This window comes from Microcaecilia unicolor, chromosome 1, assembly GCF_901765095.1.
Source record: "Microcaecilia unicolor chromosome 1, aMicUni1.1, whole genome shotgun sequence".
Taxonomy (NCBI): domain Eukaryota; kingdom Metazoa; phylum Chordata; class Amphibia; order Gymnophiona; family Siphonopidae; genus Microcaecilia; species Microcaecilia unicolor.
In genome coordinates this window covers 648,587,571-648,655,038 of record NC_044031.1, presented here as the reverse complement: position 1 = coordinate 648,655,038, position 67,468 = coordinate 648,587,571, and the positions used below count along the sequence as shown (strand labels likewise).

The 67,468-nt window shown below is 46.1% G+C and overlaps 1 protein-coding gene across 1 annotated transcript; it reads right to left on the bottom strand.

Annotated features, from left to right (window-relative positions):
* Positions 1-10,630: 10,630 nt before the first annotated feature.
* Positions 10,631-51,477, bottom strand: PPP1CA (protein phosphatase 1 catalytic subunit alpha). Its single transcript, XM_030185699.1, is given in 8 exon segments — positions 10,631-13,265; positions 20,529-20,663; positions 21,978-22,064; positions 22,066-22,202; positions 25,834-25,938; positions 32,348-32,578; positions 33,883-34,014; positions 51,211-51,477. Coding segments are annotated over 8 exon segments (993 nt in total). The 5' UTR covers positions 51,266-51,477; the 3' UTR covers positions 10,631-13,154.
* Between the last annotated feature and the right edge of the window lie 15,991 nt (positions 51,478-67,468).

Sequence of the window (67,468 nt, the reverse complement as noted above, 5' to 3'; positions counted from 1 at the left end):
TGTCATAATGGCTCACCGAAAACTCTAACCAGAGAATCGGTATGGCCAAACTATAATGGCTCACCACATACCCTTACCAGAGCAGCGGTATGGCCTTAATAGAAAATGTCTTTTTTTTTTTTTTTTAACCCATTTATTTATTGTTTAACTTGCAAACAAAACAGCTCTACAAACAAAGAACTGAACACATCTCTGCAAACCATGGAACATAGAGAACTAGACAGAAATATATCACACGGGAGGGGCCTGGGCCGGTCCGGAGGGATTAAAGGAAAGCAAATTAGCAGGTAAGGTCTAATTTCTCCTTCCTTAGCATCCCTCCGGACCGGCCCAGGATTGGACTGATGGGACGTAACAAAGCAGTAGTCCTACGGGAGGGACCCCAGCAAACCTGCTGAGATTACCCGCGACGCAAAGACCGCCTCTTGCCGACATTGAACATCAAGCCTGTAATGCTTAGAAAAGGAATGGAGAGAAGACCACGTAGCTGCCTTACAAATCTCCGCTGGCGGAACCAAGGAACACTCGGCCCAGGACGCTGCCTGCCCTCTAGTTGAATGAGCTTTAACCGAGTCCGGGACTGCCTTACCTGCCAAAAGGTAGGCTGACGCTATCATCTCTTTGATCCACCTAGATAACGTGGGCTTAGAAGCCGACAAACCCTTACGGTGACCGGCCAACAGAAGGAAAAGACGGTCCGTGCGACGAAAATGCTCAGTAACTGCGAGATACCGTTTAAGCACCCTCTTAACATCCAGAGTATGCAACCGTCTCTGTTCCTGCGTCCCTGAGGCCGATCCTAGAACCGGCAGAAACACTGACTGGGACAGATGAAATCGAGACAGCACCTTAGGCAAAAAGGAAGGCACCGGACGAAGAACCACTCGTTCCTTTGAAAATTGAAGAAATGGAGATCTACATGAGAAAGCTTGCAACTCCGAGACTCTCCTAGCTGACGCAATAGCCACCAAAAACACTGTCTTAAGAGTCAAATCCTTCAACGAACATGCACGCAATGGCTCAAATGGAGGTTTTGTCAAAGACGAAAGGACCAGATTAAGATCCCAAGATGGGAACACTGACCTGACCGGAGGACGAAGAAGACTGACTCCCTTCAAAAAACGTACTACATCGGGCAGCCTAGCGAAAGACCTACCCCTAATCTTACCTCTGAAACAGGAAAGAGCTGCCGCTTGCACCTTAAGAGAAGAAAGAGACAGCCCTTTATCAAACCCTCGCTGTAGAAAATCTAACATCTGAGCCACTGACGCGCCGAAAGGACGAATGTCAGCCTCTACACACCAAGCCTCAAAAATTCTCCAAGTGCGAATATAGTTCAGAGAGGTGGAACGCCGACGAGAACGAAGCATGGTGGAAATCACTGGTTGTGAAAAACCCCGCTTAGCTAAACAGGCTCGTTCAAGAGCCAAGCCGTAAGACAAAATCGAGCCGGATCTGGATGTGGGACTGGCCCTTGTACCAACAGAGCCTTGTGCACCGGGAGTCGAAAAGGAGGCGCCACCGACAGACATTGCAGATCCGCGTACCAAGGACGCCGAGGCCAGTCCGGTGCCACCAGAATTACCGGTCCTCTGTGTTCCTCGATCCTCTGCAGGAGACGACCTATTAGCGGCCAAGGAGGAAACGCATAAAGAAGGTCGGAGGGCCACTGCTGCAAGAGAGCGTCTACCCCTGCCGCTCTTGCATCCCTTCGTTGACTGAAGAACCGAGGGACCTTTGAGTTGAGACTGGTGGCAAAAAGATCAAGAACTGGAGTGCCCCAGTGCTCCACTATAACCTGAAACGCCTGAGCGCTGAGAGCCCATTCTCCCGGATCGAGAGTGTGGCGACTGAGGAAGTCGGCTTGAACGTTCTCTACTCCTGCTACATGGGATGCTGAAATGGCCGTTAGATGAACTTCCGCCCAGGAAAGGAGACTCTCCGCCTCCCGACACAATAGTCGGCATCTCGTTCCTCCCTGGCGGTTGATATAGGCCACTGCCGAGGCATTGTCCAAAAGGACCCGCACCGCTTTGCCTACCAGAAGAGAACTGAAGTGTTGCAGAGCCAACCGAATCGCCCTGGTCTCCAAAAAGTTGATTGATTGAATGGCTTCCAGTTGAGACCAGAGACCCTGAGTCCACTTGCCTAGACAATGCGCTCCCCAGCCTCGGAGACTGGCATCTGTTGTTAACGGTATCCACCGAGGAGACTCCAAAGGCATTCCTACCGTCAAATTCTTCATCCGCAACCACCAAAACAGGGAGCTGCGTTCTCGGTTGCGGAGAGGTAGTCGCATCAGTAGTGAATCCCTCTGAGAGGACCACCGGGAGAGAAGGGACCACTGAAGAGGCCTCATATGAAGCCTGGCCCAGGGTACTGCCTCTATAGTGGCTGCCATGGAACCGAGCACCTGAAGATAATCCCGAGCACATGGACGGTGGTGCTGAAGTAACTCCCTTATCTGGACCTGAAGCTTTACAATCCTGGCCTGCGGCAGAAACACTCGGCCCCGCGCTGTGTCGAACACAACTCCCAAATACTCCAGAGACTGAGAAGGAACTAACCGACTCTTGGCTACATTTACCACCCAACCTAGAGACTGCAAAAACTGCATCACTCGACCTGTGACTCGACAACTTTCCTGATAAGACTTCGCTCTGATTAACCAGTCGTCTAGGTATGGATGAACAAGAATCCCTTCTTTTCTGAGGGCCGCTGCAACCACGACCATGACTTTGGTAAATGTGCGTGGAGCCGTCGCAAGACCGAAGGGCAATGCTCGAAACTGGTAATGCCGTCCTAGAATTGCAAAGCGCCAGAACTTGTGGTGAGCTGGACGAATAGGAATATGTAAATAGGCCTCTGTGAGATCTAACGCTGTCAAATACTCGTCCTGGCGCACTGCCACTATGACTGACCGCAGCGTCTCCATACGAAAGCTTGTGACTCTGAGCGCGATTGACAGCTTTGAGATCTAAGATAGGTCGGAAGGCATCTTCCTTCTTTGGAACTACAAAATAAATGGAATACCGGCCTTGCCTGTACTCGGAAGGAGGGACTGGAGAGATAGCCTGAAGATCTAAGAGCCTCTGTAGAGTGTCCCGAACCACCCTCGCCTTGAGAGGAGAGCGGCAGGGAGACTCCAGAAAGGCGTCTGAAATAGGTCTTGCGAACTCTAAGGCATAACCGTCTCGAACAACCTCCAAGACCCACTGATCTGAAGTAATGTGGGCCCACCTCTGATAGAACTGAGAAAGACGAGCTCCGACAGGGACCAGAGGAGAGGCCCCCGCACCTTCATTGGGACGGACGACTCTGGGATTGAAAGCTTGGATTGGAGAAACCTGCTCCTCTGCGAGAACCCCGAAAGGACTGAATCCTATTGCCAAACCTAGACCTCTGAGGCTGAAAACCTCGACCAGCCTGAAACTTCCGGAAACCTCTCACAGAACTCCTACCAAACAAAGAACCCCGAGTGGACAGACGAGGTCTATCTTGCGGTAGGCGAGGAACCTTAGCATCTCCCAAGGAATTAACCAACTTATCCAATTCTTCTCCAAACAAGAAAGAACCTTTAAAAGGAAACTTGCTCAACTTTGACTTGGAGGCCGCATCCGCCGACCAACCTTTCAACCACAGAGATCTGCGAGCAGCGACCCCCAAAGCCAAAGATTTAGAAGATGCTCGCAACAAATCATAGAGGGCATCAGCCAGAAAAGCCGCCCCGGTCTCAATTCTAGCCACGTCAACATCGATGGAATGAAGATCATCCGAAGTCCTGTCCAGGACTCTCTCTGCCCACCTAAAGCAAGCTCTAGCCACCAAGGAACCACAAATGGCAGCCTGAACTGCCAAGGAAGAAACATCAAAACTATTCCTGAGCAGAGAATCTAGTCTTCTGTCCTGAACATCCCGAAGAGCCGTGCCTCCATCCACGGGAACCGTATTCGGCTTAGTAACCGCCGACACCACTGCATCCACGACCGGCACCTTAAGCATAGCTTTATCCGTTTCTGGAATCTGATAGAGCCGAGACATAGATCTAGTCGGACGGAAAGCTGCATCTGGAACCTCCCATTGCGCTTTAATAACATCCCAAATGTCCTGATGCATGGGAAAAGTTTTGGGCGCGGATCTAGATCCCTTAATCAAGAAGTCTACCTTACGGGTTTGTGAAACCGGCGTAACATCTTCAAAATTCAAAGTAGAGGAGACCATAGAAATGAGCTCCTGCAAGTCATCTTTGTGAAAAATCCTAGCCATGGCGGCATCATCCCCCTGGGCAAAAGCTGCAGCCTCCGGATCTGAGAGCGAAAAATCAGGATCAGTACAGGCATTGTCTTCAAAATCTTCCTCCTCTTCCAGATAGGGCATCTCCTGATCGCGATCGGACCAAAAATCCCCATGGAACACATGTTCCCTAACTTTTTTAGGAGGTGGAGGTGTAGGTGTGACAGCATCTGCTGTCCCAGCTCCTGCATTGCCTCTGTGCATCAAAAACGCCTGGTACATCTGGAGCACAAACTCAGGAGGAAAACCCCCTGCCTGAGTGGCCCCAGATTGCACCAGAGCTCCCGAATTCAACGTATCAGCATCTGAAAGACCTAGGGCCGCAGGCTGCTGAATACGCGAAGGAGAAGACGGAGTAGGAATCAAAATGGCCGCCGTTCGCGCCAAATTCACTGGGGCGGCCTCCGGAGGCGCGCCTGACTCCTCAGGAGCTGTAGACGAGGACCGCAACGGCGAGGGACCCGATACCGACAACAGAGAGGCCGACGTCGTAGGCAAAACAGACGACGCTGCTCCTGGCGCGGTACAATATTTACATGCGCCAGTAGAAGAAACCCCCTGACGCTGGCAAACAGCGCATCGTTTAAGTTTCTCAGACAGGGCGGGGACGCGCGTATGCGGTTCGCGCCTAAATCCCGTTATTCTTTAAATCTTAGAAAAAACACTCCGCTCTTCAGCGCTAGTAATAATAACCTAGCGAAACGAAAGATAAGCACAATACCAAAACAAAACTTATGCTCTTCGGTTCGTTCTTTTTTTTTTTTTTTAAGAGACACACAATACAGACACCCCAAAACGTAAACAGAGCTGCCTGCTCGTTAAAACAATGGGGAAAACAGAGCTTATATACTTTAATCTGGCTGCCTCTCCCAAAGGTAAGACCTCTTTGCTAACCAAAAGAGGAACCCTTCCCTTAGAGATTAGTAGAATAGAAGGGAGATGGGGAGGAAAAGGGGGAGTGACCCGGGGCACCCGAGTATACCCCCCTGAGGCTTAGCTAATCAGCTGACCAAACCTAACCAGCCTCAAAGAATTCCTGTGGCACAGAGAAAGATATAATAATAAAAAAACTAGAAATTTAGAAAGAGACTAATGGGCTCACTTCCTACCTGCTGGGAGACTGAGAAAATACTGAGGCTAGGGTCACATGACCAGGGCTCTTATTGGCTATCTAGTCAAAGTTTTTTCTCAGTCTCCTCCTGCTGGTAGACGTGCACAACCCATCAGTCCAATCCTGGGCCGGTCCGGAGGGATGCTAAGGAATAGCTTTTTAACTTTTACAACACCCTCAATACTATAATACACACAGCACTTAGCTTAGGCGGGTTGGTGCGCTCTTAAACCCCGACAGGTCCCTGTTTTGCATTCACTTTGTCAAGGGGGAGTGCCACCAAATCTATTAATGCAAAACGAAAAAAGAAACAGTGTGTAATCACATAAGGTCTAAAAAAAAGCCCCTTTGCCTCACATTGATATTTACATTTGTTAAATATAGCTAATGGCTTACCCGGTTACTGCCTCAGAAAACTGTGTGCTGGCTCGTGTTGCAAAGCTAAAATGGTGACGGCGTCCTTTTATTACTAATGACGTGAGACAGCTGGTTGAATCACGCTTCACTCGATGCGTAAAAACGGATTCTCTTAAAGTGAAAATACCCATAGAAAAAATATATATATCTACAAACAGAAAAAACAAGTTTAGAAAAACATCATGAGAGAACATCTCCAAAAAAGATATATCTTGTAGAGAACTCATCAAAAGAAGCAACCCCATTGGATATATGTGTTAAGTCCACCAGGTTCTATTGTATCAAGTGTAAAGATCCAAAACGTTTCACGCTGCAAAAACCTTTCTGTTGAAATCACCTCCCCTTTGCGAGGGGGATACCTGCTCGATCACCATGCACTTAAGATCTTCTATTGTATGCTTTAGGGACACCCAGTGTTGAACCAGGGGTGCCCCCAAATTCTGAGCGGCTATCCGTGAACGATGTTCGGTCAGTCTTTCATGTAAAGTTCTAATTGATTTGCCAATGTCTTATTTTCCACATGGACAAACAATATAATAGATGATGCCCACTGACCGGCAAGTGTACTACTCTTTAATGAATATGTTTTATCATTGCCAAATGAAACTGGTGCCTTCAATCGTTGCAGGATATGTTTTGCAGCGAGGTTCATACATTTATAGTGTCCATCAGGATTATGTAACATCGCATTATTGTTCACAACAGGAACATCGGGCAAAACAGCAGGGCTTAAAACACTTGATACAATAGAACCTGGTGGACTTAACACATATATCCAATGGTGTTGCTTCTTTTGATGAGTTCTCTACAAGATATATCATTTTTGGAGATGTTCTCTCATGATGTTTTTCTAAACTTGTTTTTTCTGTTTGTAGATACATATATTTTTTCTATGGGTATTTTCACTTTAAGAGAATCTGTTTTTATGCATCGAGTGAAGCGTGCTTCAACCAGCTGTCTCGCGTCATTAGTAATAAAAGGACGCCGTCACCATTTTAGCTTGCAACACGAGCCAGCACACATAGTTTTCTGAGGCAGTAACCGGGTAAGCCATAGCTATATTTAACAAATGTAAATATCAATGTGAGGCAAAGGGTCTTTTTTAGACCTTATGTGAGTCTGGGTTTAAGAGCGCACCAACATGCCTAAGCTAAGTGCTGTGTATATTATAGTATTGAGGGTGTTGTAAAAGTTAAAAAGCTATTAGCCACATGCGATTTTGTTTGTAGATTTAGGATGGTGGAGGCTGAATCAATGATTAAGAAACAAACACGAATAAGCGATTCACTTGATAAGTGAGACAAACATTATCGTGTATAATATATGAGACTCTACCTCGCCTTAGTTTATTGTCATAGCCCTTGCGGTTATTTCATTTGCATTTATACACTCTGTGTATATTTTTTGTTATTTCTAGGATAAGCAGCATAAAATGTATTGTACTTTTTTGGGATCTTGCCAGGTACTTGTGACCTGCATTTGGCCACTGTTGGAAACAGGATGCTGTCACATCAGCTTCAGCCCTTATGCCATATCCTCAGCTTCAACAAAGCAACCTGCACCCTAGAGGATTTCATCTACAAATTATTCTGGCCATACTAAAAAGAAGAAACTTTCCTGTCACTGGACAGATTGAAACCCTAACACTTCCTATCGGAACTGGATCTCATCCACCTTCACAACCAGCGCCTACTTACAAATGATCCTTTTTTGCCTGCTTGAAAATAAGCCTCAATGGGATCCCAAATTCCAGTGGAACCAGTCTACCCAGTGTGTATCAACTATGCTTTGCCACTTTTGCTACAGCCTAGGCTACAGTTGTAGATAACCAAACAAAATCTGACTGCAGGTATCCTCTTTATACTACTGGAAATATCACTCTGTCCTAATAGATAATTCCCACAGTCAGTGGGGAGCTCTTTTGGATCTGATCACAATCATCTGGCCCTCTGGGCCATATTTTTCACTCCCTTCAAGTATTCATAACAGAGTAAACAGCTGTAAACTTGGGAAGCATTTGTGTGCCTGACTCAGTCCTGTCAGTAGAAAAGGCACTGTTGATCACCTGTATTTTCCGTAGATAGCAGATTGAGTAGACACACAATCTCTCCCACCTCCCTGAATCATGGGTTTGTTTGGGTTTTTTTTTTCCTGAGCCTTAAAATTGTTACTGGGGAGGGCCACTGTACATGCTCAGACCTTTACAATGGGAGCTCTTCTGTCATGAGATGATGTTACCTACAGGTGTGCCTTTCTACAAAAAAAAAAAACACCTGATACAGGTGAGAAAAAATGTTCCATATTGATTGGCTACTAAAGTAAAGGCTTTTACATTAATTGTTAACAAGGTCACACAGGGTTTAGTAGCATTTGGACATTTGCTATAGAAATAAAAGGAATGAACTGAACACCCTCCTCCCCAAGGAAAGACTTTAGAGCTCTTTAGCTTACAGACAGCTGAGATATGATAGAAGTCTGTAAAAGCATGGGTAGGGTTAAATTGCTAAATAAGGCAGTATTTCCCGACTCTGCCCTAGAGATACACCTAGCCAGTCAGGTTTTCAGGACAGCCACAGTGAATGTCCACAAGAGAGCTTTGCATGTACTGAATTTCCAGTGCTCTCTCATCTACATTCACTGTGGCAGTCCAAAAAACCTGACTAAGCGAGCCTATGATCACATGGTCAAAAATATGACAGTCTAGTGTCCCCACCAGGGGCACAGCTACGGGCAGGCCAATCTTGGGTCAGGCCCACCCAGCAGGATGGCAGCACTCCAGTCCTAATTTTTTTTGTGTGTGGGCTGGGTCCTGATCTGGAAGTTATAGGCCAGTATAGTGCTGCACGCCAGTGCTGCTACTGTCACTCACCCCCCGTCCGCTTTCACGCTGGAGTTTCTGGACTGTGCTGCTCCTCCCTCTCCCCCCCCCCCCCCCCCCCCCCCGTACAATGGCGCCGCAGTGCTGCATGGGAAGGGACACTACCAGCTACCGTCAGTGTCATGGTTCCTCCACTCTGCCCTGCTGGCTGAAGATATGATAGAGGTCTATAAAATAATGACTGGAGTGGAACAGGTAGATGTGAATCACTTGTTTATGCTTTCCAAAAATACTAGGACTAGGGTGCCATGTACTGAAGCTACAAAGTGGTAAATCAAACATATAAATGGCGAGTGACCGTACTCACTTGCAAATGCGCAGTAGACTTCCCTCTCTGTCCCACCCCCGCATCAATATATAATGACGGGGGCGGGACAGAGAGCGAAACTGTGCAAAGCCGCCGACGTCGCTACCGCTCCCCCCCCCCCCCTCCACCTGGCCCGAGCACTCTCTTCGTATTGAACTTACATCGGCGAAAACACAGCACGCAGAACAGCTGAGCTCCCGTTGCCCTTTCTTCCCTGCCTGTGTGCCGCCCTCGCCGACGTTACATCACACGAGGGCGGGACACAGGCAGAGAAGGCCGACGGGAGCTCAGCTGATCTGCGTGCTGCCTGTGTTTCGCCGATGTAAGTTCAATACCAAAGAGAGGGCCCGGTCTGGGTGCAGGGGTGGTGGCGGCGACCTCGGGGGGGGGGGGGGGGGGGGGGGGGGGCAGCAGTGAGGGGAGGGGGCCTTGCCAAAACCCCATACTAGCCCGTTTTAACGGGCTCAACAGCTAGTTTAAAATGAATCTGAGAAAAGTTTTCTGCACTCAATGTGTAAACTCTGGAATTTGTTGCCAAAGAATGTGGTAAAAGCAGTTAGCTTAGCAGGGTTTAAAAAAAGGTTTACCTGGCGTCCTAAAGGAAAAGTCCATAGACCATTATTAAAATGAACTTGGAGAAAATCCACTGCTTATTTATAGGATACCTAACAAAACACTGTAGAATTCATATACTTACGCATAGTATGATGTTACTTTAAGTAGGGAAAGCAGGGGCGTATCTGGACTCCGGCGGTAGGGAGGACCAGAGGGCACATTTTAGCCCCCCCCCCCACCGCCACCAACGACTCTCTCCACCCCCCCCCTCCCACCGACTCCAGTTCGGAGTCTGACGTCGCAGCACGTTGTACGTACGTCCTGCAAGTACAACGTGCTGCGACGTCAGACTCCGAACTGGATTCAACAGCTTTCAACAGCAGCACAGCCACGGAGGACGAAGAACTTTAAAGACCTCGCTTCGCTGGCAGGGGTTGGGGTCCCCCGCCAGCTGAAGAAATATTTTAAAGGCAGCGGCAGGTGGAAGCGGACCTCGGCTGGCAGGGGTTGGGGTCCCCCGCCAGCAAAGGTAAGCAATGGCAGCGGGGGAGGGTTGGCAGCAGTAGGGGGGGGGGGGGGGGGTCCAGGGCGAAATCTGCAGGGCCCAGGCCCCTGTGGCCCCATGCAGATAAGCCCCTGAGGGGGAAGTCTCATAGGTCACTGGGGTATAGTTGCACTTTCTCATCTCACCCTTTTTCACGACTGCTGTAATCATCAACTTGCCCTACCACCCTCCTTAATTCTTACTTTCTCTATTTTATTTTATTTTCTGTTTTTTATTGTTATTACTGTCTTCTCCAGGAGGTGTATCTATGTCTGATCTTGCATACCCAACGGGAGCTAAATCGTCAAACAACAGCAACAGGGCTTGCACTTTTTTTTTTTTTTTCTTTCAGCCCTGGCAAAGGTGCAGAAACCATGAACAGTATTTTATAAGGATGTTAGAAACAATAGGAAATAACAGATGGGAGGATTTTTTCTAAGCATGTTGGAGAGGAAGGAAAGTTATTATTCTACACTGTCCCAGTGCTTAAGATATAAAACACTGCATGAAAATATAGAAACACAATAAAAATTCTGTGGCATTTATTAATTTTAAACGCCCCTAGATCACAACAGCTCCACCACAGCCAAGAAGACAGATCAGTCTTATTCTCTAATAGTATGTGCCATGGTTGAGTTTGTTAGAGAACAGAAACTTTTAAAAGGCCGTGTCAGATACTTGGGAGGCAAATTGGTTCTCTTTCCTTTTGGGGCCAAAGTACAAAACCCTAAAGCAGGGGTGCTCACTGTCGGTCCTTGAGAGTCACAACCTGGTCATTGTATACAAATGGATCTCATGCATATTCATTGTGGAAATCCTAAACTGAACTGGCTTGTGGACCTTTGAGGCTCAACACTGAACATCCCTGCCCTAAAGCAGAAGCTGTACCTGTACTCTTACCCCAATAATTAAATCTTCCCCCAATAATTAAATCTTCAGAGAACACAGTGGCAGAGTGAGCTTTTAATATCCCAATTTCTTTACACAGCAGATCTGTTTTTGCACTTTTATTAAGTATGCCCATAGATGGGCTCATCCACATGACTTGTGGTGGCAGAAGGCAAACTCCATCCATCCTCCAGGTCACTACTGCTAGGAGTATATTTCCATAATTCAGGTTACAAACTACTAGAAGAAAAATGGAATAAGAATGCTTGGGCTGCAGCTGAACCAACACACTGCTATGTACAGTCTTGGAGCCTGCAAAAATGACTAACAAATAGCATCCCATACTTTCTACCTGTGCTAAGGGTGCCTACCAGACCTTCCAAACTCATTCCAGCCCAAAGTTTTGCCCTTCAGTGTGTGATGAACCTACAGCTAAAAATGACAAAAATTAGGAGTGGCATTAAAGCATCCACTGCTTCGGTACCTGTTCAACACCATCATTTCTCTGGTTGCAGGAGAGGGGATAGATAATGGTTTAGAAATGGGAGGTGACTCAAAAGCTTTCCTCTAGGAGAGGCTGAGGCTGGAGCCAATTCCAGCACTTCACATCAACACAAATTCACATCTCCTCAGTTCTGACATCGCACTGTAGAGTGGGAAGCATACCCAGCGCGCCCTCGTACAACCATACACAGGTAATGGCAGCCCCGCCCCCCCCCCCCCCCCCAGAGGCCAACCAAATTTAATTTTCAGATCCGGCACCAAAACCAACCCAAAATTCGAGTTTGGGTTCCAGCCGAAAATACCTGAACATTTTTGCTCAGAACTGAAAGTGTGACCCCCTTCCCTTGGGCTGCCCACCAACTTCCCCTCCCCTCTAAAGGGCCCTAGTGGTCCAGTGGCTGCCTCCCAGTGGCTCCATACACCAAAATGGTGGCTGAGACTGCCGGCAGCTGCTATTTTGGAACTGGAAATAGTATAAGCAGGAGACTTGCGCCTTGATTATGCTATTCCCAATTCCAAAATTGCAGCCGTGACTGCGACCTCTAACCACATGAGGCTGCTGGGTGAAGTCCTGGCAGCCATTTTGGAGTATGGAGCCACCAGGGGGCAGGAGCAACAGGGGTGCTCATACCCTGAAGCCACTACTAGAACACCAGGGCCTTTACAAGGTAGGTGTGGGGCAGGGGAGTTGGTGGCAGCAGCAGACACATTTTTGGTTTGGTTCTGGCCAAAACAGAGCGGTGGATTCTACTGTGGATTAGTCAAAGCCAAAACCACCGGTTAATCTTTACCCCCCCCCCCCCCCCCCCCACAGACTCCATGGCATCAGCCTCCCAAACATATGATTTACTCCACAGAATCCTTTTCCAATCTCCAACCAGGGACAGACAGCAGGCTAGAAACTCCAATGCCTGTTACAACCTCATGACTGTGCAGTGACAGTGGCTGGCCAAATGCAGGCTGTGTTCTCAATTCACTTAAAACCTTTGCCCAAAACACTTAAAAAAAAAAAAAAAACAAAAAGGGCTACATTCTGATCATAAGTCCATTCCTACCACACAGGAATACACCAAAAAAAAAATATACATTTGAAGAACACATTCAAGTACTGTGAATGCTGGAATCAGGAGGCAGCACAAAATGGCTCAGAACAGAGAATGAGGGTCTTTTCTGTGACTCGCTTCTGCAAGCGCTCTCATCTCACAACAAATGATTTTTAAAAGGAAGGGCTTTCATACACCAAGCCTTTGATCATTGTGAAATACAAGCAACAGAAGAGAACTCCATCTTTAATCATTTTGGGGAAGAGAGGTGGGTTTACAACTCACCTCTGAAGGGAGCAGCCCCTCTCCAACTACCACCTGGAGGGGAAAAAAGGAGCCACATTAAAAAGAAGGACGCACAAACTGTGCTATCACAGTGACTCCCCTCTGCCCTCACAGCACAGAGAGATATTCCTGCTGGTGCAGGAAAGACAGAGTGAGTGTGTAAGGCACAAGGCTTCAGTGATGTTGAGAGCAAGAAACATCCACGGTCAAACGAACAGACTGGAGCAGTCACGGATGCTGCTCTGCTTGTATAAAAAAATAAAATAAAAAAAAGACAGGAAGGGAAAAAAATGCAAATAAAAAAAACAGGGGGGGGGGGTATTTTTCTATCACTTCTTGGCCTTAGCCGAATTACGAGGTGGAGTCACTGGCCGTCCTCCAGGGTTCAGGCCACTGAACTGTCCATATTTGCCTTTGCTTTTATCAGCTGGTTTCAGAATCTGTAAGAAGATAAGAAAAGATTTGTTATGGAGGGGAGGGATGGAGCAGGGTTGCTTTTTAAAATCTTAACAGGCTTACATAATTTTCCTTAACCTCAACCTCACTGTATAACAGGCTACTTGTTAACAAAGAGACCTCCCCGCTACATCTTCCACTCCGGCTTACTGCTGGCACTGGATTAACAACCTAAGACAGATGTTTTTGGGCAACAGGACAGGGCAAGGGGCAGGACGTGCTGGAGCAAGCAGAACGAGCTACCATAGGGATCCGTTTTGTTCAACACAGTATCAGAGCTGCACCTATATTCAAGTTAGAAGATCCCTTAAAGAAGGATATTTATTTGTTACATTTGTATTCCACATTTTCCCACCTATCTGCAGGCTCAATGTGGCTTACATCTTACCGTAAGGTGATCGCCTAGACCGGTATGGAAAAAGATACAATTTGATGTTAGGGTCCAGGTAGTTAGTATATTCAGGTACTAGGGATAGAAGATAGGAAAGTAATATATAGTGTCAACTACAGTTTATTGTTTGCGTGTTGCAGATTGGAGGCATCTAGGTTAGGTCGGTGGGGAATACTTTCTGAATAGGTAGGTCTTTAATGATCTCCTGAAGTTTAGATGGTCGTAGATTGATTTGGCAGTGTATTCCACAATTGTGTGCCTATGTAGGAGAAGTTGGATGCTAGGTTCATTTGTATTTGAGACCTTTGCAGTTCGGGTAGTGGAAGTTTAGGTAGGTACGTGATGCTCTCGTTCTATTTCTGGTTGGGAGGGTCAATCAGGTCGACCATATATCCTGGACTTCACCATAGATAATCTTGTGGACCAAGTGCAGATTTTGAATGTGATACGTTCCTTAACTGGGAGCCAGTGCACTTTCAAAACGTGGTTTACCGAAAATCAGCCTGGCTGCCAGTGTTTTGGGCTGTCCTGGAGTTTCTTTATGAGTTGGTCTTTACATCCCGCATATATTCCATTGCAGTACTCTGAGTGGCTCATTACCATTGATTGTATTAGGTGCGGAAAGTTTCCCTTGGGAAGAAAGGTTTTATACATTAAGCTCCACATTGAATGAAACATTTTCTTTATAGTGGAATTTACTTGCCTCTCAAGAGATTGCGATCCATTGTAACGTCTAAATATTTTCAGGCTGTCTGAGATAGGGAGGTGTGATCTGGGGTGTTTAAGGTTGCAGGTTTATAATTATTATGTTGGGATGAGAGGAATGAGGCAGTGGTGTTTTTCAGTGTTTAATTTCAATTGGAATGGTTTGCCCATGAGTCCATGATGTCCAACCGCACTTGATTTCATCAGTGATTTCTGTTAGATCGTGTTTGAAAGGGGATGTAGATTGTGACGTCATCTGCATATATGAACAGGTGAAGTTTGGGTTGGATAGGGATTTGGCCAGGGGGTCATCTCAAATCCTTGACTCAAAGCCCACCTCTTCAATGTCGTCTTTGGCACCTAACCACCTTACCTCTATTCAAGAAATCTACACTGCCCCAGCTTTTCAATTTCGTCCTTTAGATTGGAAGCTCCTTGAGCAGGGACTGTCCCTTTTTTGTTAAACTGTACAGCGCTGTGTAACCCTAGTAGCGCTCTAGAAATGTCAAGTAGTAGTAGTAGTAGTGAATAGTATTGGTGAAAGTGGAGATCCTTCAGGTACTCCGCAGTCTGCTTTCCACGGTGATGTTTGTTTTTTATTAACTTGGTATGTTCTGGTGTTTAGGAAACCCTTGAACCAAGTGTATTTCCTCCAATCCCGAAATGGTCTAGGAGGCGTAATAGTATGTTGTGGTTTACCATGTCAAATGCACTCGACATGTCAAATTGGAGGAGGAGTATGCTTTTACCTGTGGCAATTTCGTGCTTGAATTTGGCCGGGAGAGTTGACTAGTACAGTTTCTGTGCTATGGGAAGGACGGAATCCTGATTGTGATTCATGCAATAGTGAGAACTTGTCCAGGTATTCCATGAGCTGTTTTGTCACCACACTCTCCATCAATTTGACTACTAGTGGGATGGATGCAACTGGGCGATAATTGGTAAGGTCATTCGTTTTTTTCTGTGTGTCTTTCGGTAGTGGGGTGAGTAGTATGTTGCCGTGTTCCTTGGGGAAGAGACCTTGTTGGAGCATACAGTTTAGATAGGATATAAGGTCTTCAATGAAGCGATTGGGTGCTGATTTAAGTAAATAACTGGGGCAGGTGTCCAGTTTACAATGAGTAGTGGAGAATTTGTGAATCACTTGGGTAACCGATTCGGTGGAGAGAAGAGCAAATTTTGACCACGCGCAGTCTGAGGGGTATTCTTCGTAGTTTGGATGCTGCAAAGTGGCTGAATACTATAAGAAATACTATAAGAAACGAAACCTTCCGCCAAGCATCTCAGAAATGTTTCTCCACCTCCGCAAGGCGAGAACTAAGAAGAAACTGAAATCTCTTTTAGAAATAGCCAGAAGCTGAAGTACCTGTGCAGGGATTGTGCTTAACTAGCATATGAACAAAGCTTGATATAACCTTCTTAGTAAACCTGCCCCTCTGATCCCATTCCCACTCACCTACTTAACACTATCTCCCCCACTGTCATCCCTTTTATCCGTCACATCCTCACTTTCGCTTTCCACTGCGATTGTTCCTGATGCCTTCAAACATGCTGTAGTCACACTGCTCCTTAAAAAACCTTCACTGGACCCTACCTGCCCCTTTAGCTATTGGCCCATCTCCCTCCTCCCTTTCCTCTCCAAGATACTTGAACGTGCTGTTCACCGCCGCTGCCTTGACTTCCTTTCATCTCGAGCTATTCTTGACCCGCTCCAATCTGGCTTTCGCTCTCTTCTCTCGACTGAAACGGCACTTGCCAAAGTCTCCAATGACCTGCTACTGGCCAAATCTAAAGGTCTCTACTCTAGTCTCATCCTCCTCGACCTATCTGCTGCTTTTGATACTGTTGATCACACCTTACTCCTTGATACATTATCCTCTCTTGGATTCCAGGGCCCTGTTCTTTCCTGGTTCTCTTCCTATCTCTCCCAACGTACTCTTAGCGTACACTCTGGTGGTTCCTCCTCCACATCTATCCCGCTAACAGTTCGTGTACCCCAAGGATCTGTCCTAGGACCTCTCCTCTTCTCCATCTATACCTCTTCCCTTGGTGCTCTGATCTCATCCCATGGCTTTCAATACCACCTTTACGCTGATGATACCCAGATCTACCTCTCCGCACCGGATATCTCAGCTGAAATCCAGACCAAAGTATCGGCCTGCCTGTCTGACATCGCTGCCTGGATGTCTCGCCGCCACCTGAAACTAAACATGACCAAAACCGAGCTTCTCCTCTTTCCCCCTAAACCTGCCTCTCCTCGCCCCCCGTTCTCTATTTCAGTAGATAACACTCTCATCCTCCCTGTCCCATCTGCACGCAACCTTGGAGTCATCTTTGACTCCGCTCTCTCCTTCTCTGCTCATATTTAGCAGATTGCCAAAACCTGTCGTTTCTTTCTCTATAATATTAACAAAATTTGCCCTTTCCTCTCCGAGGACGCTACCAAAACCCTTACCCACACCCTTATCACCTCTCGCCTAGACTACTGCAATTTGCTTCTCGCTGGTCTCCCGCTCAGCCATCTATCTCCTCTTCAATCTGTCCAAATCTCTGCTGCGCGTCTTATATTCAGCCAGAGTCACTATACTCACGTAAGCCCTCTCCTCAAGTCGCTTCACTGGCTCCCTATCCACTTCCGCATACAGTTCAAACTTCTCCTTTTGACCTACAAGTGCATCCACTCCGCAGCTCCTCAGTACCTTTCCGCTCTCATCTCTCCCTAAACTCCTCCCCGTGAACTCCGTTCGCTGGGTAAATGTCTCCTGTCGTCCCCCTTCTCCCCCACTGCTAACTCCCGGCTCTGTTCCTTCTATCTCGCTGCTCCCTATGCCTGGAATAGACTCCCTGAGCCAGTACGTCAGGCTCAGTCTCTGGCTGTCTTCAAGTCTAGGCTTAAAGCCCACCTCTTTGCTACTGCTTTCGACTCCTAACCATGACTCTCTTACTCAACACCCTCACTTATCACCCCTACCACTGCAATTTCCCCACCCCTAGCTGTCTGTTCGTCTGTCCAATTTAAATTGTAAGCTCTGTTGAGCAGGGACTGTCTTTTCATGTTAATTTGTACAGCACTGCGTAAGTCTAGTAGCGCTATAGAAATGTTTAATAGTAGTAGTAGTACTTCAGAGGGGGCGGGGGGAGGGCACACACCTAAGGTTTTAAAGGTCACTATACATTCAACTGCAGGGTGGAAAATTGCACAGGAACAGAAATCTAACTCGTCCATGCCGCAAGTAATCTCCCCATCCCAGCCCGCCCAACCCCTGCCGCACCGGAATCACCTCCCCCCCCCCCCCACCCCAAGAAAGAGATCTGCATGAAAGGAAATATTTACTTTTATTATTTTGACTTATGAAAACCACTAGTCCCTGAAACATGCTCAAAACAGAATAATCCATTTGTACAAAAGAGATGAGGTGAAGACGTGATTTCATGTGCCCCAGAAAAAGGAAAGTTTAATTTTACTTCCAATTTTTATAACTCCAGGCTTCCCAAGGCAGATTACAACAGTTAAGATGAACCCATCAGTAAATAGGATATTCTCACTGAAATGTGGCCACTGTATTATATGTAGAAAAATTAGCACAAAATGCAGCCTTTTTATTACTGTTTCTACCAGCTACAATAATTCTGAAGCTGTTTTAGTGATATTCAGTTTTTAATTTTTTAAGCTGTTTTAGTGTATTCAGTTTTTATTTCATGAAATTTTATATCTACATAAGGAAGCTTTCCAATAAACTAAAAAGCTGTCAAATAAGTAAAAAAAAAAACAAACATCTTTTGTCCTCCATCTTTTAAGGCACTGCCTATCTTTAGACTTTTTACAGGTGGACCACTCATAGGCAGGCCATTATTTCTCATAATCTTTTGCTATTGTTTTCAATAGCGTTTGCTATTGTTTTGGGTGAACTGTGAAGCCCTCTACTGCACAGCTCTTTGCTCAGCCAATCCATGCCAAATCCATTACATTCAGCTTATTTATTGGGATTTAATTCCACAGGCATTATCACCGCCAGAACTCTATGGTAAACAAGTCTCTTAAGTGCTACAGTCCTGTGGATCAAAAGGTTACTTGCACCCGGAAAGCTCCTGGGCAGGTTCTATGCTCATTCAAGCCTGCTCTTATTCAGCAATTCCTTAACTCTGGTAGTATGACTTTAAATAGGCCATTTGATACAGCTATGTCCACCACGTCAAAGTAAATGCTGTTGAGGTCATGACAGAAGTAAAAGTCATCCTTCTTACAAATCCACTCATCTCAGACCCCAATATTCTCCCACCCAGCCAATGCTCTATATGGCTGTACTTCCCAAGTCCAGTCCTGGAGTAACCCTTGCCAGTCAGGTTTTCAGGATATCTTCAATAAATATGCATGAAAGAGATTTGTATATAATGGAGGCAGTGCATGCAAATCAACTTCATGCATATTCATTGTGGATATCCTAAAAACCTGACTGGCAAGGGGTACTCAAGGACTGGACTTGGAAGACACTGCTCTAGGGTGACTGGCTAAGACCTCTTTGCAGCCCTTCAACATCAGTGATGTCCCAGGGATCACCCTGGCTATGACCCACATGAGGAGTGTCTTCTAAACTGAGTGGACGAGCTTCAGGGATTCCATTTACCTCCAAACAAGGGTTTGATAACTGGCCAGTTTCCAGATTGGTGACAGTAAAATGTGTGTTGGTAAAAATGTTAGATTGTCAGGAAAAACATTTTATGCACAACTGGACTCACTACTACAGGTCATTTCTACAGCACTATCAAATGTAAACAGTGCTGTACACAAACATACAAGATAAGTTGTACAACCAAAATAATAAAAGGGATGGAACTGCTCCCATATGAGGAAAGGCTAAAGAGGTTAAGGAAAAGAGACGGCTGAGAGGGAATATGATTGAAGTCTACAAAATCTTTAGTGGTGTAGAACTGGTAAAAGTGAATTGATTTTTCACCCTTTCATAGAGTACAAAGACCAGAGGGCACTCACTGAAATTACAGAGAAATTTTTTAAAACAATGGGAAAGATAAGCTGTGGAACTCACTGCTGAAGGATGTGGTAACAGCTGTTAGTGTATCTAGATTTAAAAAGGTTTGGACAAGTTCCTGAAGGAAAAGTCTATAGTCTATTATTGAGATGGACATGGGGAAGGGAAGCCACTGCTTGCCCTGGGACTGGTAGTATGGAATGGGTTTCTGCCAGGTACTTGTTATCTGGATTGGCCACTGCTGGAAGCAGGATACTGGGCAAGAAAGACCATTGGTCTGACCTAGTATAGCTATTCTTATGTCTAAAGACAAGCAGAAATCTTCCTAGTGTCAAGAATCAGCCCTTTATCTAGGCCCCCATTTACCTACACATAGGCCCCAACTTCCAAAGAGTGCAGCTGCACAGAGCCTGAGTTAAGACCTCCCCCCCCCCTTTTTTTAATAAACTGATAGGAATTTCGTCAATAAATTTACTGGAATGGGAGAAAACGCCAAAGTGTATGCCCCTGTTGACCCCCCTCATTGGGGAGGTGCATTGGAAAGAGACCCTGGTGGGCATGGAGGATGAGAGATCTGAGATACAATTAAAAATGATAAGCTTCAGAGGAAAGACTCCTGCTGAGGGCAAGGGACAACATTTGAACAGCGCAAATTAACACCCTAGGAGGCCAATAGCCCTAAGGTCACTAACAACGGATAATGCCTTCTCCTCATGGCACTACTCCCAAGAATTTCTGTGTTCTTCAGTAAACGGAGAAAATGTTTCTGCTCCTCATTTTCGTCCTCTCTCAGGTATCCTGGCTTTTAACATGCTCTAGATCTTTCCTGTAAAATTATCTTTTTACCCATTGTGATCTGACTAACAGTAGCATGTAGGCCCAAGAGAGGCTCAAAAGAGCAAATCAAATAGCATTAAGGAAAAAAATATTCTCATTAATGAAAGGGGGAAGGGAGGAATGTATACTAACAATCTTGTTCTATACAAGAAGATAAGTCCCACAATCCTAACTCTGCATTTAATTCCAGGAACTATTGCCTTTTTGTCCCAGTGACTGCTCTGAGCAGGCCCAGATCCAGGGCTGAAGCTCATTCCTCCTCATTGCTGACTGTTTCCACAAATTGGGGTCTGGGATTTTTCTAATGATGAAAGGTGTTCATTTACCTGAAAGGAACACATGAGGGTCTCGTCCACACTCATCATGGCTCCTGCATTGTCAAATTCCCCACAGTAATTGGGTGCCGAGAACGTGTCACCAGTTTGGCGCTTAGCAAAAAACTCATAACCATCTTCAACCACCTGAGCAAGGGAGAAAGTCCTGAATTATTCACAGGCAGGTTTGGCCTCAGGTGAGGTGCAAGCAAATGACCAGGGCCTTGTTACGAATCGGTCAATTCATATTACCATTTATATCTAAATCATCTTTATATTTGTTATTACATGACAGGGTGCAATGTTAGATAGTAGCAACACAATCTAAGAACCCAAGAAACTAGGTTGAAGCATTTCATTGGGTCCAATATTCAAAACAGTTTAACTGGGCAGAAGGGGCTCCTTCCTGCCCAGTTAAACCCCACTGAGCTGACCATCCAGCAATATACAGTGGCTGGAATGGTCTGTGGGCAGAGCTAGAAGTTAACCGGTTAACAGTGATATTTAGTATGCTAATCAATAGTCTTCTAAGCCATCAGTAGGTCCAAAATCAGGATAAACTCAGCAGCCTTATGGATTTCTAAGTGTTAATCACGAACTTAAAGTTGTTCCAGTATTAGCAGCAGGTGCTCTTCAGTTTAAGATGGTTTATTTTGTACAGCGCTGCGTAACCCTAGTAGCGCTCTAGAAATGTTAAGTAGTAGTAGTAGTAATGAAGGGGCGGTTCTGAATATTCAGCTGTCAAACGATGTTTGATTTGTCAATTAAGGTTTTAGCTTCCTTTCAATTTAGAATTGGTAATTCCTGTACTCTATTACTGCAATTCTGTTTCAGGCCTAACTAAATCCAATGGGAAAAACCTTCAGCTTTTTCAGGACACCGCTCTGTGTCTTCTGAAAGCACTGAAGAAAGGTCACCGTATCAGCCTAGTACAAAAAAAAAAAAAAAAAAAAAAAAAAAAAAAAGACTTGCCCTGGTTGCTTATTGAACAGAGATAGGGACCATTTTATCTAAAAGGTTCAGTAACTAATCTTCGTACATGTATTTCATGCTCATTTAAAAACAAATGTTTGTCACTGATTTCCAAAACCAGGTTGCCATCAACACTCTTTGCCTTTTCTTATTATTGTCCCTTTAGTGAAATTATCTGCTTCAAGATTTAAGACCGGTCCAATTATTTGCTTTTTTTGAAACTACAGAAGATAAGGCTGCCAACTGGATCCAGTTTTGCAGGACAAGAGGATTTATCCCAATGCATGCTGGGACTTGTAGTCTTGCTTTTCTTTGGAAATACGAGGGAGAAATCAGAACCACAAGTCCCTGTATGTATAGGGACTGCGAATCTGGATCCAGTTGGCAGCTCTTAAATAAGACAAGACTTTCTAGTCCAGTTTATGAGCAGTTGTTCTTCAAGTTTTTGCATTGTTAGGATATCTTCTTCTTCATTTGATTTAATCTCACCTGGTGCGCCCGGCAGATGAGATCCAGATCATGCTTATGAAGGAATTTAGCCACCACTTCAGAGCCGAAGGTAAAGGAGACACCTCGGGTCGTTCTCACCCCAGCCCTGCACATCTTTGTCTGGGTCAGACCAGAGCAGGTCACAGAGCAGACCCTGGTCAGGCACATCTGTGGGACGCATAATTCGGCGGATTTGCTCCATTGATTGAAGGTCAGGTGATAAGCCTGGAGGTAGGAAGGATAGAAGAGGGCAGGGAGGGGGCAAAAAAAAAGGAGCAAGGGTGGAAAACATTTAGACCAATCACAGGACATTTCCATTTATTCCAAAACTTAAGACACCTCCTTTCATTGACGTTATATTGTCACTTAACTAATGGATGACAGGAACCAAACACAAATCAAAACAGAATCAAGCCGTTACCATCAGGACTTCAGAGGCATTTCTAGTTCTAGTAAGAACTGCAAGCAGAGTGCACTCTTTCATGCAAAGGGATGGAGTCGGGGGAGGAATACATATGGGGTACAAAGCAAGCAGGGACACTGTGAAAGCAAACAAAATGGGGAAAGAGCAAAGAGCAGGGCCAGAGAGTTACCATTGCTTACTTGGTGTTTTCTGTTGACAGCAAAATTGATCAAGCACACGAGTTAATGACAATATTACACATTACTGGGAAGCAACAGCTCTCCCAAAGCTCAGAACTAAGTGTGAAATTCTGAGCATGCACAGCTGTCTCCTCAGCACCTCAGTTATTTCCATAGCTCAAGATGTAATGTAGCTTTCAGGGAGCAGGAGAAACTGTGTACCAAAGCTATGGAAAACACCTGCTACAGGAAGAAAATATTTTTTTCTATAACAAGCAGGACCAAATCATGCACACAGGTGGTGATATCTAGGCTCAGAGTTGCTCCTCTTATTATAAATTGTTCACTGTTCAGACACAGCCCGACTATCATGATGTAAGAATTGGTATGTTACACAGCGAGAATGCCAGAACAGCTCAGCAGAACGCAGTCACAGATCAGAGACTGGTCCCAGCAGAAGTGTGAAGTGAAGGTATGAGGCATATGGACGACTTCAGGAGGGTCACAGTAGCCAAAGTGGTTCAGATCCTATGTTTATTTCTCTTAACTGATTAACAAAGAACTGGTCTGCATCAGAACTGGATTCAAGAAGTTAACCAAATTGCTAAGACCACCTGGATTTAGCTCATGCCTTGTCTCAACAGTTCAAAGTAAACTGCACTCAAGTTCAGTAGGTATTTTCCTGTCCCCACAGGGACTTACAATCTAAGGGGCCCTTTTACAAAGGCACGGTAGGCTCTATGCGCATGCAGTGTGCGTCAAAATGAGACTACCACCAGGCTAGCGCACTAGCCTGGCAGTAATTTCGGATTTGGCGTGCGCCCATATCGCCGGGACAATTTTTTTTAAATTTCCTACCGCACGCAGTGTTTTTGGCGTTAATCAGCAGTTGGCGTGCACCAACTGGTCACCGCGCGAGTACCCTTACCGCTAGAACAGTGGGTGGCGTTAAGAGCTTAAGCCGTAAATAGGTGTACACTGGTTTCAATTTTACTGCAGGCCCTTTTCCCGGCCCATTGAAAAAAAAGCCCATTCCCCCCCCCCCCCCCCCCCCCCACACACACACACGCTGTATAAACTGACCCGGCACATGGCAAAAACACCCCCCCATACTACCGCAGGTCACTTTTTGCCACAGCTTAGTAAAAAGGACCCCTAAGATTGTACCTGAGAGAATAGGACAGAGGTTTTCAACCCAGTTCGTCAGGGCACACCCAGCCAGTCAGTGTTTTCAGGATACCCCCACTGAATTCAATGGTGATATCCTGAAAACCTCAAATGGCTGAGTGTGCCCCAAGGACTGGGTTGAAAACCTTTGGAATGGAGGGTTAAAGTGACTTGCCTAAGATCACAAGGCGCAGCAGTGGGATTTGGCCTGGCCTTCCTTGGTTTCACTAGATGTTTGGCTACCAAGATGCCAACTCTGTTGAAGTCAACTTTCTGATAGGCTTGGTTCTCTTGAATTAAAAAAATGAGAACCTACTTGTAGTGCACAGCATGCAGGGGCTTCCAATACAGGGGGGGTAGGAAGGAGTATTTTCTCATTAAAATAGAAAAGAAAAGTATATTAGGTAGAACTTGGGATGGCTCATAAGTACCAAGGCTTGACGTTCTCTCATTCTTCTAGTTGAGGAAGCCACCAATAAATAGTTTCCAGGAACTGTACTTCAGTGAAGCAACACCCACTGCCTCAAACAGCAGCTTGATCCCAAAATGCAAGAGTCTTCTGTGATTGTGGCCCGATGTCAAGAAGTCTCTCTATGAATTACTTACCTGTTTGTGAGCAAGGGGAACCAGTTCTGATGAGCCCAGTAGGGTGCTGTGAGTTATCACATGCCTGACCTCTGCTGGGAAGGGGAATTAAATTTAGCTCACACCTTTTCCTTAGTAGCTCAAGTGACATATTTTCAGGTGCAGCAGGTACATCCCTGTCCCTAAAGAGCTTACAATCTACCTGAGGCAATAAAGGGTGAAGTGATTTGTCCAAAGTCACAAGGAGCTGCAGCGGGATTTGAACCCTGGCTTTTCTTGTAGTCCACTCGCTGCTTTAATTTTAGAGTTACTGCTATGAGTCACTGCTATGAGTGGGGTGGGAGAATAAACAGAAAGGAGAGGCCAGATGCAAGATATGGCTAGGGCATCTCTTGACAGTCAATGCAAGGCTGGGTGTACTGAGCAAGGGAGGGGTAAAGTTGCATTTCTCTGCAGGTAAAAAGGGGTGCTTGAGGGTTCCCCCAAGGCTTAGATGTTGTGCAGAATTTCCTGGTCCAGGAACCACTTGTAAGGTTAGGTAAAAAAAAACTCCGCTGCCCATTGGCTATCTGGTGAAATGAGTAGCTAGCTTTGGCTGCAATTGGAATGGCAACCTCTTACATCCTTGTTGCTTCCCAGCACAGGTAGATGGATCTAATTCCTCCCTGCTCACTAATATCAAGCACAATGATTGGATTGTCTGTCTGAACTAATTACTAAATTTGAGGGCCTGATGAGAAACAGAAGAAAACAAAACTGAGGTGCTCAGAAAGGGCTATACTTGCTCACAACCTTATACTTTAAGCTTTGTGAGAGCTTTTCTGTCCTGGCAACATGCTGTGATGTCACTAGCATACACCTCACTTGATCCCACTTGTTGACAGAAACTCATACCTAGATTCCTTCCCCCCTTCCTTGGATGTTCATTCTTCTCATTTTTTTCCCTTCTACATGCCTAGGAGTGAGTTTTCCCAGCTGAACTATGCACTAAACTCCTCCTCTGGGTCTTTAAAGGGGACCAAGGGATATATGTGCACATATCTCACATGGTGGGGGGGGGGGGGGGGGGGGGGAGGAGAGGGAAATGGTGGTGTCTTTGTGTGGATTTTAGAAAGGTGTGGTAATCAAGAATGCGGCAATGGTAGACCATTCATACAACTGCACTTCAGAAAGATCTTGGTAGAGAAGAGAGGCTCACCCCCCACCCCCACCCCCATTCATCCAGTGGGTGGGGGAGAGGGTAGGGCAGAAGAGAAGGTTATCATATAGAGGTGCTCCTCATACAGCCAGGTATGTACCCTCTCGTTCTTGGGTCAGGCTGCACTGGCATCTTCCTCGCTGCCATGAGCAGATACTTGTCTCCAGGAGTTCCAAGCTCAAGAGTGTAATTCCTAATGTGAAAGACCTGACAACCCCCCCCCCCCCCCACCCCCCTGCTCCAAACCATATAGCCAACTAGCAACAATTAAACTTCAGAAAACATTCTTCAGGTAAGAGCCCTGGGTCGCCACATCTCCCTTACCTCCATGGCAGCAGAAAATCTTCTCATCCACAATGGCAGCGATAGGGAGACAGTTGAAGCAGTCTGTAAAGGTCTTCCAGAGTTTGATGTTGTAGCGTCGTTTGCCTGCAGGAGACGGCAGAATAAGAAAGGTATAGCACGTGTTTTCGGTAAGGTGACAACCCATTTCAGAGAGTCCCTCAAATGCTGACAGATACCGTGTCAGAATGAGCCCCTTTGAGCAAGACCTATGCTAACCTCCACCTCAGATCTGCTCAGCTTACTGATTAGTCAGGTGCTATCGTATGATACCAAGTTTATTTCATACTTTCTACCCTGCTCTACTGCCATGCCATTTAGGTGGTTTACAATCTAAAACTGAAGAAACTAGGAGTGTACACAACAAAGGACAACACAGGGGAAGAAGGAGGGGTGGAACCAGGGGCATACCTACGTGGGGCCATGGGGGCATGGGCCCCCAAAGATTACGCCCTGGCCCCCTCTACATTTGACCCCCCCTCCCCCTGCCGCCACATCAGGTACCTTGTTTGCGGGCAGGGGTCCCCAATCCCTGCTAGCCCAAGAGTCATCTTCAGCGCTGGTAGACTCCGGCGCCTTCGTTGTGGGATCATCTGTTTCTGACGCCTTACGTCCTGCACGGGGCATGCACAGTGCAGGACGTAAGGCATCAGAAACAGATGATCCCACAATGAAGGCGCCGGAGTCGACCGGCGCTGAAGACAACTCTTCGGCTGGTGGGAATTGGGGACCCCTGCCAGCAAACAAGGTACCTGATGCGGCGGGAGCGGCGGTGTTTTTTTGCAGTTGTGGTCCAAAGTGGCGGGGGGTCAGCTAAACAGTGCCCCCCCCCCCCCGTCTCGGGCTCTGGCCCCCCCTCACGCCGCGGTCTGGCCACGCCCCTGGGTGGAACTACTACTACTTATTTCTATAGCGCTACTAGATGTACGCAGCGCTGTACACTTCAACATGAAGAGACAGTCCCTGCTTGACAGAGCTTATAATCTAATTAGGACAAACAGGACAAATAAGAGATAAGGGAATTACTAAGGTGGGGATGATAAAATAAGGGTACTGAACAAGCGAGTAAGGGTTAGGAATTGAAAGCAGCATCAAAAAGGTGGACTTTTAGCCTAGATTTGAAGATGGCCACAGATGGAGCTTGACGTACTGGCTCAGGAAGTCTATTCCAGGCATATGGTGCAGCAAGATAAAAGGAACGGAGTCTGGAGTTATGGGCGACTCTAGCATTTAGTGCACGCTAAAAACTCTAGCATGACTTAGTAAACAGGGCCCTAAATGAGCTATCAAAATACCACTTAAATTGAATCTTGCTAACTACAGGAAAAGCTAAGTTTGACATGTAACATTTATGTATAGAATGTAATGAAGTACGAAATGAAATTAGAGAAATATGCGATACAGTTTACAAATAAACAGACAACATGCAAGATATACTACACAATAATTACACAATGTAACATATAACACGAATCTCAAAAATATAGGGGTTGATATTCTAAGTGATTAAACTGGGCAGGAGAGGCTCCTGCCCCATTAAATTGCCTGTGTAGAGTTATCCAGGGATATTCAGTGGTACTTAACCGGATCGTGCCACTGAATATCCCCTCTAACTGCCTAAGCCAGTGGTTCCTAAGCCTGATCCTGGAGTCATCCCAGCCAGTCAGGTTTTGAGGATATCCACAATGAATATTCATGAGAGAGATTTGCATGCAGTGGAGGCAGTGCATGCAAATGTCTCTTCTGAATATTCATTGTGGGTATCCTGAAAACCTGACTGGCTGGGGAGTCTCCAGGGCCAGGTTTGGGAACTACAATAACAGACAGGAAAATTAAACAAATTAAGGAGGTTATTTGAGAAGCAATCTTCAAGGTTTATTTAATATTTGCCATTCTGCACATCAGTAAGTGTCTACATGGCTTACAATACTAAAATATATAGGCCAGAAAGAAACTAGACATTAGGAATGAAAAGGAATAGGCCAGGAACGCCACTGTCGAATAGTCAAGGAAGCAAAGAGGGAGGGGGACAAGTCTAGACTGATTCATCTCACTCAACTGCAGGACAGCGACTAAGGTAATATGAAAGCATCCCTGAATAAAATGTTTTGAGATCTATCTTAAATTGAGTCATGGAAGTTTGTGAACTGAAGAATAATGGTAATGCATTCCATAGGGAGGAACCGGGGTAGCCTCGTGTCTAATATGCTAAAAAGATGGTACAACCAATAGGTGCAAATAGCAGTAGTATCTATTAGCTATATGATAGTGGACAGAGTATTATCCAAAGAGAGAAGCTAGTCACCGCCCGCCACTATCCGACACTCCCACTAAATATCTAGATTTATTTCAGCTGCTGTGTCTGGCAGATAATACACACCACCACCAGAGTTCAACTTATTCAGAACACTGCGATGAAACTATCATATACAGCCAAAAATATCCAATTATACTATTGAAGGTGCAACACTGGCCGCCCATTGTCAAACTCTTGATGGTGTCTCACTGCATCTTTTACATTGGCCTTACTCTGACTGGGGCGGTCATTAATTTACCGTGCTCCGAGACCCTCTCAGAAAAATTTTAAATTGTTACCTACAACTTCACAGGTTACACTGGAACTTGACACACTGAATACTGAAAGGCTATGCACCATCTTTGGAACTCTCTGCCCCAGAGTTGTAAGAGCTGAAAGCTCTTTTTCCAAGTTTAAGGTTTGGCTCTTTTCTATGATCTTTGCCTAGACTTAAAAATTTCTGTCTTCCAGGTGCTGCAAGATTTCTCTCTCCTCATTGTTTGTATTCTGATTAATGCTTCTTTTAATTAGTTTTTGTTTTGCTTTTTTTAAATCATCATCACTACTTTTCTTTTAATTGGGATAATTTGAAGCCTGACAAACATCCTTGGTGCGTCATTAACTCACACCCTACCCATCCCTCTTTTTTTCCCTGTTGTTCTAAGTTAGCCTGTGGTTTCTGGATTCCATGTGTAAACCTCCTTGACACATGTGCACATGGCAGTGCATCAAATTATTAATGTAATGCAATGCTGGTAACACTGAACAAAGATGGCTCAATTAATTTTCAGAGGCAAGAACACAACCTGAGCTTATGCTCCAGTTTCTTTCTGCAGTTATTTGCTAGAGAACCACCCCACGGGCTTGTTCTGACACAGTTAACACTTAACTCAAGCCAACCAACCAACCACACACACTTGTCTTTGGTAATTTTTGTGGTTGAAACTTACTGCTCTTACTTTGTTGCACAGATCTGGTTTCTATACGCAGTGGAAACTACAGAGGTTAAACAGTTGCCGTGCACAGGTTTGGTTATCTCTGTTTCCACTGCAAAACCTGCACATAAGGAGTCTTAAATCTTAAGAGAGATGTTACACAGCACAGCACGAGCTCTCCATGGAAATGACTGGGGATGCGTGTCTAAAGTCCTTTAAATGCACTGTCAGCACATTGGAAGAAGTTTTCTATTTAGGAGCCAGTGGCTGAATGTTCCCACAAGCTTCCTGTTGTCCCTATCAAGGGAATGTTCCCCCCCTCCCCAAAACACACCCACACTTGGATTCTTCTCTTAAAGGTCTGCAACAGCTTCTTTAGCACCCCATTCTGTGTCTATTTGGGAGGAGAGGGGAAGAAAAAAAAAAAATCACACCCTTAATGCCCTGCTGCTTCATTTATGGCTGTAGCCCAAATACCCATGATTCTCCCTTCCTCTCAATCTCTTCACCCAGTCTCTGTCATTCTCTTATCCAGCCCCGCAACACTATCCTCCTCTCTCACCTCCCTTTGTTTTCATCTCCTTCAATCCTTTACCCCTCTCCTTTGCCTCCCAGCCCCCCCACACCACTACTAGCCAACTCCAATCACCCACAGCCAGTCAGTCAGCCATGCCTCCCCTCGCCTTCCCACTATCGAACAGCTGTTCTCTTTTGCCTGCAGCACAGGGCTCTGTTAAGACTGAACACTCACCCTGGTCTCAGAGTTCAGATGTCATGTCATGTCAGCAATCAAGCTAAAGGTTCCATGGCAACCAGCGGCTTCATGTAGTATTTTAAGTTTATCGATCTTCCTTTTTTGCACATAGAGTTACGAAGTTACATAGGCTCCTACTTAACTTTAAGTCTATGTGCTTTGAAAATGAGCACCCATATTTTTAATTGCATTATTTTTTGCTACAGATGGGTGGATATACGGACATAGTAATGTAACGGTTGTATGGTTTTGGTTTTAGACATAAGAGTTACTTTAACTCTATGACCCATATGTGATTTTCATTTAAACCTTTTTTTGGCACTGGGGTTATTTATATGGGGGCCTTTATACTAAAGCTTGGCATATGTTAATGGACATTAGTATGCACTAAGGGGACCTTTTACTAAAGGGTTGCCACCTGGAACTACCACCAGCCCAATGTGGCTGCCGGTGGTAGTTCTGCCTCGAGCGTGCACCATTTCCAGGGCTACGAAAAGTAATTCCAGAATTTCTAGCGCGGCGCTAATCCCGTGGGAGCCCTTACTGCCACCTCAATGGGCCTCATGGCCACACGGTAACAATAATCTCACCGCATGGCCATGTCTTTTTTAGGGGCTTTTCACCCACTTTGGTAAAAAGGGCCCTGGTGTGTCTCAAAAACAGCTACCACAGGACCCTTTTTACCACAGCTTGGTCAAAGGACCCCTAAATGTCATGTGGCCCACAAATATAAAATGAGATATGCACCAATGCTGTTAGCTCGCACTAAACTTTAGTAAAAGGGCTCCTTGATTTTTAGTTCCGTGGCAGTAATGCACATACGTGATTTCTTGTCTTTTAAGGGCTTGTGACCATCTCTGGGAAAAGGTGACTAAAGTCTTCAGAGACAGAAAATGAGGTTTTAATGAATGCTGTTATAATAATACAACAGTGCAAACCCCGTCCTTTTATGTGAAAAATATATATTTTTTTAAAACAAACAAACTTACTGCAGTTCAAACATGCAACTTTTTCAGACTGCTTACGGACTCATGATAGAAAATCAGTTACTCAATATTTTGATCTGTTACTTTAGTCATCTTTTCCCACAGATGGTTATTTACGTGTTTTTACTTTTACAGTGGCTGAATGATTTTTATGTTGAACAAACACTCCCATTAGTGGATCAAGGAGACACGATTCTAGTGTGACCCATTCAGTGATATTTTGTCTACAATTTTCTCTTTTACTACCTGTGCTCCATCTCTCCAATTGATGTATATTAACTTATCTTATAGGATTTCTATAGTGTGTAAATTTATTTCAACATTTTCTGTTTTCTCACATATGTTTTTATTATTCGTTAATGAATTTGTTTTGTTTTAAATGTTTCATTGTATTTGAATTACCAAATTTGTATGCTTACTGTTTTTTTGTTCATTACATTTATGTCATCTCAGACCCCTGAGGCAAGCAATTTGCCGAAACATAGACTGTGTTAGGTTCTGGCTTACAATAAAACTGTCTCTGTATCTACTAATGGCTGACTGCACTTTTATTAGGAGAGAAGCAAAAACACAGAGGATTTTTGCTGTTTCTAACTCAGAGCTCCAACAGCCAAGTGGTTTTAGTGACTTAATCCATTTAGGCTGTTATTAACATTTGGTTTAAATCTAAGTACAGACATGTCCTTCAGTCTATGGAAAATCTATATGAAGTAAAGCAATGAAGAAATGTAAACAATTCTTTGTAAGAACATTAATGAAACCTCCCCTCAACATCAAAGCAGACAGCGTTTAAAGGAAATTCAGTGAGTTAAATTATATTACAGGCAGACAATGTACTAACTTTTTGTTTTGGTGTACTTCTTTTTCCCTGACCAAGAGTGGCATAAACCCTCCTTTACAAGTGCTTGCGCCCCCCCACCCCCCAAAAAAAAAAAACAAAAAAACCACACCCCTTATCTCCCTGCGTATCCATTGCAACCAGTGTCATTTGGAGCTTGCGCACAGCCCATCATTTCCTCAAGAACCAGATAAAACCGCTAATTCAAGGATGTGCTTGGCAGATATCCCCTTTCTCTTCTATCCCCAGTGACAGGAGCCAGGGAGTATGTGAATAGTTAAGAATACAGTTTTCAATAGCTAAATTGATAAAAATGATCATTTTCCTCTAAAGCCTAAGATACATTTTGTGCACACACTGTCTTAACAGCTACCAGCCTTCTTTGCCACAAAGAGTAGACAGGACAGCTAACAGGCAGTCCAAAAGGGCAAGAAATTAATTTTTAAAAAATACTGCAACAATTTGGAAAACAGAATAGTTGATTACTAGACATTAAAACATTTCAATCTGTGGCCATGTACTTGGTTTGGTAATTCATGTGACAAGACTGTCACAGAAATTTAAGTAGCCTTGGATTCAAATCCACTTATATCCTGAAGGCACTGAACTTTCAGTTTCCACCCATACTATCCCCCCCACCCAGAGACTGCAGCACAACACTGTACACCACCCAAAGCCCACACTCACACTCATCATAAAAGCCGTAGATGCGGTTGATGCTGGCACATTCGTGGTTCCCTCGCAGCAGGAAGAAGTTCTCCGGGTACTTGATTTTGTAGGCAAGGAGGAGGCAGATGGTCTCCAGCGACTGCTTCCCTCGATCCACATAATCTCCCAAGAAGAGGTAGTTGCTCTCAGGGGGGAAGCCCCCGTACTCAAACAAGCGCAGGAGGTCATAGTACTGTCCGTGAATGTCACCTGTGAGGAGTTAAATCCACCAAACATGTCAGGGCAAAAAACCACCCCAAAGAAAGGGCAACCACAAGCTCACCATATTTCTACACATTTTACAGCAGGAGGTAACTGTGGCTGCACAGTTTTCAAAAATCATACAATTCACTCCGCCATCTAATTGGCAAATTGCTCCAAAACTCTAGGAGAGAAGGTTGCCCAGGCTCACATCTCAATACCTACTTCAAGGGGTGCTGAAGGATAGATTTCTGGAGTTAAGCTTAATGGCAAGCCAAGCAAGGGGAAGGAACCCAGGAGCCTGGGCCAAGCTGAACATGACAACAATTGTAAGCAGCATACTCAGTTCATTTTTTCTAGCAAAAAAGGTGCCAGTACTCAAATGCCAAGCCACCCTTCAGGGTTAGACTGATCACTGAAGGACCCACCCAACAATAGCTAGGCCCCCTGCAACCAGTCACAGAATCTATGACAAGGCAGACTTGGTGTGAAGAGCCTGAGCTCTTTCATTATAATTTGGGGACCATGAGTCAATTTTAGCAGACAATGGAAAAGGTGCTGGTACTCAGTACCCCCAAGTACCCCCTCAAAAAAAAAAAAAAAAAAAAAAAAAAGCCCTGAGCATACTATGCCATAATATATACTGTTCTTTGAATATTTTTTTTTCTGTTCCAATTTTCTGTTGCCTATATCCAGATTGACCTTGTTGTACAATGTGCCTTGTGTGAATTTCTTCAAAAAGGCAATAAATAATAAGGCCTGGTCATGGAAGCAAACAGCAAGATGGGTACTGGGAAAACTTGTATCAAAGGGTTGGGGCCTTTATCTCTCAAATTACATGTGAATAGCAGAACTGGGCATGAGGAGCATAAATTGTGTTTTATTGTAGGGCAGGTCTGAAGCTTCTGAAAGAGGAAGGGTGGGTTGTAACAGCATTAGCCAAAGAGAACTCCACATTGAGTTTCACAGGGGGCTGAAGTGCTCCCCGAGACAGATATATTCCCTTGATGTACACTAAGTTCCTGTTATCAGACAGAATTACTTTTAATTTTGAAGCCTCCATTTATGCCCTGTATATCCACAGGTAGATTTACACCCTACTGTACTTTATGAATAGGCTTGGCTAGACAGCGCAGGTAAGCAAGGCATTGTTCAGCAACAGGTTCTGTTCTTTGGACAGTCTGATTTGTAATGTATTAAAGGTTCAACACCAAGATAAATGGGAACCAGAGAACAGGATTCTCAACAAGAGCACTACGGGCCACAGATGGGGCCAAAACAATTAACCCCTCTCTATTGTTACCCGCACTCACCACAGATCTTCAGGGGGGCCTCCAGCTCAAGCAGAATGGGCTGACTCAGGAAGATTTCCCGTGATTTGAGGCAAAGGCCACGGATCTCATTTTCTGTCAGCTGCACATTTTTCCCTGGCCGTGATCCCTGGACTGGAGAGAAGATGGAAGAAAAAAACAAAAACAAATGTTATCCTGCCCACATAGCACAGCATTCACTTCCTACTTTCATAACCGCATAGTGCTCAGTTCAGTTCAAACCGTGCTTGGCCTCTGCCTCACTACATACAGTGTTCAGCCCTGCTCTCAGTGCACACACTTTCTCTATCCTCTCTGGGCCCTATATTCCAAAACACACGAATTCCCTAAATTCAGGCTCCTAAGTTAAATGCCCTTTAGTCCCTTATCAGTCAAACACAGGAGCCTAGGTTTTCTGCTAAAAAGTTACATAAACTTAGGGATCGATATTCAAAGTTATCCTCCTTTCACCAGGTCTCCAAAATGTCAGTTGTATCTACCTCTTCATTCAGTGCTATATATTTTAACTCTCCCACCTTTTTTTTTTTTTTTTAGACTCCCCATGATCTAGTTTAAAAGCTTCTTGCCCATATGCGCATATTCAACAGATCGCCAAAACCTGTCGTTTATCTACAATATTAGCAAAATTCACCCCTTCCTTTCTGAATACGCTGCCAGAACCCTTAACCACACCCTTGCCACCTCTCGCTTGGACTATTGCAATTTACTTCTCACTGGTCTTCCACTCAGCCATCTCTCTCCTCTCCAATCTGTCCAAAATTCTGCGGCACGACTTATTTTCCGCCAGAATCGTTATACCCACACTAGCCCACTCCTCAAGTCACTTCACTGGCTCCCTGTCCAATTCCGCATTCAGTTTAAACTTCTCGTACCTTTACATGCATCCACTCTGCAGCCCCCCATTACCTCTCCACTCATCTCTCCCTACATTCCTCCCCGTGAACTCTGCTCACTGGACAACTCTCTCGTTGTCCCCCTTCTCCTCCACTGCTAACTCCAGGCTTCGCTCTTTTTCTCTCGCGGCACCTTATGCCTGGAATAGACTTCCTGGACCTATACGTCTAGCTCCATCTCTACCTGTTTTCAAATCTATGCTGAAACCCCACCTTTTCACTGCTGCTTTTTAGCTCCCATTACTTCCCTCACCCGCAACTGTCTCGTCTGTCTGTATTATTTAGATTGTAAGCTCTTTTGAGCAGGGACTATCTCTTTGTATCAGGTGTTCAGTGCTGCGTGCGTCTGGTAGTGCTATACAAATGCTAATAATAATAATATGCATCACAATGAGCTCCTCCCTAGCACTGTCCAAAAATCTCATCTAGATGTGTTGATATCTGCAGTGCAGATGACAAATATGGGAGATCTGCCCCTTTCCCCATAGATCTAGTTCATCAGAACGCGAAGCATGTTAAGAGTCCAGAAGACTTCCAGATTTAAGAAATAGCAGCTCCTACACCATTGTGTGGTACACATTCTGAGGTGTATTTTCAAAGCACTTAGACTTACAACGTTCCATAGCAACTTAATGAGCTTTGTAAGTCTAAGTGCTTTGAAAATGAGGCACTCTGCGTACAATTACAAATACAAGACCTCCTATGCATACAGTTTCTCCTTTTTGGACAGCCAGCTTTGGAACGCTCTGCCAAGATCCATCCGAACCATCAACAACCATCTACCATTCAGAAAAATGTTGAAGACCCATCTCTTCAAGAAAGCTTACCCTAATGACCCAACTTAACTTTTTAAATTATATTTTTATTAAAGGTTTTGTCATACAGAGAATACAAAAATAAACACATCATCAAACAACCCCCCCCCCCCCGGAAATTAACCCCCCCCCCCCAAAAAAAAAAAAAAAATCATAAGCATAATCAAAGTCAAAGTTCCATGGCAATACCCGGAGACAAATTGCAGGGTTACACAAGGTCAAGGAGTGCTATGTGGCTCCTGACAAAAAAGGTCTAAACGAGCCCAGGTCCTCAAAACAGACCTAATGTTTCGACGCCTATGGGCCAAAATTGTTTCATATTTTCTGATCACGCATACATAACTCCACCATTCATTATAATTCAGGTACACATTATTTTTCCAATTGGAGACAATTAAATGCAAGGCAACAGCTAGCAGTATGTTATACAATTTCTTATCAGACTCCAAAAGAGGGATAGTAGGACAAGAAGCTCGTAAGATCACCAACTTAACTTTTTAAACCCACCCACACGATTCCTGCCCCGACGATTATTATACCTTTGACCATGTCTCACAATCTCCTTATGCTCATTCCTTAATCTCTTCCTCACCATCCTTCCTACTCCTTACCCCTCCCAATCTCTTCTCCTTTTGCTCATCCTATCTTTGTTTACCTCTCCATGCTCAATTTACACATCCTCAAAACCCCACTACTACTATGTTTACTAAAACTTGTAACATTCTCCTTCAAGACTTTGTAATTCTATTTACTATGTAAGCCGCATTGAACCTTCTATGTGTGGGAAAGCGCGGGGTACAAATGTAATTAATAATAATGAGAAGTTTGTGGAATTCATACACCTCAGGACAAGTCTGATCAATTCTGGTTTTTAGTGGAAAAGGGGAAGCAGTTCAAAAAGCTGAACTGTGATATTTTTGGAGACAGTACTGAAATCTTCTGTTATGGGTATTGGGGCCCCAAGACTCATGACTATGCACCTCAGACCTTTGTTGATATGCAGGAAAGGCTTCCCAGCATGCTGTGAAGAGAATCTCGAGTGGTAAGGTAAGAGGTAGCTTCTCTCACACAGCACTCAAGCCCCTCTCTCAGTCCATCTCTGACCCAACTTCCTCTTCTTCCCAGTAGTATGTGAATAGGGGGTCAAAGGAATACCTCATAAAGGCATTATGTATCATTCCAGAAAATCTCAGAAGAAATCTCAATCTTATCCTCATTCCAGACAACAGAGATCCAAAAGCCACAGCCTACTCCTCATCCAAAGGCTGGAACAGAGTTTGGACTGCATTCAGGAGATCAGTCTAGGGTTCCGGTATCCATGCCAGACAGCCTTTTAACCAACCACTAAGGTCTAAAGATCATTCAGCTTGGAAGTAGATTCCAGCTATTCTATTATATTGCCCACCAAGAATATCTTAGTTAAACTCTCAGCACCGGGAAATACTTAATCAAAAGGCACCCATCTTTGCTCTTAGGAGACCAATGTGGTTGAAACTGTCCCACCAAGGAAAAGGAAGCAGGGATTTTACTCCCAAGTATTCCTTGGTCACGAAGAAAACAGGGGGATTTTGTCTTGACCTAAGGGCTTTGAACATATTTCTGATATGAGAAAGGTTTAAGATCTTTCCCCGAGCACCAATATTCCTTGTCTTCAAAATGGTAACTGATTATGTTCTCTGGACCTAAAGGAATCCTACACCCATAGGAGAGACACAAATCAGAGATAGCTAGGATGTAACAAGCAACCCCGCTACCAGTATCACAACTTGCTTTTCAGCCTTGTGTCTAGCCACAGAAGCCAAGCATCTGTGCATATTTTCCTAGCTGGAAGACTGGTTAGTTAAGAGCGTATTATGGGAAGATCCATACAAATAAATTATGCAGGTGCTGGAGTCAGTGTTCATCATAGACTGCCAAAAGTCACATTTAAGCCCCTCATCTCAACCGGAATTCACAGGAGCTCTGACATGACTCAGACAAGGTCCTTTTTCCTGTAAGACAAGATCCATGGTTCAAGAGACTGTACTGTATCAGCAAACATCAGCATGAGGCCTAATGGTCAGCAGTGGGTTCATATCCTGGGGAACCGGGTTCAATTCCCTCTGCAGCTCCGTATGACCCTGGGCAAGTCACTTAGCCCTCCGTTGCCCCAGGTACTAGACAATACTAGACTGTCAGTCCATTAGGGACAGTACCTGAAAATAAAATTGTAAACTGTTTAGGTCTAGGTAGTATATACAGTATAAATACAGAAAATAAATAAATAACCCAATTCTCTTAGCAAAATGGATCATACCTCATTGGATTCAGGCCACTCAGACTGTGAGATGTAGCCTGGATCACAAGATCTCTCAGAGACTGTGTCCTGGTGAATGAATCAATCCTATCTGGTGAACATAAGTATTGCCATACTGGGACAGACCAAAGATCCACTAAGCCCAGTATCCTGTTTCCTACAGTGGTCAATCTTGGTCACAAGTACCTGGCTAGATCCAAAGAGAGTAACAGTTGCTTATCCCAGAAATAAGCAGTGCACTTTACGAAGGCCATCTTAATAATGAAGGATATCCCTTTTCGAATTCCTCCAGTACAAAATTGTCCTCACCAAAGATGTGTCAACACTGAGTTAAGGAACTCAGATAGATGGATTTCTCACGTAAGGTCTTTGGTCCAATCTGAGGAAGAAGGGCAACCTTCGAAAGCTAATCAAGAAATGTATTAAGTTATGTCCAATAAAAAAGGTATCATCTTATTTTCTTTTCCATGTTTTATTTTGTTTGATTTCTATTGATAACCTTAAGAGTGGACTAACACGGCTACCACACTCCTCTACAGTCCAATCAGGAGAAATTTCATTAGATAATTGTTAAAACGTATGCAGACTGTGAAAAATTGCAGAAAGACCTTTGGAAATTGGAAAACTGGATATCCAAAATTCACCATTTTGTAATACCCGCGGGCAGAGGGCCAAGTAATGTATGCTGTTTTTTTTAATTGAATTTTCTATTTTATAGCACTGTGAGGTTTTAAATTGATTTTATTTTGATGTTTAATTGTGCTCTGCCTTATACTGACATTGGCTATATGGTGGCTATTGGCTTTGGATTTCTGGCACACTGGCCAGTCCACCTGCACCTGGGCAAATAGTTTTGTGAATGTTATAGAGACCAGTATTCAAAGAGTTTATGCTCATAAATTGGTCTCTCAAACTTTTATATAGCTAGAGCTGAGTGCCAGAATTTATGCTCAGTTGACTGAAACACTTTTAATACCCTAAATTTGAGAGTAGTTGGGGAAGGGGAGGGGAGGTTAGGGACTTAGCATTGATTTTCAACACCAGGCAACTACGTTAGAGACTTATGCTCTGTGTCATTCATTTGCCTAGATTTAACAACATTTAAAGTCCTAACTTTAGATGGATTTTCAGCAGAAAGTTTAGGCTCCTATGTTTGAATGAAAATAGGGGGCAAAGTTACACACCTAACTACTACTAAACATTTCTAGAGCGCTACTATGGTTACACAGCGCTGTACAAAATACTCAGGAGCTCAGCTTTTTCTGAAAACTGGGCTCATCATAGGGACCTTTTGGGAGATAGCAAACACATAGTCACTGATCAGAGATTAGAAGAAACTATTGCAAGTGTATGAAAACTAAGATGGGGGGGGGGGGGGCGGTGCTGTTCGGTCACTTCCCAGGCTATACGGGCTGGGGGATGCTGAAAGTTTGCATTCATAGCCCCTGAAAAGAGAGCAACATCTAGAGGCCATTATTGTAGGGTTTCAAAAAAAAAAAAAAAAAAAATCCCCAGTGTATGTCTGCCGCTGCAGTGATCAAGCTGCCTGAGTTGGTTGGTTGGGGATAAATTTATCTATTTTATATCCACAGGTATAAAAGGGCTGGTACTGCTAGGTCACAATCCTAGTTCCCATAGATTGGGGAAGTTCAAAAAAGCAGGAAGAAACAATAATGGAAAGGAATACACTTTTATTCTGTGTGCCTAGCTTGAAATAACTTTTATTGGGGTGGTTTGCTTTTTGGGTATAAGAATTTCTTACTTTTCAAAAAAAATGAATAGAAGTATCTTTGGACTCTTACACTGTAATAGCGGTGCATTTTTTAATATTGTATGCCAGCCTTTTCTGGCTGTGTTTTGAGTTTCAATAAACTTCTAAAAATAAAAACAACAAAAAAAAGCAAAGTATGAATAGCTAGCTGCCCTGTGTAATGTCCTTGTAAATTGAAGGCTTTGTGGCCTGTTTAGTAAACCATTTGTTAAAGCATGTTTTTGACATGTATTAGTGCACCAATGTAAAGGTCATATGCACTAAAGAGCACTAAACCTTTAGCACCATGTCCAATCGTTTCCATGGCATTAATGAATGATTATTGCCTGCTGGGAATTATCTACAAGATTTATAATCTTCCTATACACAGTGCTACGTTGACTACAACAAAAACTCACAACGTAACGTGTCATACATGACAGATTACTAAAATTGGACCCAACAGAAACAAAACTCTACTGTCTGCCAAGATCAGTCTTTCTCCTGCCAGGTGAGTTCCTCTGAGAACCACTCAATAACAGAAGGCCCTGTTCCACATCCTGATACAGGAGTTAGGATCCTGTTTCTTTTGTTTGTTGATATGTACTATATGGCTACTTTGCTTATCCATCTGGACCAGGATTATTTTGTTGGCTAACAATCTCTGAAAGCCTTTAGGGTGTTCCATGGAGTCCTGAATTCCAGGAGATTTATTTAAGAACATGAGAATAGCTATAGTGGTGCAGACCAATGGTCCATCTAGCCCAGTATTGTGCTTTCAACAGTGGCCAATCCGGGTCACAAATACCTAGCAGAATCTCAATATTCCATACTATCAATCTCCGGGTCAGCAGCAGCTTCCCCATTTCTACCTCAATAGCAGACTAGAGGTTTCCTTCAGTAACTTGTCTTAACCACTGTTACCACATTCTCTGGTAACGAGTTCCAGAGCTTAACTATTCGTTGAGTGAAAAAATATTTCCTCCTATTTGATTTAAAAGTATTACCGTGTAACTTCTTTGAGTGTCTTTTAGTTCTTAGTACTTTTTGAAAGAATAAATAAATCGATTCACTTTTACCAGTTCTACATCACTCAGGATTTTGTAGACCTCTATCATATCCACACTTAGCCATCTCTTTTCCAAGCTGAAGAGTTCCAACCTCTTTTAGCCTTTTCTTATATGAGAGGAGTTCATTCCCTTAATCATTTTGGTCACCTTTCATTAACTTTTTTTTTTTTTTATTCCGCTACATCTTTTTTGAGATACAGTGAACAGATCTAAACATCAATACTCAAGGTTAGGTCACACCATGGAGCGTTACAAAGGCATAATAATATTCTTTGTCTTCTTTTCTATCCCTTTCCTAATAATTTGTAGCATTCTGTTTGCTTTTTTTGAATATATATAGCCTAGAGGAAAGAACAGACGGGGGAGATATGATACAGACTTTAAATACTTGAAAGGTATTAATATAGAAACAAATCTCTTCCAGAGAAGGGGAAATGATAAAACTAGAGGACAGGAGCTGAGGTTGCGGGGTGGTAGACAGGAGTAATGTCAGGAAAATCTTTTTCACGGAGAGGGTGGTCGATGCCTAGAATGCCCTCTCAAGGGAGGTGATAGATACAAAAACAGTGGTGGAATTCAATCCACGAACTTAAGAAAATCACTAAAAACCAACCTCTTCAAAAAGGCCTACCCCAACAACCCCACGTAACCCTCTTCACCTATCAACACAGCACGACTATGATCGAACAGGACATCACGCAATCTTCATCCATTCCAACCGTTCACTTATACCTCATACGATCACTATACAACTTTTTATTTGTTATCCGACTGGGCAAACGCCTTTGGCGGTACTATGTAAGCCACATTGAGCCTACAAATAGGTGGGAAAATGTGGGGTACAAATGCAACAAATAAATAAATAATTAAAAAAAAACACTTAAATGGCTGCAGGGGGTGGATGTGCGAGAGACACTTGGACAGCTGCCCCAGCTGTGAAGAACTAAAGCCGGTACCAGGCGGACTGTGTAGGTCTGTGCCTGTATATGACAATCCAGTTTAGGACAAGCTGGAAAGGGCTTCAATGGCAACTTCAGTAGCTGGAACTGAGGACAGTATTGAACAGAATTTTTCGGTTTGAGTCCCACAAATGACACGATAGATTTGGATAGGCTGGAGTGAGCTCTGACGGCAACTCCAGTAGGTGGGACATAAGGACAGAGCTGGGCAGATTTCTGTGGTCTATGTCCCAGAAACGTCAAAGGAAGACTCGTGATAAAGTACATAATATATCACATTCATTGTTGATTTAATCATGAATTAATAATGAGTGTGACTGTTGGGCAGACCGGATGGACCATTCAGGTCTTTATCTGTGGTCATTTAGTATGTTACACTGGGCAGAATATTACAGCATATTATCCCCAATAATTCCTAGATCTTTTTCTTGGGTGCTGACGCCTAAGATAGAACCTAACATAAGGTAACTAATGATTTGGATTATTTTTCCCAATGTCCATCACTTTGTATTTGTCCATATAACATTTTATTTGCCATTTTAATTTTTTTGCATTTCCTTCAAAGTGTTTACTTAACATGTATTTTCTATGACCCAGAACATTTGTAAAATTACTTGACAGGTTTCCAATTCATCTTGCTGGTAATCCTCCAGTAGAGTAGGGTTAGTTGTATGTTTATTTCATGTACTGTTAGGCCTTTGCTTTTTTTCTCTCTTTTTTTCCCTAGAATTCTCTGTTAATGTGAGTTCCTCTCCTCACTATTGAGAGCTAAAATTGGATAAATGTCCTTTTTTTAAAACTAATTTTCTTATTATATTTTCTGCTTTTGGATGTACTTGATTGCTAGGAATGTTACCCATAATTTCTGTTGCAAATGATTTGCTTGTAAAATTGGTTAAAATTTCAATAAAAATAAAATGAACAAGAAAAAAACAGTAATTTCAAACAAATCAAAACTTCAAATGTTCTATCTCTAGTCAAAGTCCCCAGGCAGAGATTTCCAAGCCTGACGAGCAATCCTTTATAAAGTAAATTTCCAAATAGAAAAAAAAAATCATTCTGGGGATCTTAGTGCTTGTAAGGGGGCATCTTTTTGGAAGTACCAGTAGCCAGGCCAACACAGAAAGCAAAAGGAAGAAACACTCCCTCATTGATACCCAGAATTAATTTGGTCACCATTCTTCAGGGCATTTCAGCCACTCTGACATTATTCTTGGATCCAGATTTTGTGCTTTCCTTGGTATTGTCCCCTCTGATCTATGGGAGGGTGGGGGGGAGAGAAAAGGCTTAAAAGGAAGCAGAACCATGCTCTGATCTTGCACCTTGCGAACAAGTGTGTGCCTGTACAAAGCCCCATTCAACGTTGTTCATCTCAAAAGCTACCAAAGACACAAAGTCATGGAGGGGTTTGAAGGCAGGAGCTTTTTATTACTCTAACCTTACAAATTAGAGACCAGTGAGTGAGACAGCAAAGATAAACAAAGGCTGCAGATGGCTGAATATAGGGTTACAGGCTGGATGACTACCGTGGTGTTTGCTTTCAAAACAGGAGAGAAGCGCTCAAGAACCACTCACAGAGGGATTAAGCTAGTCCAAACAAAGGAATCACCTAGAGCTGGTTTGTTGATCTTCATTTCTGTGTATCCAACTGGACTAATCCAGCACAATTTATTCAAAATCTAACAAACTCACAGGTTATGCAAAACTAACAACTAAATATATTCTAAATTGTTCAGAGAAGCCTACCAGTAAATTATGTAACCTTTCACCTGCCTTCTGTCCTTTTCCCAGATGCAGCACCGGCTCCACTCTATGGGACCAGCCAGAAAGGTGTGGGGCTTTATAGGGCCAGACAGCTGACCTCACCACGATTGTGACCTCAGCACCAACTTCATAGGCTAAGGCAGGTGTGGGCAACCACAGTCCTCAAGGGACACAACCCAGTCAGGTTTTCAAGATTTCCAAAATGAGTATTATTGCAACGGAATCTACGCGGGCTACAAAGAACAACTCATAAAAAAACTCCAGACCACCCAAAATACAGCAGACGGGCTGATATTCAGCAAAACACGCTTTGAAAGTGCTAAACCCCGCCAAGAAAAGTTGCATTGGCTCCCAATCAAAGAACGGATCATCTTCAAAATCTGCACCTTAGCCCACAAAATCATATACGGCGTAGTCCCAGAATACATGACAGACCTCATAGACTTACCAATAAGAAACAACGTCAGATCATCAAGATCCTAGCTAAACCTACACTACCCAAATTGCAAAGGACTGAAATACAAACCAACTTATGCAGCCGGCTTCTCTTACATAAGCGCACAACTATGGAATGGGCTCCCAAAAGCTATGAAAACAATCCATGACCACTTGAACTTCAGGAAATCACTAAAAACCAACCTCTTCAAAAAGGCCTACCCCAACGACCCCACATAACCCTCTTCACTTACCAACACAGCATGACTATGATCGCACAGGACAACACGCAATCTTCATCCATTCCGACCCTCCACTTTTACATACGATCACTATACAACTTTGTATTTGTTATCCACCGACTGGGCAAACGCCTTTGACGGTACTATGTAAGCCACATTGAGCCTGCAAATAGGTGGGAAAATGCGGGGTACAAATGCAATAAATAAAATAAATATGCATGAGATCTATCTGATTACAATGAAGTAGTACATTGAAAACCCCAGTGCGTTTTTTCTAGCAAAAAAGGTGCCGGTACTCAAGTGCTTGGCCACCCTTCAAGGGTGGGGTGATCACTGAGGGACCCACCCCACAATAGCCAGGCCCCCTGCAACCAGTCACAGAATCTATGACAAGACAGAATTGATGTGTAGAGACTGAGCTCTTCCATTAAAACTTGGGGTCCATGGGTCAATTTTAGCAGACAGTGGAAAAGGTGCCAGTACTCAGTACCCCCAAGTAACCCCTCAAAAAAAGCCCTGGAAAACCCAATTGGGTTGTGGCCCTCGAGGACTGTGGTTGCCCACTCCTTGGCTAGGGAATCATCTCCCCCTGTACCTCAAATTGGAATCTCCTTTTCTAACTTAACACTTTCTACTTTTCAGCTGTCTTTCAATCTATTTTGCATTAATAACATTGTTCACTCTCCTCAGGGCCTGTGGGAAGAGTGATCAAACATTTTTCTGCCCCGGTGTCTCTCTTCCCCCGTATAATTATTGTATCTTTTCCCTCGCCCGCTCCTCTTGTCTCTAGTCCTAGTGGTACTCTGCTCCATCTTTCCCCCATTTTCTTTTTAATATAGACAGTATATCAGATAAAATTGAAACCTGAACGTTAACTACCCAGGCCATTAGTACTTCTGCTGTTAAGTTATTAAGTTGAAAGCGCCACAAGGCAATATTTCAAATACAACATTTTTGTCCACTTTTGCAACGTACTTAAAGCTGCAGTGCGACGTACTTAAAGCTGACTTGTCACTGCAGCAAAAATGGAGCTTTTCGAAAAACATAAAGACAACAGTCTGGCCCCTGTGACTAGGCAGCCATCTGGAATCGAAGGTTTAAGGTTCCTGTGGGACAGGGATGTGCTCCAGAGGGGGTGTGTGAGGGAAAGCCATTATATGAGCGACCCCTGTTGGCAGCGGAACAGAGACTTCCCCAGTGCTCATCCTGGGAACCCCAAGTCACACCTAGGAAGCTGATCTCACATGCATAATCGGCGCCGAGTTACATATCCTAAATTTAAGAATAAGTTGCACGAGGAATGATCTTAAGTTTCATTTCTGACTAAACATGACTTACAAAGAACACAAATGGTCGTCTTTTCTATCAAATACAAAATCACAGTTGAAACGCAGAGAAATGTTACAAGCAACACACAATCCTTGACTGCGACCAGAGAATAAAGCTGAATGTTTGCAGCACAACAGCTGAAAGGTTATGTGCGGCTAGTCCCAGATGAAAAGCAGTTTAATATTTAACCTTTTCTCTTGTGCTAGCTAGACAAGTTTCCACATCATTAAAAAAAAAAACAAAATTTATGAAAATGGGGTACTTTTAGAAGAGAAAAATTATTTTAAAATATGAGTGGGTTGTGTTGTTTTTTCTGCCAGGTTCAAATGCTGGACACTTTTTGTATTAGGTGGTTAGTCCAGTTCTATGTTACAAGTGTATTTTGTTTTATAATTCTTATCCACTAAAAGCAAGGCCTTATGATTAAAAGGACCAATGTCCAATTTTGACTTAACCAGCTCCAAAGTCTGTCAAGGTAACTTAAAATCATGTTTCTAGGGGGCTCCCTTAGCTGTAGGTGGGCTTGCTAATTTTAATATTGTCTTAGACCCCGTGGTTGGCTAGGGGTCTTAGCTTAGGACCCTGTTTATTTTAACCTGTGGGTGGTTTCTGGGTGTCTTTTGAATGTTGTCAATATGACTACGTGTGCTCGTTGGGATCTATGTAATATGCAAATACTAGAGACAAATAGCTTTCCATTTCAAAAGCTTTAATTAATGACATTTGCACGGGTAAGAGGACGTAGGCTCCAGGGGCAGGGCGAGGCAGCACAGAATACACACATCCTGGTGATGTCACAGTCCAGATGCTGCAATAATTCTGTAATTATGAGCCAGCAGCTGGCATCACATGGCCCTAAGCATTTGTAACCGGTCTCACACAGCAGACCCATCACAACTGCTGCCTGCAAGAAACAGGGCACTGGCAGACTGGAAAGGAAAGGCGGACAGCTCCCCTAACAGTAAGCTGATCTGTCACCGGCTTACTCTTAATTTACTTGAGAATGGCCTTTTCCTTCTTTCAGAGGTTTACATTTATGCTCTGTAGGGTGATTTATAATGAAGTTACCAGATGACGCCAAGAGCAGATGTAAGTCTCTGTGCCTGACTTTAGCAGAAACACTGTCTCTTCATCTCTGGGGCTTCTATTCAACAAATTCATAACGAAAATCCTACACTGGAGCAATTCTTCATAAGACAGAGCCAAATATTGTTTTGAGCTGCCAGAAACATTTTTCATGGCACAAGAAGTAAATGCTACAGACATTTGTCTACTTTCATGCCTCAGGAACTATGCAGAGCTGAGGCTCCTGTTGCTTACTGTACTCTTCAGAAGCTGGTAAGCACTGTGTAGGGTCGTCCACCCTGAAGGTGACTGCATCATCTTCCATCCCTAACCATTTTTGAAGCTCAGCCTCCTGGTAACAAGGCTGGAAAATCCCAGGTGCCAAGTCACCCAGGGGCCTCAAACTGGCACATGGCAACCCCCAGGCTTGTCTGCAGGGGTGAAGATGCCACCAAATAACCTGAATTTAGGGTGAGGGGGAAGAACTCAAAGACTAAGAGAAAGGATGTTTGGCAGAAGAAAAGAATAACTCGCAAGAGGAAGGGATGAACAAAAAAGAAAAATAAAGTCTTAAAAAAAGGAAGAAAAAAAAAGCTATCTAATCCATAAAAATGTTGTCTGATGTCAAAGTTTCTAGTTCTTATTTTATTTATTTACTAATGCCTTACACAAAAAGGTTCAATTATACCTGCACTCTCTGTCCATGACAGAGTCAGTTTACCTGCTTCTAAAAGTAAGTCAAAGACAGTACATACGTGCTGCCATACTGGGACAGACTGAAGGTCCATCAAGCCCAGTATCCTGTTTCCAACCTGGCCAAGATCCCAAAACAGTACAATATATTTTATGTTGCTTATCCTAGAAATAAGCAGTGGGTTTTTCCAAGTCCAATCAAAGAACATATTTCCTTCAAAATCTGCACCCTGGTCCACAAGATTATCTACGGCGAAGTCCCAGGATACATGACAGACCTCATACCAACCAGAAACAGAACCGGATCATCACGAACATACCTAAACCTCCACTACCCAAACTGCAAAGGACTCAAATACAAAACAACCTATGCATCCAGCTTCTCCTATATAAGTACACAACTATGGAACGCACTGCCAAAAGCTGTGAAAACAATCTACAACCACCTAAATTTCAGGAAATCACTAAAAACCAACCTGTTCAAAAAGGCATACCCTACCGACCCAACATAAATGCCTAAACTCTGCAACACAATAAAACCAAAGATCGTACTGGACACTATATAACCTTCGCTATCTTCAACCCCTATTGTGCCTGAAACACACGTACCTCATTCGACCACATCACCTTATATTTGTTCCTTTACAGGACTTGGCGAACGCCTTTCAGTACTATGTAAGCCACATTGAGCCTGCAAATAGGTGGGAAAATGTGGGATACAAATGTAATAAATAAATAAATAATGGACTATGGACTTTTAAGAAGCTATCCAAACCTTTCTTAAACCCTGCTAAGCTGCTTTTACTATATTCTCTGGCATCAAATTCCAGAATTTAATTACATGTTGAGTGAAGAAACATTTTCGCCGATTCATTTTAAATTTACTACTTTATAGCTTCATTGCATGCCCCCTAGTCCTAGAATTTTTGGAAACAGTAAACAAGCGATTCACATCTACCCATTCCACGCCACTCATTTTTTAGACCTCTATCATATCTCCCATCAGCAGTCTTTTCTCCAAGCTGAAGAGCCCTAGCCAATTCAGCCTTTCCTCATAGGGAAGTCATCCCATCCCCTTTATCATTTTCATCGCCCTTCTCTTTACCTTTTCTAATTCCACTATATCTTTTTTGAGATGCAGTGACCAGAATTGCACACAGTATTCAAGGTGCAGTCGCACCATGGAGCGATACAAAGGTGTTATAATATCCTTGTTTTTATTTTTAATTCTTTCCCTAATAATACCTAACATTCTATTTGCTTTCTTTGCCACCGCAACACACTGAGAAGAGGGTTTCACAGTATCAATGACTCTTTTTCCTAGTCAGTGATTCCTAATGCAGAACTTTGCATCACGTAGCTATAGTTCTGATCCCTCTTTCCCACATCCCTCTTTGAACTTGCTCACATTAAACATCATCTGCCATTCGGATGCCCAGTCTCCCAAGGTCGTCTTGCAATTTTTCACAATCCTCTTGCGATTTAACAACTTCAAATAACTTTGTGTCGTCGCCAAATTTAATTACCTCACTAGTTATTCCCATATCTAGATCATTTATAAATATGTTGGAAAGCAGAGGTCCCAACACTGACTGCTGCGGAATCCCACTCTCTGTTTTCTTTGCATATTTAAGCAACAGATGAGGAAAAGGTTAGTGTTACTTAATATCTTTTCTTACCCAGTGATCGCTGCATGTGACAGTAAAATAAGAGCCATGACTGGGACACAGCCAGACCAGAAAGTACAGGAGAGGTTATGACAGAGGAACAAAAAACACAGGGTATCCCAGAAGAGGGAGAAGCATTGTGATCTCTTTGACAAAAAGGTTCCTTTTACTCTGGTGTGAATGACACATCTCTAGAACAGAAATATCAGATGGAAATTCAGCTGACACCCAGCTACACAAGAGCAGCCAAGTAGGGAGTACTTGCTAGTGGGAGATTTTAATCTGCCCTGAATCATTTGGGACACTTCAGCAGGGCAGATCTTGAGCTCCAGTCTGAGGATCTGGCACACACAGACAGGGAAAGTTTTACTTAATACAGACATGTGTTTTAATATAACACTGCAGATTGAGACTACATGACGGTAAAGGCCAAGAACTGCCAACCTTTATCAAAAGCAGAGGAGTTATCAGAAAGACCCCTGGCAGGGGCAACAGTGAAGAGTGCTGCAGAAGTCCAGCCAACAGTGAAGACAACACACCCAACAATCACTTGCAGCGATCACCAGGTAAGAAAAGATATTCAGTAATACTAACCAGTTACTGCCAGTGAATATCCCATTCAATGGCATTTAACTGGTTGGCAGCACCTGTTAACCAAAAACAAGTACCTTTGAATACAACCCCCATTGTACACAGTGCCCATGTGCCCCCTGACGCCAGGATTTGAGGGGTACTTGTAATCCCAGCCTTCCCAGAAGCCTACACAACCCAATGTTGGACACCCCCAAAAGATGTCTAGGATAAGCAGCATAACATGTATTGTATTGTTTTGTGATCTTGCCAACCTGGATTGGCCACTGTTGGAAACAGGATGGGCTTCATGGACCTTCAGTCTGTCCCAGTATAGCAATACTTATGTAGAATTGAAATTTACTGAGCAGATAATTAAGGTTATCTGCTCACGTGACGCTTGTGCAGTGCTATTGCACACTGAAGGAGCCAAGCAAAAAAAACAAAAAAAAATACAGGGCACAATCATTACTGAAGCCTCTATCCTGCAGAAGTCCGTAAAAGATGCACATCTCCCAGCGCAGGTCCCAATATCTTTATTGCTGCCTGAAAAGAAAGCCAGCCAGAGGCTAAATCTCTGACATTCCACCATGTGCATTGGTCAGGAGTTAGGCAGACTAGGGGCAAACTTTCAGGACATAGGAACTAGTTCTCTCTATAACCTGAGACAAGCCAAACACTTTAGCCCATTGGGTGACCTGGAATCACACACACACACACACAGTATAAGGCTTTTCCTTAATAAAATGAGACGTTCTACTCCACTCACCTGGGAGCTGTTGTCAAAATGAAGGGCTTTGTACCCCTATTTATAAACGTTCAAACAACTGTAAAAAGTTATATTTATATAATCATTTTTACAGATTGGATCGTAGCAGCTTACTTAGCAGGGGAAGCTCTGGAACAGCAGTACTCAGTCTTCCCTGGGGAGAACCAAATCTTGACTCAGCCCACCCCAGGTCTCAGCTGTCACAGAAGGGGAAGGGAGAGGGGGACACCCAACTCAGAAGAAACACCAGTATTATAAAATTATACTCTTAAGGTTCCTGATCACGCTCTGCACATGACCTCAACTAAGGACACTGAACTGTTTAGACCCTGGCAAATCCAAGGAGAATTAAACCTCTCCTAAGCAAAAATACTACTACATATATATATATTTTTAACCAGTTCTCACTGCTAACTACCTAGAGCCCTGGGGTGTTTCAGCCCAGTTGGGCTGTGAGCAGGCAGTTGTAGTTTCTGTTTTTCAAATAAGGCGTGTAGTTTCTGTGTGTTTGCATATCGTCTCCAAGGGAGTAAGGGAAAGAAATTAAATTCCCAGAAAGAGAAGCAGAGCAATTATCACCGGGCGCTTCCTCTCCGTGCAACCCCGGGAACAGGCGACAGCCTCACCCCGGCTGCCCAAAGGCACTGCGCGAAGGATCGGGGAGAACAAGCTACTGCTGCTTTGAGCCCTCTCGGCAAGCTTGGGGGAAGGGAAATTCTCTTTTCCTTTTAACTTATGTACTTGACTCCTCCTCCCCTCACTTCCTGGTTCCTTCTCTAAGTGTTCACTTTTTCTTTTTTTTTTTTGGTGACTAACGAGAAATCGATTGCAAAAACGAACAAAACAGATATTTGTTTTACAAAAAAAAAGTATCTAGAGAGAGTTAAAGGAAAGAGAGCCGAAAAGAGCGTAAAGAAAGGCGCTCTCACAGCAGGACAGGAAGCCGCCGGGGCTGGAAGGAAGCAGGAGCAGAGTTTTAGGCAATAAGTTCACCTTCTAGGAGTCTCCCAATGATAGAATCGATGTTGAGTTTTTCGCTCTCGCCCATGGTGGAATGGATAGGGCAAGCTAGCAGGGGGCTGCGCTCCTCTGTGGTCCCCGATGCTGCTGGATCCTCAGCCCCTCAGGCCCCCCAGCCCTGGCTTCCTTCCTGACTACAGAGTGTGTGAATGAAAAGGAAAGAAAGAGTGTGAAGCAAGCTTCCTTCCTTCCTTCCCACTGGGACCTGCGTCCCTCACCCGCTGCCCCTCCCTGCTCTGCTTGAGCTGGTGCTGATTGAACGGTGAAGGGGGGAGGGGAGCCTGGCCTCTACCAGTGAGAGCAAAGCCTGGGTGAGTGAGTGCACTGGTGCAGCGCCTGGAACTAGCCCCATCTACAGGGCGGGAGGAGAAATGTCACTGTCAGCAGCTGGAGTGCAAGAGAAACCTTCACTTAGCACGCATAACCCAAACACTCCTCCATCACAGAGAAGAAATATCCCAAGAACCCTAAAAAGGACACAGGAAGCAGGTTAAGAAACAGCGAAACCTGGGTTTAAAATTCTGCTCCTGCCAGTTGCTAATCGCTTTTGTAACACTGGGTCCTTTTACTAAGCTGCATTAGGCACAAATCCGTGCCAACGTGTTCCACGTTCGTTTTGGGATGTGCACATGCTAATTTTTTTCTATTTTTTTTAGTGTGTGTCAGGGGCAGAGAGTGGGTGTTCCCGTGCCAACCAGTTAGCACATCTACATTACCACACACAGATAACACAGAAGCTCATACTGCCTACAAAACAGATGATGGTAAGTGCTGCCACCGCCCACAATCATTTTTTTTTTTAAATGGCCAAATGCTAATAGCAAAATCAGCGTACAGCCAATAATGAAAAGACTTGGAAAAAGGCATAGGCGTAGACTGGAGGGGGGGCAATGCCCCCCCAAACGACGATGAGGCGCCGCTGCGCCATTAGTTAAAAAAAAACAAAAAACACATGCACGCACGCGCTCCTCTCCATCCACTTGGCTTTTCTGCTCTCTCTGTCTGCGTCCCGCCTTCCTCTGAAGGCGGGACGCAGACAGAGAGGGCAGGGAAGCCAAGCGGAGTAGCGGACGGAGAGGAGCGTGTCCGTCTACCCCTCTCTCTTCCTCCCTCCCTCCCTCCGCCGCAGGCAGCAGTCTTTTCCAGCGTTCCTGGCAGCGGTAGCGATGTACACGCTGCCTTTGGCTCTGCCCCGAAGCCTTCTCTTCAAGTTCCTATTCCCGCATAGGTGGGAACAGGAACTTGAAGAGAAGGCTTCCGGGGCAGACCGAAGCCAGCGTGTACATCGCTACCGCTGCCAGGAACGCTGAAAAAGCTGAAGACTGTTGCCTGCGGCGGAGGGAGGAAGAGAGGGGGTAAACGAAGTCACCATCTTGGACCTCGCGGGGGGGGGGGGGGGAGCAGAGGGAAGGAGCAGGAGATGGATGGGACTGGGAGGGGTGGGAAGCAGAGGGAAGGAGCAAGAGATGGATGGGACTGGGAGGGGTGGGAAGCAGAGGGAAGGAGCAGGAGATGGATGGGACTGGGTGGGGTGGGGTGGGAAGCAGAGGGAAGGAGCAAGAGATGGATGGGACTGCGAGGGGTGGGGAGCAGAAGGAAGGAGCAAGAGATGGATGGGACTGCGAGGGGTGGGGAGCAGAGGGAAGGAGCAGGAGATGAATGGGACTGGGAGGGGTGGGAAGCAGAGGGAAGCCTACTGGAAAGAAGACACTGAATAAAACAGAAGACACTGGGACCAAAGCGAATAGAAAAACTAAATGATCAGACAACAAAGGTAGATAAAAGTATTTTATTCATAATTTATTAATTGAAATGTGTCAGCTTTTTGAAATGTGCATCTGTGATATTTTGCCTGTAAATTCAATTCCTTCCTCCACATTAGCATATCATTTGCATATGTATATATGCAAATGATATGCTAATATGCTCCGCCCATTCTTTGCCCCCCCAAATGAAACAGTCAAACTACGCCTATGGAAAAAGGCATTTTTACGGTTGCGGTAAAAATGGCCTTAGCATGTGGGAAAGACTCACATAAGGTGCTAAGACTATTTCTTACCACAGCTTAGTAAAAGTACCCCTGTCTCCCACTTCTTTCGGTGCCCACTTAGACTATAAGCTCCTTGGGCAAGGGTCATAATGTGTCTGATCATTTTCGCCACTGTAAAGAGCTGTGTATGTTCAGGGGCACTACAAAAATGGTAAGTATTATTGAGACTGTGCACAGCAAAATGCAACACTGGAGAAAAAGAAACGGGAGATTCTTTTACTAAGCTGCGGTAAAAGGGGGCCTGCACTACACTAGCGTCAGCGCTGAGGCTCCCTTTTACCGCAGCAGGTAAAAGGATGTCTTTTTCTAGGACAAGAAATGGCCATGCGGTAAGTGAACCACTTGCTGCGTAGCCATTTCGGGGGGAAGAACTTATTGAGGTGGCAGTACAGGCTCCCGCGCTAACCTGATGGTAACCAGGCAGCGTGCAGCACTGCCTGATTACCGCTGGGTAAGCACCAATGATACAAAAATAGAAACTATTTTTGTAGCGCTGGAAATGGCACGTGCAGGGGGTGGGAACTACTGCTGGGCTTACTGACGCTTACTAAAAGAACCCCAGAGTAATAAAGGGTGTTAAGTTCTTAACACAGTGTTAGCACAGGAAAACAGTCTATCGCAAAACGCATGAAAGCGTTTTGCTGTATTTTGCCTGTTTGTGCGGTGCGCTTGCTACCTCGCACATTACATGTTTTAAAAAATATTTTTTGGGAGGGGCATGGCATGGGCAGAAAGTGGGCACTTCAGGAGTGGAGGAGTAGCCTAGTGGCTAGTCAGTAGAATTTGATGCCCTCCCGCGGGGGGTGGTGGAGATGAAAACGGTAACGGAGTTCAAACATGCGTGGGATATGCATAGAGGAATCCTATGCAGAAGGAATGGATCCTCAGAAGCTTTGCTGAAATTGGGTGGCGGAGCAGTTGGGGGGAAGAGGGGGTGGTGGTTGGGAGGCGAGGATAGGGGAGGGCAGACTTATACGGTCTGTACCAGAGCCGGTGATGGGAGGCGGGACTGGTGGTTGGGGGGCGGGAAATACTGCTGGGCAGACTTATATGGTCTGTGCCCTGAAAAGGACAGGTACAAATTCAAGGTAACATAGTAGATGACGGCAGAAAAAGACCTGCATGGTCCATCCAGTCTGCTGAGGAGGAAGGAGGTGTTTTAGAGAGCTCTGCTGACTTCCAGTGGAAAGGGAGTGAGACCTAGCTCCCTCCCCAAAGATGAGGAGGGTCCCTGGGGAGAAGGCCTCAGGAAAGTCCCAGGCTATGGGCCTCCTGGGGCCCGGGACCAGAAGGCCGAAAGGAGTGGCTCTCTCCCTGGTTTGACTACCGGGAGAAGGGAAAGGAGTCCAGTGGACCGAAGGGAGAAGCAGCCCAGTGGAGGCCACCAGAGCATTTCCCCCTCCATGGCCCAGCTTGCGGAAGGTAAGCGAGAAGACAGTGGAGGGGGGAGGAAGATAGTACAGGCCCCAGAAGGGCGCTTCCAAGGAAGGGAGAAGGAAGAGGCGATGGAAGTTTGCCAGAAGCCTTTGCTGGAGGCAGCTGAGAGTGAGAGTGAGGAGAGTGGATCGTCAGATGAGGAGTTCCTTGAAGTGAGCTATGACCCTGATGATCCAGCAAGTAGTGTGGTAAATATTGTAAGACGAATTAAGCTGGTGGAAAAAGAAGTAGTGGAGCTAGGAAAACGTCTGAAAATGGCAAGAACTATGTGTAAATTTGCCCCAGCGGAGCACAGACAAATGTATGTTAAAGAGGAAGCCCGGATATCAAAGTTGTTGGGGAAAAAAGAACACTTGTTGAACTGTTTAAAAAAGGGCTCTGTGAATCCTTTGAGGGAGCTCTATGTTAACCGAGAAAGGATGGCTTCAATACCACAGTCTGGGGGTTCAGGAACACTACAGTTGCAGCAAGCTTCAGTGTCTTCAGCAGCATTAGACTCAAAGAGTTGTCTGGGTTCAGAGGTGACCCCACTTTAAAATACATGAGACAGTTGGCAACACAGTCTAGAGCACTTACCCAGCAGCCAGAGGATAAGGAGGCAGCGGCAGGACATGGCTCTGAGGTGGGGGCTGGAGTAGAGATCCTACCTGTGGAGGGGAGGACAGAACTCAGTAACTTTTCAAAACTCCAGATAATGGAGGCAGCAGAGGGAGACGCAGGTAGCAGCCTGTTTTCTACAGAGGTGGTGGTCGAAGTCTCAGAGGGCTTACCTGCAGTTGTGCAAACAGCAGAGACAGTTGCCGTGAAGGAGGCCCTGTTGGAAAAGGGTCAGCAGAGGCAGACTCCGGTATTTTTGGCCGGGTCTGCAATGACTGAAGTGGAAACCGAAGCAGCATGGCATCTGGAGAAGCCCCGCCCACGAAGTCCGGGAGCAGGGGATGTCTTCCCTGAGCATGGAGTAGCTGGCGGTTTACAGGAGAGGGGTCGGAGAGAGAGGAATAGGAGCGGGCAGCAGCTGGGAGCTCATTTGACCAGCTGTCCATTACAAGAGGTGAAATCGGGGGGTGCTAACAGCCAGCCTGTGGCGGAATCAGGAACAGACAAGCCATGCCCCCGGGAAGCGCCAGCCATTGGGAGAACGCAGGAGGGACTGCACCAGAAGCAAGAGGGAAGTAACCCGATTGTTGAGAGACTTTCGTTGACTACAGAAGTGGACATGGCAAGTCTAACAGATGTGCAGCGGGTGGTGGAGCAGACCTGCCAGCAGGACGGCTGGGAGCGAGGAGCCAAGGGGAGCGGCGGAGTTCCGGAGGCTTCGCCCCTGGTGCCGGAGGTTGGAGGGAGTTCGGGGGCAGAGCGAGCAGGGAGTCTGGTATCGCCAGCTGCAGACCTGACTGGGCAGGTGCCAGAGTATCGCCAGGAGACAGAGGAGAGGAGGCGATTAGCCCAGAGGCTGGAGCTTGCAGTGGCAGGGACGAGCAGGGACGTTCCAGGAAGTGGTGATGGGCAGGACAATCAGTTGGAGGCAGCCCAAGCCGCAGAACTGACTATGGACGTTGCTGGATGTTTGTCTGAGAGGGAAGGGGACGGGGGACAACGGGAGGGGGAGGGGGCGGTGGATATTGAGGAAGGGAGAGGGATGAGGGGAGGGGCAGAGGGACAGAAGGGGGGGGAGGCAGAGGGAAGGGCTGGAACAAGTGTGGAGGGGGGGCGGTGGGGGCTGGGGTCCAAGTCCTTTGCGGCAGTAGTCCAGGGAGGGGGAAGGAGGGAGGGGGGGAGATCGGGTGGTTTTGAGGGCCCAGGGAGGGGTTGGGGGGGAGCGGGGACAGGGGGTGGACAGCTGCCTAAGCGGCGAAATGTGGTACAGCTCAAATGGATAGGGGAGGGGCAATGCCCTCCAGGGATCGGGTCTTGAGGCTGGTGATGGGGATGGGGTTTATACCCGAGGACTTTTACGCGTGTATACACCCCATCAACATCCCAGAATATGACTTGAGCTTCATGACCCAGAGGGGGATGGAAATATTCTGGGAAAGGTACGAGGGGGTGAGGGGAAAGGGGGAGTGGCGGGACCTCAGGGCCATTCCAGTCAGCAAGCCGGACCTGGTGCAGATCACCCTGCTCGTGAGAAATGAGTCTATCTCTGGGGCAGATTTAGCCTACTGGCTACAGAGGTACGCGGAGCTGAGATCCCCACTTACAAAGTTACCGGATCCAAGCAGGGTTTGGGCAGGAGGTTGGGGAGCCCTGGTCAAATTGAGACAGGAGAGCCATGTGGTCCAGCACATTCCTTCGGCTGCCTTTATCGGTCGTGACAGGATACTGTGCTTTTACAAGGGGCAGCCGCGGCAGTGCTTCAGATGTGGTTCGTTTAGGCACTTCAGCATGTCATGCCCAGTGGTAAAGTGTGGAAGATGCGGGGATCAGCATGCCACAGAGGACTGCACCGCGATCAGGTGCAACCTCTGCGGCGGGTTAGGCCATGCATATCGGAACTGCCCTAGGGCGGCCCATAACGAGTGGGATATGTGGGGGAAGGGACGGGGAGGGGGGGTAATGGAGGAGGGGATAGGGCAGGGGGTGATAGGCAGGGAGGGGCAAGGGGGGGAGAAGGATGGGATGCAGGAGGGGGGGCGGCAGGGGGCTGGGTCAGGAGTGGAGCAGGGGGGAGAGGGGGAGTGGGTACAAGTGCCACAGAGGAAAGGGAAGTTTCGGAGGGGGGGGAAAGTAGGGGTGGGCAGGGAGGGGTCGCTGCAGGGGAAGAGGGGGAGGAACAGATTTCAGGTGTTGGAGGAGGAGGAGGAGGATAGGGAGGTTGGGAGGGAGGAGGAAGAACAGGGGGAAGGAGAAGAGGTGGAGTTAATGGAGGAAGAGGGGGCGGCAGGGGGGATTGGAGAGGGCAAACGGAAATATGAGGAAGCACTGGAGGAGGGTACTGGTGGTAGGAAGAAGGGCGGGAAGGCTCTGGGGGGAGGGGGAGGGGTGAGGGAGGAGGAAGAGGGAAGGGAGGGAGGGAGGGGAAAGGGGAGTAAGAGGAAAGCTGAGGGGGCCGGGCAGGTGGTGAAGGCCCAAGTGCAGGCTTGGGGGGACAGAGTGGAGCTAGAGGAGGATCTGGAGGACTTGGAGGACTTGGGGGAGGTGGAGGACTCGGAGGAGGAGGTAGGGGGCGGGGGTGAAGAGGGGAGAGGGAGGGATCAGGGGGTGGGTCCGGATAGAGCAAGAAGAAAGGAAGGAAGAAAGGGGGAGGGGGGGGTAAGGTGCAGACAGGACGGCTGCGGGGGGGGGAGGGGGATCTGGCAGGGGATGATGTAGACCGCATAGCAGAGGACCTGCTTCAGGGTAAGAAGGGGGTATCCCAGGAGATAAGGAAAGAAGTTGGGAGTGAGCAGACCCGTGACTCGCAATGAGGATGGCAGGCTTAGTGTTGACATTTGCCACGCTGAATGTGGCCAGCATCGCCTCTCCGAAGAAGCAGGGTTTAGCGTATGACTGGTTCGCGAGGGTCCAAGCAGATTGCTTCCTGCTCCAGGAGACTCGGCTGCGGTCCATTGAGGTGATCAGGCGGGCAAGGCGGGCCTGGAAGTGGGGTCCCTCGGTGTGGGGGTTGGCGGGGGAGAGGTATGGTGGGGTGGGGATCTTATTTAAGTCCCACCGGGTGAATATTCAGCGAGTGGTGGAGCTGGGGGTGGGGAGATGTCTTGTTGTGGATGCGATTTGGGAGGATAGAGCACTGAGGGTGGTGAATGTGTACGGGCCCCAAAGCAAGAAGGAAAGGGTGCTCCTCTTTGGGAAGATCAAGCCCTACCTATACACTTCGCGCCAAGTAGTCTGGGGGGGAGATTTTAACACCATATTGCGGAAAAAGGATAGTGGGGGACGATCGGTACAGGTGGGCTATGACGGGGTGAGGCTGGCAGGGATCATGCGGGAGGCGGAGCTGGTAGACGCGCATGTGGCCTTCTGTGAGGAACAGGAGGGGTTCACGTTCTTTCGAGGGCAGTGTAAAAGTAGAATCGATAGATTCCTGGTAAAGAAGGGGGTTTGTCTGGGGGGTCCACGAACCGTGGACGTGGACTTTTCAGACCACCACATGGTCCTCCTTCAGGTGGGGGGGGGGGCGGCAGCGCAGAGGCCAGGGAGGGGGTTATGGCGACTAAATTTAAAGTGGTTAGGTAGCGAGCAGGTGCGGGAGGAAGTACCGCCGGTTTTTTGGAAGATCAGGTGTCAGTGCAGGGGGCATTTCAGTCATTGGGGGAGTGGTGGGATACAGTGAAAAGACGAACGCGGGATTCTTTCTCAGACAGGCGAGAAGGGAGGGGAGGGAAAGGACAAAGTTGGGCATGGCAATAAAGAAAAAGAGGGACACATTGATTTCACAAGGGGGGAGGGAGGAAGAAATACATGATCTCCAAGCACTCCTGGAGCAGGTACAGTACAACCGCTACACCTCCTTGGTGTATGAGCGGGACTTCGGGAAAATGTGTAGCCCGGACCCCTTCGCATGCTGCCGGGAGCGGAGGGCGCGCAGGGTGATGGAGGGGGTGCGGGATGCACAGGGGGTCCTGCAGGACACCAAGGAGGGGATTCTGGGGGCAGTGAGGGACCACTTTGCGGCGTTCCTTTCAGCCCAGCAGATTGATATGGAGCAGATGGAGTGTTATGTGGAAGGAACCCCGGGGATAGGTCACAGGGGACCCCAGCTTCAGGCCCTCTTGAACCCGTGGACAGAACAGGAGGTGGAGGAAGCCATCGGGGCGCTCCACAGGAAGACCTCGCCGGGGCCGGATGGGCTAACAACTGAGTTCTACCAGGCCTTTAAGGAGCAGCTGGTGCCGATCCTGGTGAGGGTATGGGGGGCAGCCCAGTTGGAGGGTTCCTTGCCTAGTTCCTTGACAGAGGCGGCTCTTATCCTACTAAGTAAGGGGAAGGACCCGGCGATGCTGGCCAACTGGCGGCCTATAGCACTGCTTAATACGGATCGAAAAATCTTTGCGCGAATGCTATTCCAGAGAATGAGGCAGGTGTCTGGGGATTTGCTAGCAGCCTCGCAAGCATGTGGGGTTAAAGGGAGAGGGGTCTTGGAAGCTGCAGCGTGGGTGCGGGAGGGGGTAGAACGCAGTAGAGTGGGAGGGCATGGTAGGCTGTTGGTAACACTCGACCAGGAAAAAGCGTTTGATAGAGTGCAGTGGGGTGTCCTATGGAGCATTCTGGAGCGCTATGGGTTTCCGAAGGGTTGGATAGAGCAATTACAGCTACTCTATCGGCATGCGGGGTGTTTTCCCCTGGTTAACGGGTGGAGAGGGCAGGGGTTTGAGGTAGGGGCAGGGGTCCGACAGGGGTGCCCACTCAGCCCGCTGTTGTATGCATACGCCATCGACCCTTTTATAAGACGGCTGGAGAAGGGGGGGGCGGAGGGGCTGGAAGGGGTGGAGGTGGGGGACAATAACCAGTTAAGGGTCGTGGCGTATGCAGATGACGTTACAGTGTGGGTAGCGGACCAGAGGGAGGGAGGTAGATTGCAGAACCTGATCCAGGAATACTCGCAGGCAACAGCGTCGCAGGTCAATTTTCAAAAGTCCAATAGCCTGTGGGTTGGGGATCAGGGGCTGCAATTTGAGTTGGGAGGTAGGTTTCCTACAGCTGTGGAACGTATACGGGTCTTGGGAATATACTTCGAGAAGGGGGATTATAGGCTCTACAACTGGGATAGGTGTCTCCAAGAAGTGAAGGGGAGGGTGGATAGATGGAAGGGGTGGAAAATGACCATGGGGGAGCGGGTACAGCTCATCAAGGCACACTTAGTTCCTTTGTTTCTGTTCGTCAGTTACATCTGCCTGCTGCCGGAGAGCCGGTACACGGCCTTGTATGGGGTGTTCTTCCGGCTGCTCTGGGGCAACAGGACGAATCCGGTAAAACGGAATGTTACCTATCTGCCTAGGAGGGAGGGGGGGGGTGGGCATGATAAACCCAGTCCTGTTTTTCAGCGCTTTGTTCCTGCAGTTCAATCTGGGGAGGGCGGTAGGGCGGGAGCCACCGGGGTGGGCTAGGAGTGTCCTGCAGTGGTGGCCGAGATATTGGGACCTATGGCGGGAGGGGGGGAGGGTAGTGGCACTGCGAAGGGGGGCTCCGGGGGGGTGAGTTATTGCAAGACCCTAGTGAAATTGGTGAGGGTGTGGGGGCTGACGGTGGGGGAGGTGAAGGCAGGACAACGGGGGGTCTGGATGGACAGAGTACGGGCGCAGGTGTTCTCAGCTCCTCTGGCGCTGAGGGACGCGCCGGCCCCACGGATGCAGCAGGGGTTACGGTTGATTGCTTCGAACCGCATCCCGGTGAAGTATAAAGACCTGGCGTGGCTGTCCTTTCACGGTAGACTGTACGTCCGAGGAAATTTGAAATATCGCAATGTGCGGGATAGAGGGTGCCCACGGGAGGAATGTGCTGGAACTGAAGAGACGATGGAGCATTTCCTGGTGAGGTGCCCATTTACAGTCCAGGTCTCTGACCGGGTTTCCTCGTTGCTGCAGATCCCCAGTTTCCGCAACTACAGCTATGCGGACTGGGTGTATGGCCCAGAGGGTGGAGAGGGACGCGGGGATCCGGTAACACGCTTTCTGATTTCGGTGATATTGCGGTACTGCCTCTGGATGGCGCGCTGCAGGGTGTCCCTGTACCAGGAGGTCCGGCCGGCGGAGGTAGTCAGCTGGGATGTGGTAAGGGCGGTGCAGGAAGCGGCGAAGTGGGAAAGGGTGGAAAAAGGGGTGGGGGTGGCTTCGAGGTGGTGGAGACACGTGAGGCTTAAGCCGCCATGAGGGGACATGCTTCCCAGGGGATTGTGTGCCAGTTGTCTGAAGGGGTTGTGGGGGGTCGGGGGGGGGGTTGATCCATTGTATTATTGAGGAGGGGGTGTACATAGATAGGCAGACCATGTCTAGCTAGGAGCCTGGGGTTTGATTTGCATGTCCGGTTTTTTTCTTTGGTCTTTCTAATAAACAGTTTCCACTGTACTATTGAGGAGGGGGAGGGGGTGTACATAGATAGGAGGACCGTGTATAGCTAGGGGCTTGGTTTTGATTTGTATGTTATTTGTTTTTAGTTTTTTCCAATAAAAAGAGTTTTCCAGTCTGCCCAAGACAAACTCATATGTGTATACCTTACCTTGAATTTGTAAGGTATACACATATGAGTTTGTCTTGGGCAGACTGGATGGACCATGCAGGTCTTTTTCTGCCGTCATCTACTATGTTACTATGATCCTGGGGAACTGGGTTCAGTTCCCACTACAGCTCCTTATGACTCTGGGCAAGTCACTTAACCCTCCATTGCAAGCGGTATAAATTAGAACCTGTATGTACCATGTAAACTGCATTGAATGTAGTTGCAAGAACCACAGAAAGGTGGTATATCAAATCCCATTTCCCTTTCCCCTTTCCTTTATCCAGCAGGAGTACTTATCCCCAGATTCTATATAGCATACCTAGCATTTCATCCTTATAACAATGCACATAACTTAACTGGCTGGGAGGCGCATAGATTTAGGCGCTAGTGTGTCAACTAAACATATTCTATATACTGTGCCTAAATCTAGGTGCTCCTCATAGAATGCGCTTAGGCGGAAATGTTTTTCGCACGGATGTTTTAGGCATCATATATAGAATCCCCCTTTAATGCCTCCTAAACAGAAGGCAGTAAGATAAAAACACCTGTGTTATTTCTTTGCAGATGCCACACACTAATGGGAAGATTAGCACACGACCTACAACTCCCCTCCCCCTCCCAAGAAAAAGCTGCACTTTAATATGTAGGAGCCAACTTTTCTAAATGATTGGGGGTGCTAAACCCAATGGAAATGACCCCTCCCTGGACACAATCAAAGAGTCTGCTTAATATTGGGGGTGCCCATGCACCCACAGAGTTGGCTTCTATGATTTAATGCCACATTAAATCTGGGTTTAGCACGTGGGAAGGTCCTGCATTAGAATGCGCTAAGCCCAAAGTTCACGCACCCTAGTAAAATGGTCCCTATGAATATGTATCCCACTGCTAGGCCAGCAACATAATCTGACCAGAGATTATACAGACCACTATTTATGTTATTTCTCTTCAGTTTGTTGTATTCCTTTCTTTTGGGGGTCTTTTTAAAGGCGTGCTCGCACTTTGTTATTTGATGTTGTTGTGTTAGATAATAATGAAATGGCTGAACTATTGGTAATACCTATGTCCAAATTGTCATGCCAATAAAGTTTCTTTGGAATTTCAACAGAATTTTCTTGTGAGTTCATTGACATAAAAGTTAACAAAATGCAACGTAAAGGTACAACTCATGCTTAATGAATTGAGGCAGTTTTTATTTAATTTTCTAGGGGAAGTCCTTGACCCAGCCTAGCAGGCGAAACATGCATGTCGGACAGTTTTGAGCCCCCAGTCCGTATATCTATAAAGATAAGTGTTTAAAATATAATTTAAATGATTGCATAGAAGCCGATGAGGAATTCGGTGCTACATAAATTGCCAAAAAAAATAATTATTGGCTAATAAGCACCACTGAGGCAAAAATTGAAAAAATTGAAGTAATTAACAAAGTATAAAAGTAGGGGAATGTAGCGGAGATAAATATATAAGAAATAAGTGTATGTCTAGGACCAAATGAGCTTGAATGGTGTACACATAAAAGTTAACAAAACACTAATACAAGGTGATAGTTATTCCTGGGTTAATAACAGGGGGTCTAGGCTGTTGTGACATATATTTTATGCTGCTAAGGGTGTTTCTAAAATTACCCGCTCCAGGGCAGGGGTAATTATGTGCATGTATTTGCCAGTAACATATGTTGGAATGGTTGGGGGGGGTGGGGTTAATACAAAGGTAAACATAGGAGGCATTAGACATTCAGGTGTGAGTCATACTAGCCATATTTTTATTGACAAATAATGTTGAGGACATTCAATGTTTCTTCCCATTTTACTGTTCTGTCTCTGAAGCAACAGGTACGCTGCAGTTCTGTTTGACATCTATCACTTCTAATAGATGTGTGCTGAATGTGGAAGAAGCTGAGATTATTGCACGTAGTTGCTCATATGAACCTGTTTGTAGTCTGGGGATTACCTTTGGTTCTACATGTAACCCCTGCCAGGCTGAAGACCCTCACAGCGGTTGTTTTTTTTTTTGCTGTTTGGCAAACTGGGGGTACACTTCAGCCTAAAGTACTCTAACTTACAGGTTTAGTTCTCTGGGAATTTAGGGCTCCAGATTAGGACCCTTTCCCAAAACACAGGCTTCAATATTATAAGTTAGTATTAGACCGGCACAGGAAAGTCACAGGAAAAAATGTAGCAGGGAGGCTATCTGATACAGGAAAACAATAAAGCAAATAGTTCATAGAAACAAAATAAAATAATTGCAAAAAGTACAAAAAAGGTTAAATGAATTTATAACTCTCGGCTTCCCCTAAGCAGTGCTCTCTACTCTATTCTCCTGTATCTTGCACACCTAGGATTGCCATCTAGCCAGTCTTCAACTGGCCTGGCCTGTATATCAGTGACCAGGCCAGCTGCCAGCAGACCCTCAAAACCAGCAATAGAAAAGCTATTATTTTGTCCCCCAACATCATAGCCCAGAACTGCTGGCATCTCTCCCTCTCCCTCCCTCCCTCCTCTAGGTACTACCACTACTACTATAAATCGCCAGAGTGTCTCTCCTGCTGCCTCTCCCTCTCACACCCCCTGAGTCCATTCAGCATCTCTCCACCCTCCCAACCTCACCTGAGGTCCTGAAACAATGCCTTGACATTCAGCAGCCACAGTGATTCAAGAAGGCAGCCTCTGACTGGCTCTGGGGCCTTCCCTTCCCTCAACTGTGCCCCGCCTTCTATGATGCACCTTCCTGTTGGCCTATTTATATGGTTATCTTATGCAGTTAAGTGCTGAATATTGTCCAGACCTGAGAAGCAGGAGGGGACAGAAAAGTCCGTGGGATCTCCAGGATAAAGAAACTTACAGAGAAGCCACCCTCTGGGTGGAACCAGATTCAACCCAGACAGTGTTTTGTTTAAAGCTTTTTATTGTCCTGTTTAAGTGGTGTATTTCTGATGTGTCTTGATATTTATTGTTTTTGTATTTTTGTTTATTGCATATAACATTTTTATATAAGGATGGACTAAAAAAAGAATAAATCTAATCTAATCTATAGCATTAAAAAGAACTTCCATATCATCAAGCTGATCAATCCATAGACTGGTGGGTTGTGTCCATCTACCAGCAGGTGGAGATAGAGAGCAAACTTTTGCCTCCCTATATGTGGTCATGTGCTGCCGGAAACTCCTCAGTATGTTCTCTATCTCAGCAGGTGGTGGTCACACACAGCAGCAGCTCTGGCTAGGCCTCCAAGCCTAATTTTTAGGTTTTGTTGAGTGCCTGGGGTTGAGGGCTCTTTTGAGCAAGTGCAAACCTGGTGGTGCCAGGTCCCTCCTTTTCTCCCCCCTCCCGCTGGCTCCGTTAAAAAAAAAAAAAAAAAAAATTTTAAACGTCTTTAAAGGCGTTTAATTCGACGTTTCTTTAAACGTTCATTGCAGCTACTCATTGGGACACCAGTTCGTTACAGCTCGGAGCGGCAAGCAGGTAATTTTACCTTTTTATAGCGGGCAGGGGGTTCCCCGATTCTTCTCCTCGTGGCATATGGCGTCGGAGGGCGAGGGCGCAAAGGGTCGCTCCCCGGATCGCTGGAGCGCTTCTAGAGGGGATGCGGGGGTTTTACAACCTGATTCGCCCTTGATGGGTGACAGTTTAGTGACCGATGAATGTCCCGGTCGTTCCTCCGGCGTGGCGGTTTTTTCCCGCCATAAACGCCCATCCCCCGCTCCTCGCCTCCGCCATCTTGGCCGGCCACGCGGCTCGGACGGCTTCTTCGTGGGCCGCCCTTGAGGTTGGAGACATTAATGCCATGAACGCCCTTAATTTGGGCGACGGCACAAGCGGCTAAAGTTAAGCGCCGTTCTTCCCGCGCGGCTCCTTCGCGGAGTTTCGCGCCGGACGCCATTTTGGATGCGCAGCATGTCTCTCCCCCGCTATTGCGAGCGCCGGTTGAGAGTGCGTCTAGGGCTGTTGCCCAGGCTGCGGAAGTGCACAGTCTGGGGGGTTTCTCCCCCGAGTTTGTTTTGCTGCTGCATCAGGCTTTCCTCATGCAAAACGCTGCCCCTGCTCCCTCTTCTGATAAAGAGGTTGAGGTTCCCAGAGGTAAACGCCCTCGGGTTGATTTCCAGGCCTTGGAGGACTTTGTCTCCTCCGATGTAGATGAGGGCAGCGTGTCTGAGGTCTCCCAACGGTCCTTTGCGGATTCCTTGGAGGAGATAGATCCCCGCTCGGATGGAGCGGATGACCCCTCTGCAGCGCGGCTTTTTAGCCCAGAGGATTTGCCCAACCTGTTTTTACAGGCCATGGACACTTTGAAGATTTCCTCTCCGGAGGACGTCTCTCCCTCAGCCCCTGTTGGCTCTGCCATTATGCTGGAGACGAAGCGCCCGCCTAGATCCTTCCACGTGCATGATGCCATGCACACCTTAATTGCGGCTCAATGGGATGTCCCGGAAACGAGCCTTAAAGTGGCTAGGGCTATGTCCCGCCGCTATCCTTTGGCTGTGAGTGAACGTGAGGCCTATCTGTGGCCTACCGTGGATTCTTTAATCACTGCGGTGACTAAGAAAACGGCGTTGCCGGTGGAAGGTGGCACGGCCCTAAAGGACGCCCAAGACAGAAGATTGGAGGCGGCCTTAAGGTCGTCCTTTGAGGCAGCTGCTTTAAGTTTGCAGGCCTCAGTTTGCGGCTCCTATGTGGCCAGGGCGTGCCTGACTATGGTGCAGCGGGCTTCCCCCTCGGATCTTTCCTTGAGGGCTGATTGGCCGGCCCTGGAATCGGGCTTAGCCTATTTGGCAGACTTGCTGTATGATGTCTTGAGAGCCTCAGCTAAAGGCATGGCTCAGACAGTCTCTGCGCGGCGGTGGCTTTGGCTGAAACATTGGTCTGCTGACCACGCCTCTAAATCCCGCCTGGCTAGATTGCCTTTTAAAGGCAAGCTGCTCTTTGGGGTCGAGCTGGACAAAATCGTGACCGATCTCGGCACGTCTAAGGGCAAGAAATTACCAGAGGTCAGGGCTCGGGCTAGTACTCGTCCCGGTACCTCCAGAGGACGGTTGCTGGAAGCCCGTCGGTACCACCCGGGCAAGTCGGGTTCCTCTGCCCCCTCTTCCTTCAAGAGGAATTTCTCCCCCAAGCAGCATTCCTTTCGCAGAGACCGCCGTCCCGGAGGTGCTCCCTCCGGTCCTCCCCCAGGGTCTCGTACCCAATGACGGGGCCTTGGTCCACGCCCCAGTGCAGATTGGAGGACGGCTGTCCTCGTTTCTGGGCGAGTGGACCACTATAACTTCAGACGCGTGGGTGCTGGAAGTCATCAGAGACGGCTACAAGCTAGAGTTCTGCCAACCCTTAAGAGACGGGTTTGTACTCTCTCCCTGCAAGTCTCCGGTCAAGCTGTGGCAGTGCAGCAGACCTTGGACAACCTGATCCGCCTGGGTGCGGTCGTTCCGGTGCCAAAAAATCAGATTGGCAAGGGACGTTACTCCATTTACTTTGTGGTTCCAAAGAAAGGAGGTTCTGTCCGGCCTATCCTCGACCTCAAAGGGGTCAATCGGGCCTGGAAAGTGAGGCACTTTCGCATGGAGACTCTCCGCTCTGTTATAGCGGCAGTGAAGGCAGG